This window comes from Carettochelys insculpta, chromosome 5, assembly GCF_033958435.1.
Source record: "Carettochelys insculpta isolate YL-2023 chromosome 5, ASM3395843v1, whole genome shotgun sequence".
NCBI lineage: Eukaryota > Metazoa > Chordata > Testudines > Carettochelyidae > Carettochelys > Carettochelys insculpta.
Window position 1 is genome coordinate 20,878,461 of NC_134141.1, and position 72,089 is coordinate 20,950,549.

Consider the following 72,089-nt stretch of genomic DNA (forward strand, 5'->3'; position numbering starts at 1 on the left):
GAGGTGGTCTTGTGATAGAGCTGAGCAGGGCCTTCCTAGGTAGTTTGTACTGACTTATATTTAAAGAGTATATAGGGTGTTATTACCCTGCACAAAGATCAGAGTAACATTTGCACATATCAGAGCTGAGTATTATATACAGAATCATGATCATGTGGTAGACTGTGGGGTTCTGGCTCATGATGCCTTTAGCAGTGAATGCAGAGATGTTTGTGACGGTAAGGGACTGGCAAGTAGGTGATCTCTTCTACCCATTACAGCTGGGCTGGTGTCACCAAGTGTCCAAGCGTCATGAGCCTGTAATGAGCACACATGATCAGAGCTAGGATGAACAAGCAAAAGCCAGGGTTAAAGTCAGGATGGGGTCAGAGACCAGAAGTAATAACCAGCTGGAATCAGGTAAGAGTTAGGCTCAGAGACAACTCATAGATAGCAGCCAGCCCAGAATCAAGGGACAAAAGTCAGGGTCAGGCTGGAGTCAGAGATTGGAGATCAGCAAACAAGATGAGGTCAGACCTCTGCATTATTACCCAAAAATATCCTGGGGTATCCTCTAGAGTTAAATAATGAACATGGGCAAATCAGAAGATCACAGGGAGCTGTCACTCTGGACTAGGGGTGGACAATAAAAGAGCCTGGTGGGCTTGCGCCGCTATATTTACCTGCGCCTCTGCAGGTATTGAGAGATCACAGCTCTCGTTAGTCATAGATCGCAGTTTGCAGACAAAGAGAGTAGCAGGATGCTGCTTCCCACCCCTTCCATTGGCAGTGAACGGCAGCATGTCCTCGGGTGACTATCCATCCCATATTGGGCGGGACAATCCTGTATTTGGGATGCCAAAAAGGCATCCCGACATATTGTAAAAGGGACTCATTGTCCTATATTTGGGCTCTCCATACACAGCTTTTCCTGAGCCTCCAGAAGCAGGGGGAGTATGGGCAGCTGCCACTTTCCCGGGGCTGGGGAAATACCGGGGACTGCCGCTTCCCCAGGGCTCCAGGGGTTGGGGTGATTTCCAGCGGCTGTCACTTCCCCGGGGCTCCGGGGGTGGGGATCTCTGGTGGCTGTCACTTCCCTGGGGCTCTGGGGGATTGCTGGCAGCTGCCACTTCCCCAGGGTCCTGGGGAGCTCGAGCAGCTGCCACTTCCTTCCTGGCTCCCTGGGGCTTGGAGGAGCCACCCCTCCCCCACCCACCATATCTCCCTGTCCTGTATTTGGGACAGGGAGATAGGGTTGTCCTAGTATGTGGCCACGAGAGCTGATATTGCCCCATACCTGTGCCTCTGCAGTTAAATATAGAAGTGGGGACCAGCCAGGGACTGACCCCAGCCAACTGAATCTGGCCCATAGTCCGCTATTTGCCTACTCCTACTCTGGACCCCTTGACTGGTACTTCCTGCAGTGCCTAAGCTATGCAGTGATCGGAGGCAGAGGGAGTGCATGGCTGTTAGTCAGTGTTATGTGCAATGAGCATGTGCCTCTCTTCATGTGTCCTTATTTTATACATGTGTCACTTTAGAAATACCAGGGGGAAAAAACCTACACTGACAGAAATCAGCAGCATCTGTGTGATGTCAGTGGTAAATTACGTCTTCTGGTCTATGCATTAACTCTGAGGGGACACAGATTGCCCACCACTGGCCTGGAACCTCTCCTGTGGCAGAAACACTCTGGCACTGATGGAGTCAACCACTGCTCTGATGAACTTTATCTTCTGCACTCAAACTAATGTAGAATTTTTGTTATTTACCAGCACATGACCTACAGCACCGCAACATCCATTTGGACATGGGATCTGGAGCAGCCTTCAACAAGCCCATTATCAAGGCATGGGTAGAGCTGGATACCCCGACGTATGAGGTAAGCTGCTACCACCAACATGCAATTGGTGAACATGCTCCATGCTGCTACTAGGCCAACCAGGAGGACTACAAACTAGTAGGGGTTGGGTCCCACTGTAAACCGTAGGAAGCCTCTGTGACCTTGAACGATTGTTATGTGGAAACATACGTCCTTGGATGCAGGGAGGGGATAATGAAAACTGTCTATCAGGGATGGTTCAGACAGTACTTGGTCCTGCCATTGAGGCAGGGGCTGGACTCAATGGCCGCTCGAGGTCCCTTCACCAGTCCTAATATTCTATGATTTTTTAATTGTTGACCTTCCATTGACAGGTCAAAGAGTAGCAGCCAGAATGCCAGCTGCATAGAGACAGCACAGGCCACAGTTTGAACCACTGAATCTGCTGCGCCTGAAGCTGCCTGGAAGGCTGCTCTGGGTGCAGCCTTGTTCTCCTTGAGGGTTACCCAGAATTCCTTCATGGATCCTTCATGAAATGAAACCTCAAACTTGGCCATGGCCTGCTATAGAATTGTAGCGGCTGAGAGATGTAGCATACCACTCTTACAGGCTGGAAGATGGTGGTTTTGCCCAAACAAATCTGGTCTCTTTGAGTATTTATTCTTGGGCTTAGCCCTGGGTTAATCCTGCCTCTTCCTCTGATTAATAGGCTCAACTATGAGACAGTTGGAGCTGGGCGAGTGTAGCTGTACTCATGACCTTAGCTGGTGCAAAGTATTTTCATTCAATCCTTTCTGAAAGAAGGAGCATACCCCTTCAGTAGGAGCAAAGCCACCCTAGCAGGTGCCATGGAGCAAAGGACATCAAACAGGGAGTCCAACAGCTCTTCTAATTTCACAGAAAAAATAATTTTGAAATTATTTGGAAAACAATTGCTTGTTTTACAATCTTGAAAAAAGTCATTTCAAATATGTTGTCTTGACCACATATTACACCATGATCCTTTTTGTCTATAATAGAACAAAAAAGTAATTACAAATATAAAGATTTTGGAGACTTCACTTTCCTCAGTTAGCAGTGGTCCTGGTCCCCTCATACTATCTTTTAGGGGGAAGTATTGCAGATGGACCTGGTTATAAAGCAGATATCGTTCCTTATGGATACAAAAGCCTCCTTGAGCTGGGGAGAAAACCACCAGGTCTTGAAGCTAATAAAACAAGTGGAATTGGAATACAGGCCTCACCCAGAGAGGCTAAGGAAAATACAGTGCCAGTTGAGTAAAGCTCTTCAGCCATGTGCTTAACCTTAAGCACATGATGAAGAGGTCTGACAAATCAGGATTTATGTAGCAAAAGGATATTTGCTTGCCCTCCATATTGTTGCCTTTTAGCTATTTAAGGGGAAAACAGTCAAGTAGATTGGGCTCTTCTAGCAAGGCACAAATGTTTGAACTTTCTTCTATGGATAAATTTAATGTACCAATTAGATAAATCATCCCTGTCTCAATCCTAGTCCTAGTGTACTGAAGGTTTTTCAAAACACAAATTTCATAATTTTAGGGGGAGCAGAGGGAGGAACATTTTCTACTTTTCAATGGGAAAAAAAAATCTTTTCATCGACAATATTTCAACCACCTCGAAGATAAAACACTTTGCTTATTGAGAAGAGAGTCAACTAATGGAGCTAATCATGACTTAGGTCTCTACTCCTTTGTATCATTCTGCTATTACCTGAATGTGGATAGGACTCAGAAGTGGGGGTGCACACTTGTTGTGGTTTACTTCCTCTGTGATGCACGGTGGACTGGGAGGGCAACTGTAATTTCCCAAGTCACAATCTCCCATTGTTGGTTCCCCGCAGAGGCAGCATAACATTGTTCCTTATTTTTGTTGAGACTGAAAACTGACAATCTGTAAGGTGTGGGGGCGGGGTGGAATCACTAAATGATTTCGGAAGGGTCCTTTCCATATTCTTGAGCCTGTACTTTTTCCACTTTCATGAAAAAAAAAGGACACAAGTACTTTATTCTTTACAAATGTTATTTTCAAAATATTTACATAATGATATTTCTATTTAAAGTATTTCTCTGGATTCATCTTCCACAAATCTATCAAAGATACTAAAGAGAAATGATTTAACAACAAGAATCCACAGGAGAAAGATCAAACAGCGTCTTTTCAGTCCATTCAGTATCTGCAACATTATATAAATAAAATTTAAAAAAAAGTGTTCATTTCATTATGCAGGCAAGTTAATCATACAACACAAAATTACTAATTTTAGATCTTGTTCTATGTTTCATATTTAGAGGCTACAGAGAAGCAAGAGGTTAACTTTAAATTGCAATAGACAGTTTGAAACTAAAAGCTCTGAAGGAAATCATTGCTTCAATAACATACTAGAAGTTTATCACTCACTAGAAAGCTAGACATCACCCACAAGATATGTAAAGGGCTCCTCACGACAGAAAGAGAAGTTACTCACCTGTGTAGTAACGATGGTTCTTCGAGATGTGTCCCCATGGGTGCTCCACAGTAGGTGTCGGGCTTCCCCAGTGCCACAGCTCGGAAATTCTTCAGCAGTCTCCGTCGGGTCGCGCATGCGCCAATGCGCGTTGGCTCTTCGCACGCTTACGGTCACGTGCGCGATCCGGTCCCCACCAGTTCCTGATCAACCGCTCCGGACATCTCTGAAAAACACAAACAGAGCTCCGAAGTGGGGAGGAACCGGTGGGTAGTGGAGCACCCACAGAGACACATCTCGAAGAACCATCGTTACTACACAGGTGAGTAACTTCTCTTTGTTCTTCAAGTGGTCCCCGTGGGTGCTCCACAGTAGGTGACTACCCAGCAGTAACCCCCCACGGAAAAAGGAGGTGGGTACCCGATTTATGCGCAGCTTGCCCTTGAAAGGACTGCTGTCGACAGGCGTGTATCCTCATCAAGCATCCTGTGCATGGCGTAGTGCTTGGCGAAGGTGTCATAGGAAGACCACGTCGCCGCTCTGCAGATGTCTCTCAGCGCGATTCCCTTGAAGAAGGCCGTCGACGCCGCCATCGCCCTAGTGGAGTGGGCCCTGGGCGGAACTGGCAGAGGAGTCTCGCGAAGCTTGTAGCACAGTCTTATGCATGACACCATGTGATTTGAAATCCTCTGCGAAGATAGTGTTTCCCCTTTTGACCTAGATGCAATGGACACTAGGAGTCTGTCCGTTTTCCGGAAAAGCTTAGTTCTATCGATGTAGAAGGCCAGTGCCCTTCTTACATCCAGTAAGTGCAACCGTGCCTCTTTGCTCGAGTTGTGAGGCTTAGGATAGAACGAGGGCAATACTATTGGTTCGTTGCTATGAAAATCTGAAGAGACCTTTGGAACGAAGGCTGGGTGCAAACGTAAGACCACCAACTCGTTTGAGAATATCGTGCAGGGTGGTGTGGACATATGGCTGCGAGCTCACTCACCCTGCGAGCTGACGCGATTGCCAGGAGGAAGGTCGTTTTAATGGTAAGTAGTCGAAGGGGAACCGTAGCCAATGGTTCAAAGGGCAGTCCCGAGAGTGTGTGTAGAACTAAGTCTAAACACCATGACGGCGGTATTGGTTTCCGAGGGGGGTACAGATTTACCAACCCCTTTAGGAAGCGTGAGACAACAGGATGGGCAAATATGGTTGATCCATCCTCTTCATGCCGAAAAGCTGATATAGCCGCCAGATGAACCTTTATAGAGGATAGAGAGAGTCCCTTTTGTTTGAGTTGTAGCAGGTAGTCCAGAATCATAGGTATAGTGGCGTCCCGGGGTGTCAGTTGCCTGGAAGAGCACCAATTGGAAAAACGCGACCATTTGTGTTGATAAGTCTTTCTGGTGGAAGTCCTCCGACTACATTCAAGGACTTGCTGCACTCCCTCTGAGCATGTAGTCTCTAGGGCGCTGAGCCATGGATTAACCATGCTTGTAGCCGGAGTCTTTGCGGGTGCGGGTGCAGTATTGACCCCCGAGCCTGTGTGAGAATGTCTGGCACTGTTGGTAGGGGAAATGGCCGATGATGTGCCATGCATAGAAGCAATGGGAACCGTTGTTGCCGATCCCAGGTCGGGACTATGAGTATCATGCGTGCTCTCTCCCTTTTGGCTTTCTCCAAGACCTTGTGTATGAGTGTTGTGGGAGGGAATGCATAAAGTAGAGGGCCCTTCCATGGGATCATGAAGGTGTCCCACAAAGACCCCTGTCCCATGCCCGCTCTGGAGCAGTATCGGGGACATTTCTTGTTGTCGCAAGTGGCGAACGAGTCGATTTGGGGAAAACCCCATCTGCGGAACACTTGGTGAAGCAGGTCTGAACGGATCTGCCACTCGTGTGTGGACGCAAAGTGTCTGCTGAGCTGGTCCGCCTTGACGTTGTGGACACCCGGTGAAGTATGAAGCTTTTATGGTTCTATTGTTGGCAATGCACCAGTTCCACAGACGGACCGCCTCCGCACAGAGTGTATGAGACCTGGCCCCCCCTGCCGGTTTATATAAAACATGGTAGTGGTGTTGGTCGGTATTTACGCTGACTTCTTTTCCATGCAGATAATTCTGAAAGTGCCTGCATGCATTGAACACTGCTGTGAGTTCTAATATGTTTATGTGCAGTGTCTTCTCTGCAGGGGACCATAAACCTTGAGTGGTTTTGTTGTCCATGTGTGCCCCCCCCATCCCGTGTGGGAGGCATCTGTTGTAATGAAAACAGTGATTTGTGGTTGGCAGAAGGGCACCCCTGGTAGTAGATTCTTGGGGTCTGCCCACCATGCTAGTGACCTTCGCGCCTCCGTTGTGAGTGACACCATCTTGTGAACGGTATGGATTGAGGGTTTGTATACGGTTGCCAACCAATGCTGCAATCCTCGCACGTGCAGCCTGGCGTTTTGTACTACAAACGTGGTGGTTGCCATATGCCCCAGTAGTTGTAAGCACGTTAGGACTGAGACAGTGGGGCTGTATGTTATTAGTTGTACTAGAGACTCGATGGCGCGAAAACGGGCATCGGGCAAATATACCCTTGACATGACAGAGTCTATCCAAGCCCCTATAAAATCTATATTTTGCGTGGGGTCGGTCTTTGACTTTGAAAAGTAGATGATGAGGCCCAGTGAGGTAAATGTGTATCATCCGTAATACCTCCTCCCGGGAAGCTCCCTTTAGCAGGCAATCGTCCAGGTACGGGAAGATGAAAATGCCCTGTCTGTGCAGGTATGCTGACACGACCGCTAGGGTCTTGGTGAAGACTCTGTGCGCTGAAGAGAGGCCGAATGGAAGGACTCTGTACTGAAAATGATCTGTGCCGACAATAAACCGGAGGAAGCGCCTGTGCGCTGGATGAATTGCGATATGAAAATACGCATCCTGTAAGTCGAGGGCTGCAAACCAATCTCCGTCGTCTCATGCCGCGATTATTGAAGCCATCGTAGTCATCTTGAAGCGCTGTTTGCGTAGATATTGGTTGAGTGCCCGTAGATCCAAAATGGGCCTCTGCCCTCCTGTCTTCTTCTCTGTCAGGAAGTACCTGGAGTAGAAACCTTTGCCTTGAAATTGCTCCGGTACTCTCTCCACCGCCCCTATGAATAGGAGGTGGTCCGCCTCCCGCCTTAATTCCGGTAGGTGAGAGGGGTCTCTGAGGAGGGGTGCAGTGGGAGGATTTGGTGGAGGTAATGACTGAAAGGGGATCGTGTATCCCGTGTTTACAATCTTCAATACCCACTTGTCTGAAGTGATGCTTTTCCATTGTGGGTAGAACGGCTTGAGTCGGTGATGGAACATGTACTGAGATTGGCACTGAGATACAGTCTTGGTTTCACGACCCTCGACATACCCGTCAAACCTGCTGTCTTATATTTTGCCCTGAGGAGGCGTTGCCTTGTTGAGGTCGACGTCTAGGGGCCTTGTAATGTGGTTGTTGACGACGTCCCTGATCATACCCCCGTTGAAAGTGGGTACATTGTGGTTGGTAACCATAACGGCGTTGTTGAGGATAAAACTTTTTCCTTCTGTATGGTGGGGTGTATATCCCCAAAGTCCGAAGTGTCGCTCTAGAGTCTTTGCTAGAGTGTAAGACTGAGTCGGTTGATTCAGCAAATAATTTCATTTTGTCAAAGGGAAGGTCTGCTATTTTTACTTGTAGCTCCTTGGGAATGCTGGAGGTGTGGAGCCATGACTCCCTGCGCATTACAACCGCAGTGGCTACGGCACGAGCCACTGTGTCTGCTACATCTAATGCAATCTGGACGCCTGCTCGAGAAGCTGCATAGCCTTCTTGTACAATTGCCTTAAGGATCAGGTTCTTATCCTCTGGGAGGAAGTCCATGAGGGCAGTAAGTTTGGAGTAGTTGTCGAAATTGTGGTTCGACAAATGGGCAGCATAGTTAGCCATGCGAAGCAACAGGGTAGATGATGAGTAGGCCTTTCTACCGAGGAGATCCAGTTTCTTTATATCCTTGTCCAGTCCCCCGGATTTGTACTGGGACGTTTTGGATCTATGTTGAGAGGATTCGACTACTAGCGAATTTGGCTGTGGATGACTAAACAAGAATTCCATACCTTTAGCAGGGACGAAATACTTTTTGTCTGCCCTTTTGTTGGTAGGAGGAGCGGAGGCCGGAGTTTGCCATATGTTAGTGGCTGCCTCCATAATTGCATCGTCCAATGGTATAGCTATTTTAGAAGAGGACGGGGGCCTGAGGTTTTTAAGAAGCTTGTGGTGCTTCTCCTGCACCTCCGCCACCTGAATGTCCTGAGATTGATCTACCCTTTTGAACAGCTCCTGGAATTGTTTTAGGTCATCTTGGGGGGAAATGTCCCCAGGAACAACCGCTTCGTCTGGAAAGGATGAGGAGGCATCACTGTGGTATCTCTCCAGTTCCTCGGGATCCTGGCTGTATTGATATGGTTGCCCTTTTGAAGCTTTGAGGTGAGGCTCAAAATCTTTTGATCCAGCCTCTGATTGGGAAACTTGCGGTGTTCCCCCAGGTGGAAGCTGTGCACTGTGGCGTTGAGAAGGAGTTGACGGAGATCTATGATGAGATGCAGACCTCCTATGTTGATGTCCCGTATAATGGTGGCGGTCATAGCAACAGGGACAGGGGCCCGGTGATGGGGACCTGGACCACGACCCAAAGATGTAAGGGTGATGCAGAGAATGCTGTGACCGTCAAGATGACACCGACGTATGGGGAGAGCCTCTGTGAGAATACTCATGGGGTCTCTGCTAGATGATGGTGAGAAGTGTGCAACTTCATGAGATGGACTTTGGAGAAAGGGAGATGGACGTCTGTGGCAGGCTGAAGGTGTTGCTGCTCGTCGAATCTCCGGTGGGGATCGCAGCGATAATGGCAGCGCAATTACCTCAGGGGAGGGACTGCGGTGCCGGGTCTTTGCTTTAGCTTTTGCTCTTTCCAGGCATCACTGGTGGTCTTATCGGTGCCGGAGGGCTCAGCACCGTAGTGGGTGCCGTGATAGGTTCCGCTGCCCCCGGTGCCGTCATTCTCGGTGCCATCATTCCCGGTGCCACTTGGGGTGCTTCGCTCGGCCCCGTAGGGCTTCATGCCGAGTGTTGCTCCGGTGCCGTCGGAGCCGAAACGTTCGGTGCTGCAGTAGCCGGTGCCGGTCTGTCCAGTGCCTGCACAGCCCTCGGTGCCGTTTCCTTAGGAACTGTAGGCCCCTGCGCGGGTACACGCACCGCGGCTTTCTCAGCAGAAGAAGCCAGCGTGCCCGGGCCCTTTGTTTCGCTCGTCCCGCTCCCAGAGGTAACAGGCAGGGATCGAGCTGGAGAAGCTTTTCTCTTCTTCTGCACAGAGGAGGTCAAAGAGGCACCTTCCTCTTGTGCAGTCCTGAAGAGCCCTCCTTATGGGGCTTCTCTGACGAGGCAGGCTGAAGTGCTTTGTCAAAGAGCAGCATCTTTAACCTCATCTCTCTATCTTTCCTAGCTCTATTCGTTAATTTGGAACAATGGGAGCTCTTCTGGGGAACATGGGTCTCCCCTAGGCACCGGATGCATCTGCTGTGGCCATCAGAAGCAGGCATGGCCTCCCGGCAAGATTCACACTTCTTAAAACTGGGGGACGACATTGTTAGAATTTAACTCTGAGTCCGTAAGTGCTAACAGCACACTTAACAGTCTATTTGCCAAACAATAGCGACTGTTGGACTTTGAAGGCTTGACAAAACTAGCAGGCCCACCCGGAGGCGGCCGCTCCGATCCTTAAAACAGTCTTGTACTTCTAAAACGAACTATAAACAGGGTAAACTAATACTATAATAACTATATAACTGCTAACTATTAATATTATAACTATTAACACAAATAAAATGAGTTTATCTGTCTCGGGCGTTGGAGCCAGAGAGGATTCCGTCTGCAGCCATTGGCGGTTGAGAAGGAACTGGCGGGGACCGGATCGCGCACGTGACCATAAGCGCACGAAGAGCTGACGCGCATCGGCGCATGCGCGACCCGACGGAGACTGCTGAAGAATTTCTGAGCCGCGGTGCCGGGGCGAGCCCGACACCTACTGTGGAGCACCCACGGGGACCACTCGAAGAAGAAATAACTTCTTTGTAAGTCAGGAAAGTTTCTTATTTCTTTAGTACCACCACCAGTTCATGATTTGTGACATGAAAGGAAAGGTTCATCCAGGCTTGCATTTTATTTCAATATTTTTCTATTTGTGTGTGAGAACAATTTCCACTAGAAGCAGTTCCCCACAAGATATGGTTAAACAGTATTGTTGGAAAACAGGTTCAATTTTGTTTTCTTTTAAATTCAATAAACTTCCGTCTTGGGGGCTGCTACTATTTCATAAAGCATTGAAAGTTCATGTTTCGTCATTAAATGGACTGAAAGAAACACAACATACCCCTCACACCAAAATACCTCAATGCTCTTCTAGAGGGTCCTTTATGGCAAGGAGATAGTTCTATCTTCCTGGGGCCTAGGCATTTGTGTTACTCAGCAGGATCATAAACTCATTTTCAGTCTGTATTTTTATTCTCTCATTGACATCACAGCTAAGAGTACTAAGACAAGGACAAATTACATGCAACATGAATTTTTGCAACAACAGTCTTGTCCATTAGGATTACAATTAATTTAAAAAGACCTTTTAACAGCCAGTCGATAGGAAAGACTTCACTAACTAGCCTTGAACCAACAAGCTGGAAGTAATCCCAATACTAACCCCTCCTCCCAGCCATCTATATGAAGCCAAATCAAATCAATTTTACTGTTTCAGAATAACCATCCCTATTTCAGAAACTAAAATTTTAAGTGGGACATGCTAGTGATTGAATTCAGTCAATAAGTGTCTTAAACAGAATCACTACACCTAATATAGGCTGATTAAATACAGATATATTCCATCGTCTGAAGGTAATAAAAATGGTAGAAATTTGCAGCTGAGTCAGTAAGAGTTATGGCTTATATTCTATAATAAAAAATAATTAAAATAATTAAAATCATTAAATCAATAAACAAAATCATTTAAATAAAAGTACTGTAACTTGAATTCACGTTACTGTCAGAGACAAGATGTACAAAACCACTTGTGTCTGTAACAATGAAACAAGACCAAACTCTAATACACATTATTGAATAAAAAGGGTTTAGACTCACTCTGATTTTCCCCAATTATAAAAGGGAGCTACACATAAACAATGAAGGAAGAATATGTCACATTGTGTTAGACATCAGTGGATATGTAATAACCACTGTTATAGTTTGAAATATGGTCAACTTAAGTGAAAATGCAAATCATAATTACCAGTAGTCCTGTCCCATTCATTGTATTGGATCAAAACTTTATTATTTAATAAATCTACAGTAATTTGTACTGCATAGCAAATCAAACACACACACCATCTCAGAGCTTTTCTAAACTTAGCGTTCTAGGGTGCCATTCTAATGATGTTTCATTTGGTTTTGCTAAAAACTGTGTAATGAGAAAAGATTATAATTATATCAATTAACAGTAAAAAGTGTGGAAAGTTTTATAAAGTTTTCAAAGCATACATTTCTCTCAAAAACATTTATTCATGTGATAAACCTGAAATTTCTTTTAGACTCATTTCAAATGCTTTTCATGCTATGGATACTTTCTTGTATTTCAGAATCAAATCCTTCTGTATCATTTTCAGAATGGTCTGCTGTCTGGAGTTTACTTTGATTTTTGGCTGCAACATTTGCCATTCCAGTTTCATTTGTTCTGTAGATGTGTTTTTTTGAGGAACAGTTTTGGCTTTCTTCACTAGAAGTAGCACTGATTTTTCTGCTACTTCTACTTTTCAGATTTACATTGGAATCAGAGAATGAATGATGACTAGTTGCTGATTGCTTCAAGGAATGTCCTTTTGTCTGTTCACTTAATGTGACACTCTTCTCAGAGGATGGTGGCCTGCTATTTTTGGATATTTCCTCTTTCTTTCTTTGATTGTCTACTTGAGCTTCAGTGTCTTCCCATGAGCTTTGCGGCTGTTGAACAGCAACATGAAATTCTTGTATTTCTCTGGGAACAGCACAGGAATTATTCATAAGAACCTGGGAATGGAAGAAACCAGGAAGAGAAACTCTGCGGTGTTCATCAACATTCTGAAGCAAAAGATTCAAATTAAAATCAAATTGCTTAATGAATCCAGAAAACCACTAACTCAATATATGGTACTATTGTAGTATTGCACAGTTATCTAACATACATACATAATGAAATTGGATGGCGGGGGAGCATTTTTAGAACATCCTTTATTTTTTCCAGCAAGTTCAGTTTAGGAAGGACAGTGATACTGGGAGTGATTGGGGAAAACCAAGGAAAAGGAAACAGGCACATTGCAAGAGTTTCACTTCTTGCATTTATTTTGGACCTCACCAATTGTACTGAACCAAATGAAGGAAAAATGAGTTATGAAAGTCACAGCAGCCATGCTGAATTATTTAAAAACCATTACAGACTTGCCTTGTGTTCTCACTAGTGGGCCGTGTCTACATGTGCCCAAACTTCAAAATGGCCATTCAAATGGCCATTTCGAAGTTTACTAATGAAGCGCTGAAATGCATATTCAGCGCTTCATTAGCATGCGGGTGGCCGCGGTGCTTCAAAATTGATGTGGCTTGCCGCCGCGCATCTCGTCCAGACGGGGCTCCTTTTCGAAAGGACCCCGCCTACTTCGAAGTCCCCTTATTCCCATGAGCTCATGTGATTTTGAGCTCATGGGAATAAGGGGACTTCAAAGTAGGCGGGGTCCTTTCGAAAAGGATCCCCGTCTGGATAAGACGCAGGGCGACGAGCCGCGTCAATTTTGAAGCGCCGCGGCCGCCCGCATGCTAATGAAGCGCTGAATATGCATTTCAGCACTTCATTAGTAAACTTCGAAATGGCCATTTGAATGGCCATTTCGAAGTTTGGGGCACGTGTAGACGTAGCCATGTTGTCCTAAATTATTTACATTGCAATGCCTTTTTTAGTAGCTATCCCACAAATCTCCTCGCACAATCCATGTCCTGGTGCATGACTGGGACTCCTGGTTGCCTAGATGAGGGTTGAGCAAAGTAGGGAGCAGGCCTCCTCAGGGAGGGGTGAGTGTGAAATGTCATAAGGGGGGCGCAGCACGATTGGCTGCTGGGCCTCAGGCTCATCCATCTGATTAAAAATGTTGAAATATGTTACTGTTTTTATGTATGTGTATTCCCATTTGTATACAAATTAATTAAGCTTTTATATTCTAGATACTTATTTTCCCCATATGAACATAAGTGAAATTTCCATTAGTTTGGATTACATGAGAGAGGTTGGGGGCCCTAACATAAAAAGTTTGCTCCAAAACCACCAGACAGCAGCGGGAAGATTAGATGAACCCTTCAGTTAGTGCCAATATGAATGCACACTAATACTCTCCAAAGTGAAAAAGTTCAAATAAAAACAAAACATTTAGCCTATGGGAAAAAAAGAAAAAGTAAAAACAAAACCCAGGCCTTTCCTATACTGGGTTAAGTTTCCAAAAAATTCAAACCAACTTTAAAACCAGTGGAAGACAAGGCTACTGGGGCCAGAACTAAAACAAAATCAGTTGCAAAATTAGTTCTAGCAACAAAATCTTCATCTACAGCAGGGATTCCCAATCGACGGGTTGGGACCCAAACATGGGTCATGGTTAGATTTGTTAAGGGTTTCCAGCAGCTCAGAGCTGTATGTGGCTCTTAAAGCCCCTCCAGCTTCTGAGTGTGAGGTTTAAGCTGGGGGAGCGGTTTGGGGATGAGGGTCCTTCCCCCTCCACAACTCAGCTCAACTATAAGTAATAATTAGCTATAATAAATGTAGTGTTAGAATCATAGAATACTAGGACTACAAGGGACCTTGAGAGGTCATCAAGACCAACCCCCTGCCCTCATGGCAGGACCAAATACTGTCTAGACCATCCCTGATAGACATTTATCTAACCTGTTCGTAAATATCTTGAGATGAGATTCCACAACCTCCCTAGGCAATTTATTCCGATTTTTGACCACCCTGACAGTTAGGAACTTTTTCCCTAATGTCCAACCTAAACCTCCCTTGCTGCAGTTTAAGCCCACTGCTTCTTGTTCTATCCTCAGAGGTCAAGAAGAATGCATTTCCTCCCTCCTCCTTATGACACCCTTTTAGATCCCTGAAAACCGCTATCATGTCCCCGCTCAACCTCCTTTTTTCCAAGCTAAACAAGCCAAATTCTTTCAGCCTTTCTTCATAGGTCATGTTCTTTAGACCTTTGATAATTCTTGCTGCTGTTTTCTGGACCCTTTTCAATTTATCCATATCTTTCTTGAAATGCGGTGCCCAGAACTGGACACAATACTCCAACTGAGGCCTAACTCGTGCAGAGTAGAGCGTTGTCTTGTTTGCAACACACCTGTTAATGCATCCCAGAATCATATTTGGCTTTTTTGCAACAGCATCACACTGTTGACTCATTTAGCTGGTAGTCCACTATAAGCCCTAGATCCCTTTCTGCCATACTCCTACCTAGACAGTCACTTCCCATTCTGTATGTGTGAAACTGATTGTTCCTTCCTAAGTGGAGCACTTAGCCTTTGTCCATATTAAACTTCATCCTCTTTATCTCAGACCAGTTCTTCAATTTGTCCAGATCATTTTGAATTTTGACCCTATCCTGCAAAGCAGTTGCAACCCCTCCCAGCTTGGTATCATCTTGGTGTCATCTGTGTTATTTTATTATTAATGTATTTTCCCTTTTTCTATGAAATATCTAACTGTGAATATATAAACAAATTTTATGTTCTTGCCTCAGTTGCAAAATTAGCTAGTGACAGCTCTGCTTCCCCCTGCACCCATTTTTGAATTGGCTTAGATCACCAAGTCTTCCTGAATTGTCAAAATGGGTCCGTCTGAAAAAGGTTGGGAATTGCTGGTCTACAGTAACAGTTCAACTTGTTTTACAGCTCATTCAACTTAATTAAAACTGATTTGAGTTATTTAGAGTGTAGACTAGTCCTCATAAATCTATGGTGTTCTGCAGCTGGCAGCATATTTGTAAACCATTTGAAGTACTTTTAACTTTAGCTGTGAAGTGGGTTATAACTATGCTAGAGGATTACAATGATATTGTAAGAAAGCACAATTTTCTGGTATAGACAAAGCTTTGGATACCGAATAATTTTTTATCCTAGCAGTTAAGATCCTCTGGAACACTCAAGTTGATAGGTCCTAGATCTGCACATCTTTAAAATGTGTTCTTACTGAAGGGCTCTTGACTTTGGAATTCATTTCCCTTTAGTTCAATAGATTCAAAGTTTGCTAATTTGCAGAACATGCTCCAAAGCCTTATTGTATCAGTATTACAAATTTATACTTGTTCAATGCTTAGTAGAGACAATATTCTGTCCAGGAGTAATGCATATTCAACATCTTACCCCTCATCCCCAAATCACGGCTACACATGAGAAATTTATACTAGTGAAAGGGAAGTTCCCAACTGTTCTATAGAATACACACTACTTGTTTCTAACATCAGATTTTAAAGTTGTAGTAACAGCTTTATCTAACACCACTTTAGGTAATCTATAGATGTTTCTAAATTGTACAAGTAATTCTCTTCTCTTTCCAAAGCTTACATAATAGGAATCAAGCTAAGTGAACTTAGCTTTTAAGTATTAGACATACAATAAATACATCATTTAAAAATGTTTTTCTCCAACACATTCACAATGGTGTGGTACTTGTACTGGTTTGGAATAACCTGCATTACTAATAGGCGACTTAGAAACTTCACTAATGTTCCATAGTCAGACATTTATTTTATACACAGACACACACATGCCCCTTCTCTGCAAGGACAGAAGAGATTCTGAAGCTCTAAGAAAAAGCAGTCAAGTAGCACTTTAAAGACTAGCAAAATAGTTTATTAGGTGAGCTTTCGTGGGACAGACCCACTTCTTCAGACCATATCCAGACCAGAACAGACTCAATATTTAAGACACGGAGAACCAAAAACAGTAAGCAAGGAGGACAAATCAGAAAAAGGACAAATCATTGGTTCTCCGTGTCTTAAATATTGAGTCTGTTCTGGTCTGGATATGGTCTGAAGAAGTGGGTCTGTCCCACGAAAGCTCACCTAATAAACTATTTTGCTAGTCTTTAAAGTGCTACTTGACTGCTTTTTGTTTTGATAGTGTATAGACTAGCACAGCTTACTCTCTGTTACTATTGAAGCTCTAAGGAACGTTTATGTATGAATTTCAATTACAGTGGGGCAATAACCAGGACATAAACTTGATTGCCACGATCATTCTTCAGATTTTTCCCACACTTACTTTTTTATTCCATGTGCGTTCTTGTCTTTCTTCTTCAAATGATTTCTCTTTTTGTATAACATCAGGTTTGGTGACTGTAGAATTCATTTGAGGATGGCCCAACAAACCAAAATCAGATTGGTCTATCCCAGCTATTGTAGCAAGTTGTCCAAGCCTATTAAAAAATACACGTGATTTTTACAGAATGAGCAGTAGTTATCTGTACCAGCAAAAAGAGGAGAGCTGTTGCAAAATGAATACTTGTTTGACATTCCCCTTTTAATTTTAGGCTTTTCTAATGTCTTGGGGGTCCAAGAATAATTAAAATTATAGTTACTGTAAGAAACTGGAGTTGCCCTCCTAGTTCTGTAAAACAGCAATGACATGAGTTCAATGGGCAAGTTCAGAAACACTAGGGATGGAAGGGTTGCTGCTAAAGGGAAGGCAAATGTTTTGTTACGGATTACTGTTCCTTCCCATTGCTACCGAAGAAGCAGATTGTGACACTGTTATAAATACTAAATATCTTTCTTCATTAGTCCAGTGAAGTCAATGGGGCTATATATGAAGTCAGATACTACTCAATTTAAGAAAATCATAGTTTGGCCTAGGCAGAAGAAAACGTGACAGTTTTTTTTGCCAAGCTGAATAATTCACAAGACTACAATGAATGTTTTGCAGTTATAGAATACATAATAGTGGCAAGAGAGGAAAAAAATTCAAATGCCCAAACAAAAAAAAAACATTGACTAAGTATACAAAGACAAAATAAAAATTAAATTTAAAAATTTAGAGAACTTTTTTTCTAAGAAAAAACTTATTTCAAAGATCTTTCTGACTCAAGGAGGCTCAGTCCCAGGTAACTCTTATTAAGAATAATTTCCTTTTCTGAGATTAATTCTGCTCTTTATCACAGGAATGAAAAACATAAAACGGAACATGCAATAAGCATACACACAAAAATGAAACATTTCATATATTTTAAAAAATACTAGCATGTTTACTGAAAAAGACCAAGAGAAGACCTACAGTGCCTTTCATGCAAAAGCTGCATCCGACCAACTCAAAAGCATGAGTGTTGTAGCACTTAGAAGAAGAATGCACCAACATCTAAAAAAAACTATATGGCAGATCTATTTCAAAGATACAGCCTGTTACACATGACAGCACTGTCTTGGTAATGGTTGAACCTCTCTAAACAGGGACTAGAGTCCCTGCAGCTGGGAGTCAGGCAGCAATGGGGCCCTGCCAGGCTGACAGCAGAGGAGCCAGTGCCCGGCAGCCTGGCCAGGGTCCAGAGCAGAGCTGTTGCAGCAGCTGGGAGGAAAGGGCCAGCCAGGGCCAGGAACTGGGCTGGAGGAGGTGTGGGAGCAGTGGCAGTGATCAGAATTGACCTACCTGGGCCCAGCAACTCCCTTGTTTGGGACTGGTCAGGACTAGAGGGTACCAAACTAGGGACGTCCAACCTGTACTGTGTACCTTTACCCCTACAGAGAAAGTACTTATTGAATAATTTGTAGATTGACCTTTGACTTTATCTTCTCATGTCACTACACTCATATGTATAAGAGAAAGAGATCTCATAGTAGACTCAGGAGCTCTTTACTTTCTTTCAAAGTTCTCCCTGCCATGCCAGTCTTCTTCCAAGATTATGACACAAGTGAAATTTCACCTCACTGACCACACAAAGTATGCAACAGTTGCTGCAGATAGTGATAGAGTGCAGGACAGACACACGTCAGGAAACTAACTGACAAGTAAAAAGCAAAGTTTCTATTGAGATCAAATTCTGGAGCTGGGCTTGAAAATTATCTTTTGTGTTGAAAAATAATTCTTGGATGGATGTCCTTAACAACTCAAAATACTTTAAGGCAAGAAGTTATCATCATGACAATACAGTCCAGAGGTCCCCAAAGAGGGAGTTGTGACCTCCCACCTAATTTGCTCTGGAGGAGGGGCACAAGCAGTGGTATGGGGGTTGCTTCTCTCAGAAGTTTGGGGAACAATGATACAGTCTCACCACACGTACATTGCAGGCCACAGAATCTCACCCTACCACTCTTTTAATTGACCCATAAACTTGTTTAAGCTACTGAAATCTTCAAATCATAATTTAAAGATGTCAAGTTAAAGAAAATCCAGGTGTTTTGGCTTGTTGACCTACATGAAAAATCTGGAACAAAAGTTTATTCATTTCAAAACAAAAAACAGATTAGTTTTCTTACCAAAGCATATCAAATCAGCAAAACTATTTGCCAAATTCAATAACATTTCAGTGCCCTTAAAAACACTTTTTTCCCCAGCAAGTTTACTGTTCACTGGAAGATGAATCTAGCTCTACTAGACTCAATCTGCTTTGGCCCAGAATGAGACACACTCGTCTTTTTCATCTTCCCCCTAAAATCTAGAGGAACAGGGAAATATCCTCCTTTGCTCAATTTGAAACAATGGTTCCTAGCCAATCAGACCTATCATAATCCAGTAAAGTTCACTGTATCTTGGAGTTCTGAGAAGGAAAAGGAGGAGGAAAATCTAGGGAAGCAGCGTCTCGGGGTCTGTGAAAAAGTCCCTTCCTAACTGGAGAGTCCACGTGTCTGAAGTGTTATCCCTACAGGAGAAAACATTTTCTTCAATCTTTCTCCAAGAGCAGTGTGTTCATGAGGCTAAAAGGACTTTATGTTCTGGAGCAGAAGCCACTGGAAAGCCAACTCTCTCACTGCTGAATCAGGGATGCAAACAACTGTGTGAGTGGAGCTTACAAAAGCCACATTTGCTTATAAGACATGGGTGTAAAATCAGAAGCCACTCAGTCAACTTTCAATCGGATGGCCTAAAATCTACTGGAGATTTTTGGACTGATATTTTCCTGTATTGAGTGGTCTTGTCTGAGATGAAGAAATAAATAATTATCCAATCTTATGATCCAAAAATATTTTGATTAACTTATTCATTTAATTCTACCATGACTTTTGTATCGCCTTGCTTGTCTTTTTCAATTTAGATCTGGAAGTACATAAAACTTTTAAGGGTGGAGAGGAAAGCCCCCAGGCTATGATACTCCATGGCTACCTCTACACTAGCCAAAAACTTCGAAATGGCCATGCTCATAGGAATAAGGGGACTTCGGAGTAGCCGGGGTCCTTTCAAAAAAGAGCCCCATCTGGGCGAGCCGCGTCAATTTCGAAGTGCCGCAGCTAACCGCATGCTAATGAGGCGCTGAATATGTATTTCAGTGCTTCATTAGTAAACTTCGAAATGGCTATCTGCATGGCAATTTCAAAGTTTTTGGCTAGTGTAGACACGGCCCAATCCAGAGTTGTCATAGCAAAGACATATCTGTAAGACAAGGAAAAAGCCAATAGAAGAGAGGAATTGCTCTTGGAAAGACATCAGAAGGTTCAACAAAGCAAACTCAGACTGTTGTCTCTAATCAGAATCTGAGATTGGGACAAGAAATTCCCCTCTAGCTCTCATGAATCGCAGTGCATATTCCCAGCGCTGCAAAGAACTCGAAGTGAATCCACGAAAGAATGGTTACAAAGGAGAAGACTCTTAAAAATGTAGGAAGCTGTAAATGCTGAAACACTATTCTAGAGACAAGTAAGTTGGTTCTAGTGAGGTAAAAATTAGAGAGGGGAAAGTTTATTTTCTATTTACTCTCTCTCACTGGTCTTCTTCACACCTGGAGGGGAGGCATGCCCTATCAGGAGGAGGGCAGGGTAGGAAACGGGGAAAGATGCAATAAAAAAGGGTACAATACTCACGCATTACATCAACCTACCCAGCATCTTTAAGGAGGTCTAAAAAAGCATGAAACTTTTGGAAAGAGGTCTCAATGCTGCCCAGAACACCTTCATCTTCCAGAATCATATTGGTTACTGACTGTGCATGAAGAACCTCAGACAGAGAGAAGTTTAGATTCCTTAACCGGGCATTTTCAACTTCCAGCTACAAAAAAAAAAAAAAGTTTAGAAAAAAAATAGGTCTCACTTAAGTAATCATTGAGGATGATAAAGAACTTGAAAGGCTGTAAAACACTTCAAACTATGCTATTTTAGGTGAGAAAAGTATTCATGAAACCCTTTAAATTGCCCCAACAATGTAGTCACTATTCTCATTATCTCATATTGGGCTCAGTTCAGTGGCATTTTTCTCCAGCTGGCCTTTCGTGACCAAGAGTGTTAGCTGTCATCACAAAATTTCTCTCCTGAATTTGAAGCAATAACTTTGAAAGGTGTGAAGTGCTCCCCACATTTCTCAGTGAGGGGTCAATTCAGATACTCATTGAGGATGATATGAATGTCAGCTTTAAGGCTATGTCTACACTAAATACCTTAAAAGCAGCTGTGTGGCAATAAGAGCTCTCTTGCGCCCACTCTGTGCTGACAGGAGAGAGTGCTCTCAACAGAATGATACCATCTCCAACAAGTGAGGGGTAGCTATGTCAGCAGGAGAATTCTCCAACTGACGGAACAAACCACACTACCGCTTACGCTGATGAAACTGTGTTGCTCAGGTGGGTGTTTTACTCAAATCTCTGAGTGACATAAGATTTTTGATGTAGTTAGTAATATAGATATGGCCTAGTATTTTATTGTTCATGAAAGCATATAATAAAGGAGAATTTACAGAGCTGCACAATCTACCGTAGGTATTGTTTGAAAGAGTATTTATCCTTGTACTCCCCAAACAGAATAGAGCATCTGAGTCCCACTAAGGAAGAGTCAAGCCAAAAAGGGATCTAGCATAGAGGTCCATGCACCTACAAATGGGAAGCAAATCCCTAGTAGCGGAGCAGCGCCCACAGATGATATTTCTACACTACCAAGAGACTGTCAAGCTCAAGATGTCTAGTGGAGGAAGGAACGTACATACAATTGGATATTGGATATCTGCATCCTGTACCATGAGTGGTGCCTGGTGGCAATTTGCAAGGGTTGAGCCTAGAAGAGTACTATCACATTTCAACCCCAATGCTTGACCCCAATTTAAAAACTCTACATAAGCAGCCAAATCTACTCACACATACTGTTCTTGGAAGCTGAGTTTTGTAAAAAGGAATACTATGTACCTGTTACTCTCCAACCAGGAGAAGTGTTCTAGTAACTCCACAATTAGTTAACTGATTGCTTATTATAAAATCACAAGCATTCAAAGATTAACCACTCAGTGGAAAGTGAACAAGCAAAGTGGCCTCGATTCTAAATACTGAACACACACTGAAACAGCAGCTGAGCTGAAACTGGAGTTCAAGGCTTTGAAACAGGACCAGCATTAAGAGACCACGAGGGCAAACATGTTACCAAATACAAATTTCATCATTTCTCTAAAGCTGGTAATTTTGACCTAACTTATTCACACCTTTTCTTATACTGCATTACTCTAGTCCAGTCTACCTGGGTAGACAGTTTGCAGTATTTAGATACAGAATGCTCCAGTGTATCTCTCTGCAATATAGGCTCCTGTGAAGACACCAAATTCATCCTCTGTTCCATAGTGGCTTCCCATAGAGCATCAAATAAAGTTCAAGGTATTGGTTCTTATCTTTAACCTTCTCTATGGCCTATGGATAGCTAGTAGATCACCGAAAGCTCCATAATGAAATACACACTCAACAATTATGATCTTGTGGCACTATGTAATTTTTTATAACAAGGGTGAGGCTCATGTGTATGGAAGACACAACATCCTCGAGGCCAATGCAAGTCTATGTAATGAACTCCCTCAGGAACTAAAGACCATCATAAACCTTACCATTTTCAATGCTAAGTGAAATATGTATTTCTTTGACTTTGCATTCTCTAGCACACAGCATGAAAAAACAGCATTCTACTGAACAAGCCACTCCCTTGTGCACTTACCCCTTACCCCTTCTGCAGAGAGGATGAGAGATGTTAGTTATGTTACATAATACCTATTTCGTTTTAGGAAGAAGGGGCTTTCAGAGTTGGGGGGATCCTTTGAAAGGCCCCTGTCTACACAAGCAGTATGCGTTCCAAAAGCGGCACTTTCAAATCGCTAATGGCCATGAGTATGCTAATGAGGCACTGAATATTTGTGTTAGTGCCTCATTAGCATCTTTCCAACTGCCTCATTAACATGCCCCTTTAGAAAGGAGGGGCTAGTGTAGAAACAGCTTTAGATAATATCATTTATGCATCTATAAAAGCAAAAATGAACTGCTAGTTCACATTAAACAATCACCACCTCCATTATCCGTTCATCAGCCTTTACTCTTGCCCTTCTTTCTTCCTTTAATTTTAGTTGACATTCCTCCAACTCTATCTGTCAGAAAGTAGAAGACCATATTTAAAGCAGCAAACACAGTGATAATACTCTAACAATATTTATGTTCTAATTTGAAATATGCTTTCAGCCCACAAATTATAGATATGATAGATGTCTTCAAGAATGTTGTTTGTTGGTTTACCAATATGTAATTTTGAGGCAGTGGGGAGATTTGATGGTGAAAGGAAGGAAAAAGTACTTTTGGTTTTCTAGTAAAATGATAGCATCATTTAAACAGATTAAAATAAAAAAGTTTAAATGTGACTACAACATTTACTTTAAGGCTACGTCTACACTTAGTAAAAACTTCAAAATGGCCACGCCAATGGCCAAATTGAAGAATACTAATGAGCAAGACATGAAAACTGTAGACACAGCCTAAAACTTTCAGTGTTATTGCCACCATTTTGCAAAGCAAATTCTCTCTCGTCTCCAACTTTAAACACAGGGATCATTTCTATTTATTTTCTGTTTGTCTGTCTCGTTTTGAAAAATAAACTTGTCTAATTGGTCAAATCTCAGAGCAGAGTTAGAAAACTTAAAATGTATTTTTACTTGATAGCTACACATATATGCCTTTGGTATGTATTTATCATCCAGAACTAGGAATGATTATAAGAATGTAAAGATTTCAAAGTTACAGGTGTTACCCGCTCAATAGGTTACTTAATTGGATTAAAGAGGTTATTTAAAAAATCTATTTCAATTTTATTTTAATACTTTTTTTTCCAGGACCTCAAGCAGTCTGGCAGGGTTAATGAACGTTATTTCTTATTATAATAATAAGGAAACAAAGGAAAGTCATGGTCTCAATCAAAATTAACAAAATGAAATGTAGGTTGAAGCTCCCAGAATTGGCACTCTCTCATCTAGCAACATCCATGGTCCATCAGGTTACTGTGCCAGAGACCCCAGTCTGGAAGGCTAGTCACCTTGGGCATGGGAGCCCAGCAGAGCTTACATCCCTGGCTAGAGGTGACCACCAGTCAAAGCCAGCCTCCATGGGGCTGGGACCACAGCAGCAGGCTGGCAGGGATTGCACCAGGCACCCACAGGGCTGGGGCTATGCCAGCAGCCCAGCCAGGGTCAGAAACTGCCTCCATGAGGCAGAGCCATGCTGGCATCTGGCCAGTCCAGAGCTGGCCTTTGGGCCAAGGCTTTGCCAACAGCCCAGCCAGGGCAGAGCCACTACCACGGCCATGCTGGCAGCTCAACAGCCAGGACCTGTGCCTGCAAGGCTGGGGCAATGTCTGGCAACCCCGCCAGGGCTGGAGCTCGCCTCTGCAGGGCTGGAGACCTGTGGCTCTGGGACCATACTGACAGCCCAGTCAATGCGGAGCTGGTGTCCACATGGCTGGGGGCATGTCAGGCAGTCTGGACAGGGCTGGAACCAGCCTCTGCAGCCAGCAGCCCGAGGAGGCTGAACCAGTTTGAGCCCACTGGGGCTACCGTCCGGGCAGGAAGTAGGGGGAGTAGCAGGCCGTGGACTGGTTGGATGGAACAGGGGACCGCCCTTTGTCCTCCTCATTCGGGACCATTCAGGTCCTGAGAGTGCTGGACAAAGGAGGTGCAACCTATAACAGAAAGCAAGAATAAAGTGAAATATGGCATTTTGGATTATATTCATGTTTTATATCAGGCTTCCCAGACTATCAATGTGTCACAGATTCCTGAATACTGAAGATGGGGAGTTACACAGGCTAAAAGGAAAGTTGAGAAGAGCTGTAGCAGAGATACATGGGACAAATGCTGAAGAAACTGGCTGACTCTCTTCCAGTGACAAGTCTCACAAGCAATTTACTCTGTCAGGATTGGCCAACATTACTATTAGAAGCACTTTGAAATGAAATTTCTCCCAACTGTTATCCTATTCAATGAATTATAACTAATGGCTAAGGAATTTTCTTATTTTAGGATTGTAAAATAGCAATATACTTTTGGATTGGGAACAAACTTACTTCAGCATTCAAACGGCAGTGGTGAAGTTAATATTTATTTTAACACTTGTTCCATCTAAGTCACTGTATTTCTGCCCCAGGGCACAAGTTTACCGCAGAAAATAGAGGCATGTGAAAAATAAAAATAAAAAAGGATAAGCTTTAAAATGGGACCACATACAGCCCAACAGGAATTCTTTAGGTCTAACAATTTCATGGCCATTTGTTACATGATATCAAGTTGATAAAGTCTTGAACAAGGCTCTTGCAGTTTAATATACGTAACAGACTTCTTAATCATCATTATTAAATACTTGCCCATCAAAACTACACTAAGCCTTATACATTGTCCAATAATCCAAACATTATTGGCACGCTACTTGCTACTGTTAATCCCAAAGAAATCAACTTCAGTAGTATTTACTGAAGTTGGCAGACACCACCACTGAAAATAAGTACTTACTAGATCAATTCCCTAATTAGGAACTATCCACTAAATGTCTGCACTCTAAAGAGAGGAAAAAAAAAATTCTGGTGAATTTCCTCCTGAGGATTATGAGAAGCCAAAATTTCAAATGAAGGTGATTTATTTGCACCCATTTGTTGGTACAGAAACAATGTTTGTTGTGCAGCTTAGGTATCCACTTTTGAAATGTATCCTTTTGTTGGTTTACCTTCTTCTGCAGAAAATCCTTTTATTGAAGTTTGTCAAGAGGTTCTCTCTCTCCAGACAGGTTCTGGCTTGTACAAATGTAGATGTACACAGAGAGGGCTGTCATAACAACCTTAAATAATTTTGTGGATACTCCTGGTGCAGGGGAGGGACGACGAGACGACAACACAGTTAAGGAGGGGAAAAAAAAATCTGTCCTGAACTCCTTTGCAGTTTGGTTTCACAGTATATCACAGTGCAACAAAAATTAGCAGAAAATATCATATAAAGCGACCGAATAAAACAGGAATTAAGTAAATTGGCAGACAGACCAACCTTAAAAAAGTTAAAAAAACAGGCTCTTTTCACATATATAAATACCTGCATATGTAAAATAAAGGAGTGACCTATGTGGAGTGTGAAGTTCATTTAAAATCCCTGTTTACAATGATCTAATGTTAGAGCTTTACATTGTGGATAAGAGCCAGTTCAAGCACTTCTGATTCCCCCTAGTGGAGGGAACGAATATATCAGTTTCTGATTTTATTTAGGTTTGAAAAATACTGGTGTTCATTTAAAATTTCAAAATGAATTTGTTTTAAAAAATGTACTACATGAACTAAAATATTAATTGAATGCAGAGTTAAAGAGACTGTAACCTGCCAGAAAGGCAAGAAGCATAGAACAAAAGGAAGCAATACTTCTAAATGCCAAACTGTGTCACCATTTTCCCAGGCAGTGGTACTGTGATCTTCAAACAGTTGCATTCAAATAAATCAACTATCCACTGTACCAGATACTACTTACTCAATGGGACAGGTGTCTGAATCTTGGTCCTCAGTTAACAGGAGGCACACTGTTAAGGCATTTTTCAGATACATTTTAAATGTGTTCACCTCCCAAAAGAACCATAGTTCTAAGAACAAATACCTATTCCCCTCATCTAGGACTTTTCAAGTAAGACCTGTAGTATGTTCTGCTTTCACAAGAGAATCTATACTGAAGTACGGTCATTCTATTTTCTCCTCCATATCCAGTCAATCAGTCTCTATGCTCCTGAGCACAGATCTGCCACAAAAGCAAATAAATCAATTTTTATTTAATTATTTTGATGATATAAAAACAATCAATGCCCTTTCATAAATCTTTAAGACTGTAATAAGCGCAATCAGATACAATGAATTATAGCTCAAATAGATTAGTCTGAAGCAAGTGTGTGGTTTTAAATTATGTTAATTTGGTGGCAAAGTATATTTTGCAAACTAGATTCTCAAATGCCAGCATTTCAGTGTCTAGTTATTCTGCCTGAGGGGGAGTGTTAATATAGTAGGATAACTATATTACCAAATCATTAAAATAAATCCTTCATTTTCCTTCCTTTCACACATCATAACACTCTCTGTGTGAAAATGCTTGTAGCAGCTTTCAGGGAGTCTTGATATGGCTCTTCATTTTGCCATAGATAGCAAGCAAAGGAATCATGTGGACTAATGAGGAAATTAAAAAGATCTTACTATACAGCTCAATTGGAAATGAAGCTTTAAATACCTCTAATTTCAATTTACTTTTAAAAATATTTTGGACAAAGTATATTAAAATATTTTAATAAAAAACTACTTTAAATACATTTACTCCCTCTCTGAATTTTCAACAGACTACCACAAATGACCGTTATCAGTATTGCTCTTAAAGTGTTGTACATCAAATACATTTCACAAATACAACAGAAGCTAGAGGAGGACAAAGGACAAGAGAGGCTCACTACTCAATGAGGACAGATAGACTAATAGAGAAGACAGCAATGGCCAAAGTGTTAAATGCCTTTTTTGTTTCATTTTCACTAAAAAGATTAGCACTGATCAGACAACTGACATACTGAACATGAGTGTAAATAAGGTAGGATCTGAGGCTAGAATATGGGAAACACATAAACAAAGAATTATTTAAACAACTTCAAGTCAGTAGGACCTGACAATATATATCCTAGAATACTTAGGAACTGGATGAAGAGATCAATCACTGATCTGTGACAAATATTATCTGTGACAACTCATGAAGAATGAGAGACATCGCAGAAGACTAAAAAATTGTAATATAGTAATTACCTGGAAAAAAAAAAGGAGGGCATTAATAAAAACGCAGTATAGGATAAAATTTTGAAGTAGACCATGATATTTGCTAAGAACCACTGTTCCAAAATGGAGTCTGGTAAGCCCCCCTACCCCAGCCATCTGGGGAGGGCATCCCAGTTGATGTAAACAAGGCCCTAGGCAGCCACATTCCAGGAAGGGACCCTGTGGGGAGGGTAACTGGACTATAGGTAAAGGGCCACACGATTCTTTCACTATCTTCTGCTTTGATCCTGTATTGCCCACTTGCTTTGATTATGTAGAGATAATATGAATGATCATGTCCCTATGAAGATTACATCAGAATGCCAGACGAGACATCACTGCTCTACACATCAGTGTGTTGCAGACGAGATATCACTTTATACATCGATGTTGGCGACTGCATTCTTCAAAGGACTTCTTGTTTGTAGATAAAATGTTCTGTAAACTGCACAGAAACTCTTTGTAACTCCCAGATTGTTTGTTAACTCACATAGATTGCCCATTGATTGTTCATTGATTATGCTCATTTACTTACTGTCTGCTCCTATCCTTTCCTCTGCCTATCGGATCTCTATATAACCAATCACAACTTGGTGCCTATCAGTGCATTCTGAAACTCCACCAAGTTCAGAATCACTCCGCCCGCTGGTTGTAATAAACCTTTGTTGCTTCATATACAGTATCCAGACTTTATTCCAACAGCAGAGAGTTACAGAACTGTCAGTTTAGCTTCAGTATCCTGAGGCGGGGGGAATAAAATCAAATAATGAATTTGAGATAATCTAGAAGAAAGAAGTGATAAGTAGTAGACAGCATGAATTTGTTATGAACAAAGAACATCAAGTCAGCCTAATACCCTTCTTTGTCAAGGTAACAAGTCCCGTGGATGGGGAGAAGCAGGAATGTTGATATATCTAGACCATTGCAAGGCTTTTGATATTAGCTCACATGACCTAATAAACAAACTAGCAAGAGCCTAGACAAATCTACGATAATACAGATATGCAAATTGTTGGAAAACTGTACTCAGAATAACTGATGATTCGCAAATGGGCAGGGAATATCTGTCCTACATCCAGTTCTGTTCAGTATCTTCATAAATCATTTTGATAATAGCATAGAAAGTACACTTACAAGTTTACAGAAGATTCTAAGATTGGAGGGGTTGCAGGCACTTGGTCAATTTAAATTTTAATCCTGTCTTTCAACTGGAAAGATGGTCCAAATTAAATAGTATGAAATTTAATAAGCACAAATGCAAAATATTATACTTCAGAAGGAATAATCAACTGAATAAACAAAAAATTGGAAATGACTGGCTAGGAAATGATACTGCAGAAGATAATCTGAAGGTTATAGTAGAACACAAAATAGGAGTAACACTGTTGCAAAAAATCAATTGAGGATGCTGTTTAGCATGAGTGGTGTAAGCAAGACATGAAGAGTAATTCTCCCACTCTACTCTGCACTAATAAAGCCTCAGCTGAAGTAGTGTGTCTGGTTCCAGGAACCAAAGAAATGGACAAGAAGTCCAGAAAATCCAAAAAAATGATGACAATGCTCGAAAACCTGACTCATGAGGCAAAACAGAAAAAACTGGATTTGTTTTATCTGGAGTAGAGAAGACAGATAGAGGACAGAATAACAATCTTCAGGTATGTAAAAGATTACTGTAAAGAGGAGGGTGATAAATTGTTCTGCTTAACCACTGAGGACAGGAATTGTGTTTAAAGTACCATGTGGAATAGAGGCATATTGTGCAACAGAAGTACACAAATATTTAGAGTTCACTTTCAATCATTTTTCCATTTAAAAAGAATACTAAAACTGTTTTTTCTGCATTTATAGTTTGAAAAATCTTAAGAAAGCACAAAATTATTTTCCTTACCCGTAATTGTTCATATTGTCTTACATTAGTTTTATTTAAGGATTTTGACAAATCAGTATCGTGCATAATGTCCTCTAAAGCCCCTTCTGTCTCTTCAGTTTCAGAGGTAGACACACTTTCCACTGTCACTTTCACGGGGATTCCTGTCTGCTTATATGAAATAAATGAACATACAAATATTAAACGCTTATCAAGGAAATAAGTTATATAATAATACTGAATACTTCCAATCTGAATCCACTTCATCTGCAAAGTTCTTGTTCTGAATTAGTCATAACATATTCACTGGGAATAGTTCCATACAATCTAGAAGTAAGTGTGCACATGGAAAGAGCATACTTAATGCATTGCAAAGAAATTTCCTTGCCAAAAATGAGGCAGTGTACCACCTGTCAGAATTTCTTAAACTTTATTTTTAGCCTCTCTTTATACTAAACTTGAAAACTTTCTACTGAACTAGTAAACACTGTAAATGATGAAAATATGTATTGTTACATTATCATAACAATGGGCACAGAGACAAAAGTTGTGTCTGGATGGTAAATTTCTATTACAACTATGCAAGAGAAATCCTAACCACTGTCTTACTCAGAGATTTCCTAAGCTCTTGTAGGGACCTGTCTGCCTGCAGGTAGGAAAGGCAGAGATATAACACAACTATTCAACAATTCTGCACAGCTCTGGGTTCCACAAATGCTCAATGGTAGCCCAGGCAAAGTCAAAACTTAGAACAGTCCCCTGAAATGTTTATTACACTGTAAGCCACTTTAGTTCCTGATCAACCAAGTATTCCAGTGGAGAGCAGAAGTTATTTTTTTCCATTAAAAACACACTTAAATGGCAAAATCTGCAATACGGTCAGTGTTCTCTCTTCAATATAGCCATTTTTTAAAAATTACCATCAGTAAAATTGTCCTGTTTTTAGTAACAGGTGAAATAATGTCAACCTCAAAGCAGCTGATTGGTGCCAGTATTCATTAGTATTCTTCCTTCAGTATCTTCACACCTCAATTAACTGAACTCAAAATACTTTTCATAGTTAGACTTTTTTTTAAAAAGCCAAATAAGGCCTGCCTACATGAGTACACTTTGCTAATTTGGTAACATCACTGTAATCCTCTCACATGAATACTTATTTCAGTTTGTCAGTTTCTACACTGAGGCCTGAAAAGGCGATAAGACAATAGAGAGCTGAAGCTGTAATAGGGAGTTTTTGAACCACAAATATCCTTCATAATAAAAAAATGCAAGGCCATGACATCTTAACAACCTTTTTCCTAGTTATGCTGGAGACTCATAAGTAGAGGTTTGCTTCATTAACAAACAGCAAACAAACAAAACTACTAAGAAAATAGTATTGCAACCACCTTTTCTGCAATAAAAGAACTGAGAAGTCAAAAAATAAAAAACTCAAGCATTTCTTAAAAAGAAAAATTCTTCCCAAATGTTAGGTGTGACCATGAAGTGTTTTCACATACACTTTTTCCATGCTTCCAGGAAGTATTTAAGCCATAAAAACACTCTTCACTTTTGTTTTATAACCTTTTGGTTTTATACTGGAAGCTTACTGGGTACAAAGGATTTTTATTTGTTCAGCATATAACCTATAACACTACATCACGTACGTACCTAGTGATATGTAACTGATAAACGTACCTGGAGTTTCAGTGGTAACTCATGGGTACCATCCACTGGGAAACCCCTAAAATGATATAGTTAAATCAGGGTGGTGATTTTTTTTGAGAAAAATATTATAAATTTGTCAGCATTTCAATTTGAAGGTATAATTTCAAGAGTTCTGATCTCAAAAACACACATTGCTAAGAAAAAGATAAGACACTATGGCCGTGTCTACACTAACTAAAAACTTCGAAATGGCCATGCTAATGGCCAAATTGAAGAATATTAATGAGGTGCTGAAATACATATTCAGCGCCTCATTAGCATCCTGGCGGCACTGCGGTTCACTCACCCACAGTTCATCTACACGGGGGTCCTTCTCGAAAGGATCCCGCCAACATCAAAATCCCCCTGGGATCATTGAAATCAGCTGATATGAATAAGGGGATTTCGATGTGGGGAGGTCCTGTCGAAAAGGACCCCCATGTAGACAAGCCACAGGTGACCAAACCACGGCACTTTTGAAGTGCCACAGCCAGCAGCATGCTAATGAAGAATTACTTTTCATGTCTTGCTCATTAATATTCTTCAATTTGGCCATTAGCATGGCCATTTCAAAGTTTTTAGTAAGTGCAGATCTAGCCTATAAAAATACCTGACAGGACCCTTGAACAGAGTGACATTAAAATATGATTCTGGACACCAAAGTGTCTGTGCTTTCTAATCAAGACTTAAGCCACACTTTCAAAACTACATGCCTAAAGTTAGGCTCCTAAGTCCACATTTAAATGCCTAAATAAAAGGGACCACACAACTCCTGTAGAGTTTAGATGTGGCACCACTTGAGCTGTCTCTGAAGTTTATAAGAGATATTCGGTCCTTGGCACTTTTGAAAGTCAGGTCTTATTTAGATGGTTAAATATGGATTCAGATGTGTCTGTAGGCATCCAGTTCAGTGTATCTTGGCATCGAAAATTATTTTTAACTAAATATACTGTCTTTCTGTATGTTTGCTTCACCAAACCTGCTCATAAAAAAGCTACGCACAAATAGTATTATGGAGTTCCTTATAATTGCATCTCCATGCTTGCAAGATAAAACTATTATGTAAAAGAAAAAGAAAGAAGAGCTATTTTCACTTGTAAATGTAAAGTCAGACCTGCAAATACATCTAGGCTCATAAAGGTAATGTGCATCCTTTCCTTCTTGTGCATCACCACCCACAAAAAAGGCAACTGCAAGCTATATTCTTCTTTTATTTACACCTGTGCATTCCTAGTGCCTTCAAAATTACACTCTTGTACTTTCAATACTTCTGAAGCTCTCATATTGCCCTGATATCTGAGCACCTTCAAAATGAAAAACAGAATTACCAACAAATTGTTCTTTTTTTTCCTTCCAAACATCTAACAGAAATAAATTAGAGCCCTGCACAGATACAAAATTGGTATCTGCCTCTGCAAAAGTGATCTGCAGATATCCACATCCATAAGTTCAGATACACACCAATTTCCAGGGTTCTACTGATTATAACATTTTGAATGGGGACTATGTGTGGGTATGCAAAAAAAACTTAGAAGGAAAGTAAGTCAAAGACATGAATTCTGCATTCAGTTCTGATAGTGATAAGATCCCTGGTCTATCTTATTCCTCAAGGGAGGGAGTGCTTGAAACTGGAGTAAAAGCTCTATCTCTGGCACTCACACGCCTCCACTGAACTGTTACAAACCAGTGAAATAATTTCACTAGCACACTCAAATGAAAGACATTAATATTGCTATTTCTATTTTTTAAGATTTTAGAAGCACTTACTGATTATGATCACCATAATCACTGAGTGCTTCTAAAACCCTTAAAAACAGCAATAGCAATATTAATGTCTTTCATTCGAGTTTGCTAGTGAAATTATTTCACTGGTTTGTAGCTGTTAAGTGGAGCCATGTCAACAGGAATACAATTACCTTGGGAGGTTCTGGTAAGAAGGGAGGTGGTATTGTAGGCAGAGCCAACCCCACTAATGAATTTGAGTATCATGTGAGAAACCCTGAACTGACTTGTATATTCAGTGGGGAGTTGATGCAGGAAGCAGAGTCCCAGAAAAATGTATTTACGCTTACACACAAGACGCAATGGAAGTCATTTATGCATAGATCTCTGTGGCCTGGTCTATACCCTCTGAAACACTTGCACAGACCAACTGACTTCACTAGGTAAGCCACTAGTAAGTGTAACCCTATCCCTTTGCACTGTGTTACATAATAAGCATAAACTAGGCAGTAAGGCATCCCTCATACTGATTTACGCAGCTAAGCCACACTGACGTAGGCAGCATAATTCTTAAGCATACAATTCACTTTTCAAGTGAAGATTAAGTGAACACATCAAAATAAATATGGTAGGGTAGTGGAAGTTCGTATTTATTCTGCTATTGTCTGGAGACAGTTTTGTCATTAAAAGGTGGAGTGAAAGAGAAGGGCCAGGCAGCTCCCATACCCACAAGTTTCTTCTAACCTGACCATAACTTTGTCCCCTTTCATACTGAGTCCACAACTCTATTATTCTTAGCCACAGGTAGTCTCCCATTCTGAGGAGCTGCTTAACTCCACTTAAACAGAGAAGCTTACAAAATTCTGCATACCTTACCCTACTTGCGTGACGAGGTCCAACAAAGACCCTCCACCACCCAGATCTAGTGATCACCTTTACTGCTGTTTCAATTGCAAAATAATTTCTACTCTGTCTTTAAAAGATTGCAAAATGTGAGCAGACATGGAAATGCAATTAATTCTACAATAGGTGAAAAAGACAAGAAATAAAAAGAGAGGTAAATAACCCAGGAAAGTATTGTAGTACAGAAAGTGGCTCACGTTTTGTTATCTGTTTGGCAAAAACAGACTGATGGAGAAACATGACAAAAATGTAACTTATATGTTTATTTGTATGGCTGCATGATCTGACTGGAGCTTCATAAGCAATTCTCTTGATGATGTACAAGAAGGAACAGTACCTTGCTCAGTCCCTTTCAGCTGTGCTAGCACTGAAGGGCTAAGAGGAGTAACAAGCATTCAAAAGCATCACTAATGCAAACAGATTTGACTCAACTAAGGAATGGCTCAGTTGAATCAGGGATATTAATGATTAACTGATTAATTGGTAAGCCTCATCCTGAGTGAGCCTTTCAGGATGAGGCTTACTAGTTACAGTTACCAGTAGGGCTGCAGCAGTCCCTGATCCAATCCGAGCAGCAAGTTGCTCCACTCCTACAGAGCTGCAGCAGGTGTAGAGGTGCTTCAGCAAAACTGGCACAGCCCCCATCTACGGCAGCCTGTAGTGGGCAGGGGAAGAATGCTGGGGAGGCCATTCCAGCACAGCCTGGCGAGAGTGGCCACCCTGCCGTGGACAGGGTATATTCCAGACAGGCTGGAGCACCTCCACCCACAGCGTGCCAGGGATCCAGGCTGCTCTGGCACAGCTGGAGTACCCGAACCCACAGCACTCCAGGGCCAGGCCAGTGCAGACGGGGGCGGCTCCAACTGTGCTGGAGCAAGTTCCATCATCAGGGACACCCCAGTAAAGCTGGAGAAGCCCCAGTCCTCAGCACACTGCAAGCAGGGGCACTCCAGCCCAGCCAGAACGACCCCAGTCCCCTCTCCCCTACCTTGCACCTGCCACACCCATTTAATGGGTAATCAGTCAAACCTAACATTTAACCAGTTAACTCATTAAATGGGATTTTACATCCCTAAGTTAAATTAGAAGGTACCAATTTTACGATAACTTTTTCAATAGCATTATTCTCCTAGTTTGTAATGACATCTGAAATAGTCAATGATGGTTTTTATTTTAAAAAAAAGCTCTGTATAAAAACAAAACCTATGTGCAGCTAAAATGTACAATTCTTCTGAAACACCCATTAATGCTGAAGAAGCTAATCAACCATTAACAGAGCCACAAGTTACAAATACAAGGCACAGAAAGGATTACAAATGCAATGTAAAATCTGTTTTGCATATGCTAACCACTTTTAAAATGAAAAATGCAGTCCTGTAGAACCTTAAAAAGACTAACAATTTTATAAAATAGTCTTTAAGGTACTACTGAACTGTTTTTTTTTTTTGTTTTTTGTTTTTTTGCAAAGCTACAGACATGTCACCCTCTGAGACCTTTAAAATGAGTACAGATTTTACTTAAAGTTACAGTATGACCTTTAAAAACTACAACTAGCTAAAAGTCTGCCAGTTGTATTTTCTTCCTCATGCTCTCAATACTTCACCTGCACCTCTTTGCACGTTCTGCAGTACGCCATGGCAGGAAACCATATGCACCTGGTGGTAATGGTTTTGGTGAATAGCTGTCTTTTTCTGATGGACTCTTTCCAGGATGTATGGACTTCTTAGATGCTAATCCTGTATTATATAGCAGGGATGGGGGAGAAGAGAGAATTCGTTATATTTACAACGTTAAGATTAGAGTTAAGGTTGATCGGGCATTTCCATTTTAAGGATCCTCTTACAGTCATCCATAATTTTCACAAATATACAACTTTCCAGCTGAAATTTTCCAGGGTGAGTTTTTGATTAAGAACTATTTTTTTGAACATTTGAGTAAAAATAGCTCAGATATTCCTGAGAACAAAGAAAGTGGGAATATAAATTTATACCAGTTAACCCAAGGGCTAAATTTACTTTACAGTCTGGATGGACTGCACCACATTCCTGACTGTGCAGATAAATGACTACCCCACCTTTGGCTTTTCATCAGTTAGAACTCAGCCAGGCACAGGAAGTACTCATGAAGTTCATATTATTTTCCTTAGTAAAATTCCTAAAAATGGAAGTAAGTTATTTAACTCTGTTATATTTCTCTAGAGGGCATCAGATAGTCCTGCTAACCTGGTATGAGTTCAAAAAGGCATAACTGATGTTGATGAGGCTTCAAATTCCTGGTCACGGTTTACCAAGTAACTGGGATTAAGGAGAAGGGATTAAAAAAAAAAAAAAAGCAGCAGCAGCAGTTCTCCTCCCCTATTCTCACAACAGCCTCTGTTGCAGTTTCACTTACTATGCTTACCTTTGTGTCTCCAAATCACTGAAGCAAAGATTAAAAAAAGATAAACAGCCAAAGAAATGCAATTAAGTATGATTTCAGTAACCATTTGAAAAATTATAATTTGTCACGCTCATTAATCATGTTGAAGAGATACATATTCAAAATAAGAACATTTTGAATAATTTATGCAAATTAAGTTTACTTGCAGTACAGGAGTGACAGGAATGCCATTCATGTATAGGGACAGATTCATCTTACACTGGCAGTGTTAAGACTGCTATAGAAAGCCCGAGACATGAAAATATAAACAACTCTGTGGCCGAGCCTCCAAGATTCACAGCACACCACGCGTACGTAAATTACGGGATGGTCAACCTGGGAGGGAAGGAAAAGGTCTGTACTGATGCAGCTCACATACTTAAGAAGTCCCCTGCAAAATTTGCTGTGTGTTATTTGAAATGCAATCAGAAGTAGGAACCGGAATGAGGTAGCAATGGGAGAATCTGAAGAACTTTTGTATTTTAGGAAACACAGACCATTGAGCAAATTTTAGCTCTTACAAAACACATTTTCAAGAGATTTCTCTCCCCTCCCGCCCCCGCCCTTTTCTTTATCCAAGTGTTTATTATGCTTCATTTTAAACGGACTCTGGCATTTTATTGTTGAATCCTACTCTTCAAAATCTTATCTGGTTTTCCATAAAATAATGCTTGTCTAGCCATGTGGAATCACTGCTTATGCTGCTCCCAAACAACTAGATCTTTTTGCTTTTGTATCTTTGATCATTGTTCAGTTCATTCTGCATTAGCCAAAAATACACAATATATTGAAACTACTGCTACCCTCTCAAACGGAGGAGGGAACAGACCATCAAGAGCACTAATCCAGCACACGCAGAACTCACAGAGCTCACAACGAATGCTATTAATTGAATGAGGCCTGGTCTAAATATAGCTTTTCTACCAGTACGACTATTTTGGTTAGAGCATCACATTTACTGAAGATATTATACAAATAGCACCCTTCATCTGGGCACAATTATGGTGGTCTAACAGTGTTTTCTGTAAAGGAATACCTTTATACAGGTATAATTTCATTCATACTCAGGGCCTTGTACTATTCTGACTATACAGGTTGAACCTCTCTAATTTGGCACTCTCATGTCTGGCAATGTCCATAATGCACCATGATTTTACTTAGCTAGATGACCACTTTTCATGGGTGTGGCCAAGTTTCCCGCAATCCCAGCTACCAGTCCTCACTCTCAGTGTTCTGTTCTATGAATTAGCCGTAATTTACCCCTAAGTCTTCTAAAAGCCTAGCAAGCAGCAGAAGGTGTTGGTAATGCTGCTACACAATACTGACCTCCCGTGGTCCAGCAAATTCTCTCATTCGACACTAGTCAGATACTGAGGGTGCCAGATTAGAGCGGATCAACCTGTACCAGTAAAGTTAAAGTAATACAAAAACTTTTGCGTTCGGATAAACCTTTAATGCAGCCTGGTCACTTTTATGTCGCCAACAAGAAGGAAGCAGTGAAATTGGGAAAGAGAAGCTGATATAATTCATTTCTATAAAATTCAGTTTTGCCAGACTAAAAGAAAGTTAACACTACAGCTGAGGTTTTCCTGTGATCTAAAAGGGAAAGAACTATTAGATATGTCTAATGTCATCAATATAAAGGTATCCCAACTAATGATTAGAGTAATAATCAACACAAGAACAGAAGCTCAGCAACTAGTAATTTAATCTGGGGGCTGACTATGGGCTAGTTGTTTAAGATTGCAGTTTCAACGTTTGTTTCATAACAAAAAGCACTCTCACTTGCTGTACTTCCCCAAAAAATTCTATTTATTTTTCTCTCACAAATACAGTAAAAACCACATATAGCCGAAGTGTTTGCATAATGTCAATGAAAACTATGTCATTACTATTTTTTATTTGCCATTCTCTTGGGACCAATTTCACTGCCTTCATTTTAGAAGAATGAGAGTATGTAGAACAGCAAAACTGACAAGCTTTGAAATAAATCAACAGTTATTTCTAAGAAAATAGGGAAGGTAGTATTACCAATACGAATAGTGGCTTTTCCTTTTCGACCACTTCCTAGGACAATAGTTCGTTTTTTTGATTTAGACTTGAGAACATCCTTTGAAGGAGATGGCAGCCACTGGTACTAAAACAGTAAAAATTAAAACAAAAAAACATAATAGCCTACTACTTCTCTATAAAACATTTCATTTAATAAACTTTGCTTTTGTAGTTTTGATAACAATTTGAGTTTTCAATCATCAGGAATGAAATGAAAAACTCTTCGAGAGTCTTAGAGGTTGTGATCTAACAAAATGTTTAAGTTGATCAGCTATAAAACAGTGCATGCGCGTGCGCAGACACACACACACACGTCTACACTAGCCAAAAACTTCGAAATGGCCATGCAAATGGCCATTTCGAAGTTTACTAATGAAGCGCTGAAATACATATTCAGCGCCTCATTACCATGCGGGCGGCCGCAGCACTTCAAAATTGACGCGGCTCATCCAGACGGGGCTTCTTTTCTAAAGGACCCTGGCTACTTCGAAGTCCCCTTATTTCTATCTGCTCATAGGAATAAGGGGACTTTGAAATAGCCGGGGTCCTTTCAAAGGCAGCTTCGAAATAAGCATCCTACTTCGACATTCCCTTACTCCCACAAAACTAGATCAGAGTAAGGGAATGTCAAAGTGGGGCACTTATTTCGAAGTTGCCTGCATCTACACTGTCAATCTGCAATTCGAAGTTTGCACTTCCAAATTCGCCCGGTTGCTATTATGCTAATGAAGAACTGAATATGCACAACAGTGCCTCATTAGTCTGCTTCAAATTGCCTCATTGCCATGCCACCTCCGACAGGAAGGGGCGAGTGTAGAAGCAGCTTGAGACAGCAAATACACAGATATAACTTGTGAAGAATAACAGTCACTATCACGTAATCTCCCTTTCTTCTTCCAGATCTTGAGAGTCTTCCCATGTGTAAGAAACTATCATATAGTGAGATCTACTAGCAAGACGGTGAGGTAGGCATTTAGTTATTCTTTAAGGTAATTTTCTTAGGGGAACTATGCCACAGTGGCTCTCTTTCAGAGTGTATTTTTTATGTGAGATGTAACAAATGTTCCATACATCTCCTAATCTAGTGACAACCTATGGTAAACATCCCTGACATCTCCCCTAAAGTTATAAATATCCTACTAAATTTTCTAAAAGGTTTTGTATTTTTCAAGTAAGAGCAGATCATCCTGTTTATATCTCGGGGTGGGAATAGATTCCCATATGTGGAAATGGAGTCTAGAGAAGAACACACTGAGCTGAGAACATTTTACACATGATGCTGGGAGGGGAGGCCTCAAAATGACCTTGACCTTGCATAGCACAGTATAAGATGAAATGGTCAAAACAAGAGAAGAGGTGTCCCAAAGGGTACCACTGAGGTAAAGAGATTGCCAATAATTGTACACAGAGCTCAAATATATCTAGAGTGGAATGGACACATGCAAACACTCAAACAAGAATATAACTGAATGAAAAAAAACTTTGTTATTATTTTCCTAACTTAAGGAATCAGGAACACAAAGAAAGAAGGACTTCACTGACTGACCAGTTAAAAATCACAAAACACAGAAGCACAGGGGTGGAAGGGAACTCTGTAAACCATCTAGGCAAGTCCACTGAACTCTTGGCAGAACTAAGTATTATTTAGACTTTCTCTGACAGGTGCTTGTCTAATATGGTCTGAAAAATCTCCAGTGAGGGAGATTCCATAACCAACCTAGGCAATTTATTCCACTGTTTAACCATCAGAATTTATGGAATACAAAGAACTTCCAACAGCATTTTTAACTTTATGTTATATGTATGAACTATTTTCTATTTCTCTTTTTCTTGTTAAATATCTAATTTCTGTTTTATTTGTTTATGTTGTAAAATTCCCAAAATATACAGGATGCTCAAACTGGTATAGTTAATGCTGCTGGTGCTTTAAAATTTTGCATTTTCTAAATACCTGTGATTTTTAACTGCAACCTGAACCTACACTTAATATTAAATAAACAATCATGCTGATCTGCACACACTCACGTGTGTCACAGTATCTCGGTTTGTTTCTAAACCAAATACAAACAAACATCATTCCATAACACCTAAAATGTACCTCTGAATTGGCACTATTTCCATTCATGAGAACTCTTTCAATAATTTTTTTCATCAAACTGGGATCTAGAGTGAAACAAAATTAATTTTATTTAATTAATTTCTATATTGGATTGTTTTTATAAAATTTCATACAAACAGAGATAAAACAAGTCAACATCTTCCTTTATTAGAAATTTACTTGGCAAATGTTAAATTAAATCATATTTTACTGTTCTGAAAATCCTACATTAAAAAAAAAGTATAAATGAAAAAATTGTTTTTTAATCAAAATGGAAGGACAATTAAAATTACATACCAATTAATGGGTTTTTTCTTACATCCAATATCTCTAGAGTTGTATTATTTTGAAAAGCATCTAACAATGATTTTGCCCCATCGTTGGAAATTCCACACTGCTGCATGTCAAGTGCTGAAATGTTTAAAAAGGTTTAAAATGGAGTCAGTTGCATCACTTCAACCAACAATTCAAATAATTACTCTATCCGTATTCAAAATATCCACATGCATATACTTAAAACTCTTGTAAGTAATGAACAAATAAATAATACTCTCAGTCCTACCCATTAGAGAGTTTAAGGTAATCTCCATCTTGCATTTAAAATATTAACATTTATGCCATTATCATATCAAAAAGTTACAAAGATATAGCTGCTGGACAAACATATGAGAGAAAATAAATATTCATCTGTAAATAGAAAGAAGATTGCTCTTGATTTTTTTAATGGTTTTGAAAAATGCTAACTTGAACAGCTGTGAAGCACGTTCTAATACGCAAGCAGAGGAGGGGAAAGTACCCAAAAAGTTACTTCAGTAAAAGTGCAGCTGCTTTCACTTCTGAGTAACTGAGTACAATAAAGATGTGATGAGTTTATGCGAGTGTGTACTTTTACTCAAATAGTTTTCTAGGGGGACACCAGTGACTTGTACTTAACTAACGCTCCCCCCAACCCCCCCCCCCCCCAAAAAAAAGCAGTTGTAGTTTAAGTAATTTTTGGGTACTCTTCCCATGTCTGTCAAGGCAATATTAAATGTAATGCTCCTTAATACTAATCCCAAGAGCTTGCTGACAGAAAACAAAATAATCAGTAGCTTAGGTTTTAAGTACTGGCTTCAGTACTTCACAAAAAAAAAATCCACATCATTATGAAGATAATTGTATTACATAGTACTTTAAAACTTGCTATAAGTTTGCCATTTTTTGCAATATTCTTTCACGTTGTACAGCCACAGTATTTTCCCATATGGAGTCCACAGTCAAAACACATTCGGGCCTGCCAACCCGGCATGGAGGAGGGAAGAGGAGAAATTGGAGGAAAAAATGAGACAACTGTCCCAAGGGCTGGCACCATCAGGCAGCACTAAGAGACGGCTGTGGGGCATGTCATATTGCCCAGGGGCCAGAAATTCTGTTGGCTTCCCTGAACATACTGAAAGGTAAATAAGTTCTACAACCAATAAATTTCTCCAGATTACAGAGCTATAAAGGACAAGAGGCTTGGAACTGTAAAGCCACACAAGGGTTTATTGACAGTAGATGAAACCTTATCACACTGCCTCCAAAATGTGTTAAGAAGTTTCACAAAATTAGTTACCCAAATTGGAATTAAACACCATGTAGTGTCTAACTTACCCCCATGAAAAGGTTATTTCTTCTGTAAAACCTCTCCACATATTGGCTACCCTAGCTTGTTAAATGCTTAAACTTAGTAATTTATTACCTACAAATTTTACAAATGCAAAATCAGCTATTGTTAAGACAACTTCTAATGTGCCTTAAAAGGAGGGTGACCATATGTCTCATTTTGGCTTCGAGAATCCATTTTTAAGCTTTGTCCCAGAGGCACAGTTTTGTCAAAAAAAAAAAATCAAGACATTTGTCCAGGTTGCTCTTGCCACCTGATTATCATCTGTCAAGAGCAAATGGGCAAATGCTCAGTTTCGCAAACAAAGGTGGAACATGCCTCCCAGTGGGTCACTGAGGAACACAGAGGTGGGAGGAAGGAAGAGGACAAGTGGCAACATCAGCCCTATGTAACAAAGCTCAGAATGAGAAGTGATGTCCATCCAAGCTCCTCGATGTTCCATTTTACACTATGGTCAGCCTACTTAGCAAAGAACAATTGTTTTACCATACCCTTCAGCCACAGGTCCTCTCCAAGACATTCTGCAAAGGCTCTAGCCCCTCGATCACCAACAAGAGTATTGCAGTTGAGAGTGATACGCCTCAAACCTGCCATACAGTCAAGATCAGGCCTTCTATAGCGCAGGCTTTCAGCCCAAGCTTCACCATGTCTTTTCATTGCCTGATGCTTTGAAAGGAGAACAAGTTAACATTAGTGGCAAGATGAAGTCATCAACACGTATGAAAAGAAGATTAATGAAAATTAGGATTTTGTTACAATTATTACAGGTTGAACCTTTCTTACCCAGGACTCTGGTTCAGCAACATCTGTGGTCTGGTAGGACCACAGATATTGCTGGACTATGGCATCTGAGCCAAAGAGGAGTTTGGCAGGCAGTCCAACTGGCTGGGAGTGGACCTGCCTCCAGCCCCCGGCAGGCAGGTGCCGGAGGAAAGGAGCTCCGTTGGCTGGAGCAGGTGACCAAGCATGGTCTGTTCTCTCCCCATCCAGCAAACTCCCCAGCTCGAGGCTCAAGAGTACCAGACCAAGGAGGTCCAAACTGTATTTGCAGTGTAACTACAGGAAATGAAATAAAACACAATGTTACTGAATTTAAGAAAAACACTGAATCTTGCTCTCATATATTATGCCAATGATTTGCTGTGAGCTTACATTCTTATTACTGACAAATTATTTCATGAAGTAAAATACACATCTGGTTCAGAAAATTCTGTATGAATCTCCATGACTGCTTTTTATCAAGCAGAAACAGATATAGCTTCTTCAACAATTGTGTCTAATATATGCTGGCTAAAATGTTTATTATTTTCATAAAGACCAATACCAGTGTTTAACACACCTTATAGTTCTACCATTTTCTCTTCTATTATTGAAAAAATATTTAAATAGTTTTAATATTATGAACTTGTGCATTAAAATGTTCACTGCTAACTCTTGATTTTCAAACTCAATTTGCTCATTAATCCAAGATCCATGGCTGGTAGGGACCTCAAAAGGTCATATACCTCACCCTGCCCAGTACTGAAAAATGACTGGACTACCTAAACCATCCCTGAGAGAGGCTTTTATTTAAACCAGATGTTTCTGATGTTTAAAAAAAAAAAAAAATCAAACTCTGTCATTTAAAAATAACTTAGAATTAAACCTCATCATAAACATGCCACAAGAACACTTACAGTCACATAGAGTGAATTAATGGCTCTTGTCTGTGAAGCCTAACTACTAGCTGTTGCTTCTTGAAAGTTCTGGGTGTTCAATTTCCGTTTCTCAGTAGACTAAAAAGTAACATGTACAAAAAGACAAGCTGGATGGGACTGTTTTTATTCTGTGCTTAATGTAGTAGTGGACCTTAGCCAAGCATGGCAGAGGAGCTGGTTAAGACACTGTCTTAAAGACAGAGAGGCAATATACAGTAAACCCCCAGTATGCACAATTTCAACTTGCACTTAACATGCATTAACAGGAGATAAGCACAAAGCAAAATCCCCTTGCCAGCTCCCCACTCCAGCCCTTGGCTCACCTAGGTTGGGGAAGCCAGGGAGAAGCTGCTCTGCTGAAGCTGTCTGCCTGCACGGCTCCCCCAGCTTGGGAAAGCCAGGAGGACAGACAGCTGCGCTGCCACAGCTTCTACCCAGCTTTCCCCAGCTGAGAGAAGCGGAGTGGACAAACAGCTACATTGCTGCAGCTCCTCACCAGCTTCCTCCAGCTGGGGGAAGCCAGGCAGGCAGCCACAGCAGCGCGGCTTCTCCCCAGCTTCCCCCACCTTGGAGAAGCTGCACCTGGCTCCCAGTGCTGGTCAGTTTCCTGGCTTCCCCCAGCGAAGGTGAGCCCGGAGCTAGGCTGCCGCCTGGTTTCCAGCTCCCCGCCACCTCCGACTTGCGTGAACTTTGAGTTACGTGAGGGTCCAGAGGAGCGCAACCCTCACATAACTTGGGGGTCTAATGTATAGGAAAGAACAGAGACAGCATAGAAAGGAACAGTGAAGTGGCCTGCAAAGAAAAAAGGAAGACATTATTCAGCACACACATATATACAGCTTCCTATATTCCCATGCACTTTTACCACAAAAAAAACTGTCATAGTTCCTGGGCATAAGAGACCCCACTATCTGGGAATATTTTGAAGAAATTCTTTCCATGGCTAAAAAAGGAAAATGTGTCAAGTGTAAGCAGTGCACGAAGAAAATGCAGAAACTAGCTACATCATCCTAAGGAAAACGGCTTATTGGGAGAAGATGATGTGGCTGAAGATGTGCATATGGCTGAGTTAATCAGCTGGTTAGTAATTTAAACAATTCATTTTGCAATGCATCATGCTTCAAGACTCTCTCTATGCCTTTTAGTATGTGTCTGATTTGACAAGTAAATTCAACAAGTAAATTCCAAAGTGTTTACTACGTTGGATGCTGCTAGAAAAAAAAAAAAAGTTTCTCTTATATAATCCTTATGGCTTATTTAATTAGTCAACTAGCTTTAGAATCTATCGCTCAAGGATACAATTCAGAAAACCACAATAAGAGAAATCTAGAGTTGCCATTTGCCACCATAATCGTGATGCCATAACTCTATTCTCTATCAGACTTCAGCATAACCCAGCTTTTTTTTTTTACAAGAGAATCCCAGTCTATACTTGTTTTCTCAAAAAACAGAACGGGGCCAAGGAGTTCAGCAGAGCTTACACCAAAATTAAATGCACTCTGAGCACAGTCAGCTTTTTTGGAAACTTGATTTAAATCAACGATTTTTGCTTTATGTAAATCACAATTTAACTGAAGTTTTAAATCACCTTGAATCAAATCAATCCACCCTGTCCGCCATTGTAGAATCATACATTTAGCTACGATCAGTGCCCTAGCCAATCAAAGTTTTTCTGAAGGATTTCAGTTTCCAAGACATACTGGTAGGGCTAAGTCAACACTAGCACATTTTTGGGAAACGCTAGGGCTCTTTTGAAAAATCCCATGGAGAGTCTAAACACAAAATGTGCTTCTTCCAGAAGGAGGAGGAGCGCCTTTTTCTGAAGGATTCTTTGGGAAAAAAAATCATATGTAGATGTCCCAGGGGCGTTTTTTCAAAAAAGCAGTCCTCATGGCATTGGATTTTTCGATCACTGGCCCGTTCTTTCAAAAGAACGGAGGCTGTGTGAACACACTATCAAAAGAGATCAACTTTTTCCGGTCTGCTTTTGTGTGTGTGGACACTCTTTCAAAAGAAGGGTTTTTTTGGAAGAGATCTTCTGGAAGAACTTATTTCAAAGGATCGCTGTAGTATAGATGTTGCCTAGGTGAGGAAAGGACATGAAGGAATAATTTTCAATTATGTGAGTTATGTTCAAAATCTTGTTTTTAATCCTGTTGGACCAAAACAAACATGTAATATATAATACAATATAAGGAGATACACATCTCACAGAACTGGAAGGGACCTCAGGAGGTCGAGTCAAGTCCCCTGCCCTCTTGGCATAGCCAAGAACCATCTCTCTCTCTCTTTTTTTTTTTAAATTAACCTATTTGCTCCAGATCCATAAATGGCCCCCTCAAGGATTGAACTCACAAGCCTAGACTTAACAGGCCAATGCTCAAACCACTGAACTATCCCTGCCCATTATGTCTATGATCTATAAGCAGTTAACTCAAAAAACGTATCTCAAAACAAAGTCAATGCAATAAGGGTATGTGGCCAGACAGAATCCCCCTGCTCTACTCCATCTTGCCCCTCTTAGGTGCTTCAGAGCACAAAGGACAAAAGGAAACAGCACAGTTTTGATGCCTGGGAGCGCAGACGTGCTAATCTCAAGCACAGTCTTTGATGCCTTAGAGCACAGATGTGCTGCCTCATCACAACCCTGGACAATGGAAGAACACAGATAAGAGGGCTAACAGGCCAGCTGATGACCACAGGGCCTCAAACTGCCCTTGGCTGGTACTGATAATTGATACGCCTACACATCGTCCCAGGAGAGGAATCTCACGCCCATACGAAAAGAATGTCCTGTCTTAATGATTTAGTTATCTCTGTCTTACAAGTGTAAATTAAGTTGCAACTCCCTTGTAAGAACTGGCGTCACAAAGGCGAACCAGTACAATTGGCACCTTTAGATAAGGAAGAGCGTACGTGACCCAAGGGGTATAAAGAAGGGTCTGGCAGCCCACTCTAACTGAGCTCCAATCACCTGAACCTGCCCGTTGGGTAAGGGTATTGCCTCCCGAGGTCCCAGGGGATGCCCTCCTCGTACTCTTCTTCCCGAGGGATTTAAGTGAACGACGCTGGCTACGCCGGAGTCAAAGGACGCAGGGGTGAGAATTATACCTGCAATGTACTTTTGTGCACGTTTAATAGTAAGAGTTCTGCAGGCTGAGCCGTTTTGTCCTCAAATGTGTAACTTTCATCTGTAATCTAACTGGTATACCATATGTATCATCCTACTAGTAGTTAAGAAGATAGAGCAATAAACCTTGTAACCGCTAAGATTCTTATTTCTGCCTTTTAATAAATAGTAACCATTTAAGCTTTAGCCTGACTCCTTCCAGTTACTGTAACTCAGCCAAACACAAAGAACCCTACCCGGTTTGGCTATATTAGCATGGTCAGTGGTAAGGTGCAGTGAGAGCTGAGCGCTGAGTCGTGTCGCCTCCACGGGACAGACTCTTGGGGCACGCGTCAGCCACCCTGGCTGCCTGCTGCGAAGGGACAGTCTATCCTAGCAGTTAAAGACTTGGGTGGAATAAGCTCTCTGCACCAACCTTTGAGGCATCCGTCAGCCACCCTGTCTGCCCGCTGCGAAGGGACTGACGGTCCTAGCAGTTAAAGACTTGGATGTAATTAGGCTCACAGACCACTCATTACCCGGCCATCAGCTAACAGGGTGATGTTTAAACTTGGAAGTAACCAGACACTGGGTTTTCTTAGCAGCAAAACTGTGAATGATCCCTCCTTAAAGAAATTGCAGAAGTCTAAGTTTAGGACAGATTCTGGTGGCAGTGGGATGACGATTCCCTCCTCCATGTACTGCTGGAGGAGACTGGAAATTAATATGAGAATTGAAAGATGGGAAAGGAACTAATTAAAGGGGAGGCTAAAGTAGATCATGCTGAAAGATGAACCGTCAGGAAGGAAGGTTGCTAATAATGGAGTTTCTCAGGGATCAGTCATGGAACCACTCTTATTTAACATTTTCATTAATGACCTTCACACAAAAAGTGGAGGTATGCTAATAAAATATGCATAGGACACAAAGTTGAGAGGTAGTGCTGGTATGAGGATGACTATAATATAAAACAACATAATTTTGAAGTAATAGAAAGGTGATGAAAGCTAATGGTACAAGTTGAAAAATCATGTATGCACCTAGGGAAAAACAGCATGACTTATCAGTTGGAAGTGACAGACAAGGAGAAAAATCTGGTGTCCTGATCAATCCTAGAGGCTATGGTTACACTGATGCGAACGGCTGGCAGCAGTATGCAAATAAGCAGTCTTGAAAATGCAAATGGCTGCTCATTAGCATATCTGCTCACCAGCAAATGCTGCCGCTGGCACAGAAAAAGCTATGTAAATGTGGCCCTGCTGGCGAAACCTCCCCCTTTGTCGGCAGCCACTTATGCCTGGAAAAAAACAGGCATAAGACGCTGCCGATGAAGGGGGGCATTTTGCCAGCAGAACCACATTTACACAGTTGTTTTTGTGCTGGTGGCAGCGTCTGCCATTGAGTGAATATACAAATGAGCAGCCATTTGCATTTTCGAGACCGTCCATTTGCATACTGCTGCCAGCAGTTCAGGTCAGTGTAACCATAGCCAGAATGATTATGAGTTGCCACAATGATGTGACTGCAAAAGAGGCAAATGCAATCCTACAAAATATCAAATGAGGTATTTCCAGTAGAGCTAGGGAAGTGTACTATGACTATACAAGGCAGGGATGAAACTTCAGCTAGAATACTGTGTGGCTTTCTAGCCTCACATATTTAAGAAAAGTAAATTCAAACTGGTCCAGAGAAGGGTTATTAGGAAGACCAAAGGAATGGAGAAGAGGAGCTTAGCTTATTTAGCTTAGCAAAACAAAGAGATGATTACTCTCTATAAATACATCAGAGGAATAAAAACAAGACAGGTAGGGGAGTCATTTAAGATAAGGGTAAATCCTCGCCAATCCATAGCATCAATAAGTTTAGGCTTGAAATTAACAAAGGTTGATAACCATCAAAGGAGTGAAGTTCCAAGTAGAACAATACGGACAAAAATCCTAACTGATTTCACGATTGATCTTAAGTTTATGGAGGTAATAGTATGATGAGATTGCCTATGGCCTAGTTGCAGATGGCCCAGCTGCAATTGCTATTAGCATATAACTCCAACGGTCAGGATGGAACATTAGATGGGCAAGACTCTAAATTATTACAGAGAACTCTTTCCCAGGTATCTGGCTAGTGAATCTAACCCATATGCTCAAGACTAACTTCCATGTTTGGAGTCAGAGGGAATTTTCACCCATATCAGATAGGCAGAGATCCTGATGGCTTTTCATTTTTGGCTGCAGCATGGGGGCCTGTGTCACTTACTGCAGTTAACTGGAATAAATGATGGGTTCTCTGTAACTTGAAATTTTTACATCAAGATTTGAGGATCTAAGTGACTCTGCCAGAGTTATAGATCTATTTATTACAGGAGTGGGTGAGTGAAATTCTTACCTCCTCAAAGTCTATGACAGCTTTGGGGTTAGGAGAGGAGGGCCACACTACTGAGTCACCTTGCTCATGATTGAAGATGCACAGTAAAGCTTATGGTTAAATAAACCAAAGCCTCTTGATTTAAAAGACAATTGCATTTTGCCAAAGGAGAATCTGGGCTTGTTGCCCATACCCCACAACAAGCTCTTAAAAGCATTATTAATTCTGAAAAGAAACAGAGCAAGAAGCTCAGAACAAGTCACAGAAGAATGTTTATTTTTAATATATTATCTCTGCCTGGATAGAGGGAGGACTTGACAGCTATGTAAATCCAAAACCATCTGTGTGATAAAAGAACTGAAATTAATTTTGACGATTTTGCTTATGTCTTTGGAAAAAGAGGATTCCCAATTGTTTTATTTCTGCCTCCTGCCAAGGTCTATTACCTGAGGGCATGTCTACACAGCTGCCTTATTCCAAAATAAGCTATTCCAGAATAGTTTATTTTGAAATAATACTGCTACACACAAAAATGCACTTTGAAGTAGCACTTAGCTATTTTGAAATACAGTGTCTATACACAGAGAGCCTATTTCAAAATAGTTCCATTGGACACACTATGGCTTATTTCAAAATAGGCTCTATTCCCTTTCTTAGCAGCATCTATTTCAAAATAAACCTTGTAGAAAATACCCCTCATAGAATGAGGTTTACCAATTTTGAAATAAGGCAGTTGTGTTGTACTGATGCTAGGATAGGTATTTCAAAATAACTTTGCTGTGTAGACCTATCCTGAGAGGGCAAAACTAAGTACCTCTGAGACACTGGCTACGTCTACACTAGCCAAAAACTTCGAAGTGGCCATGCAAATGGCCATTTTGAAGTTTACTAATGAAGTGCTGAAATACATATTCAGAGCCTCATTAGCATGTGGGCGGCCGCAGCACTTCAAAATTAACGTGGCTCGCTGCCGCATGGCTCATCCAGACAAGGCTCCTTTTCAAAAGGACCCTGGCTACTTCAAAGTCCCCTTATTCCTATAAGCAGATGGGAATAAGGGGACTTCGAAATTGCCATGCAAATGGCCATTTCAAAGTTTACTAATGAAGCACTGAAATACATATTCAGCACCTCATTAGCACGTGGGCGGCCGCAGCACTTCAAAATTAATGCGGCTCCTTTTCGAAAGGACCCTGGCTACTTCGAAGTTTTTGGCTAGTGTAGACATGGCCACTGAGAGCTTCCAATGTGCGCCCATTAATTTTCTACCCTGAAATTTCCCCCCAGAATTCAATGGTTTATAATACTGGGGATGTCCTAAAGAAGCGGTTCCCAATCTTTTCCAGACAGGGACCCATTTTGACAATTCAGGAAGACTTGGTGACCCAAGGCAATTCAAAAACAGGTGGGGGGAGTGGGGGGGAAGTGCTGTAACTAGCTAATTTTGTGCCTGAGGCAAGAATACAAAATTGCACCCCTCATGTTTATATATTCATAGTACTTATTTCCTAGAAAAAGGGGAAATACATTGATAATAATAAAATAATAACACTACGTTTATGATAGTTAAATATTATATTATTATAGTTGATCTGAGTTGTGGCAGAGGAAAGACCCTCATGCCCAAACCACACCCCCCCCCCCGCTGCTGGTCTCCTAGCTTAAACCCCACACTCAGAGGCCAGAGGGACTGGGGAGTCACACTCAGGGGCTGGAGGGGTTGGGGGCTCACTCAGCAGCTGGGGGGAGTCACACTCAAGAGCTGGGAGGGTTGGGGGAGCTCCGGTGTCACACTCAGGGGCTGTGGGGGATACAAACAAAAAATGAAAACTGACAAATCAGGTACATGGAACAGAAGGCAGGGTAAAAAGAGAAGGGGGGTGGTGAAAATTACTTACTGCAAGAGTCTATTAAGTGGCTTGCCTGGGATAGTGGAGAAGGTAGAGAAGCTGTCTTTACAATGTGTTTTTGCTTCTTTATTGATAGAGATGGCTGCTGGATGTGGCAGCATTCAGGAGCTGCAAACGGCTTCCTTAAGAGCCACATGATACTCAGAGCTGCTGGTGACCCTTACCAAATCTAATCGCGGTCCATGTTTGGGTCTGAACCCATAGGGTGGGAATCCCTGTTCTAAAGGGAACTTGTAGTAAATACAATATATAATCAACATATAGGTATATTTTCATCTCTTAGGATACTTAGACCCTCTAATTTGTATGTGGCTCTAAAGCCAAATCAAACAGGAATGAAGGTGAGGGGGGAAGAACAAGGGACATCCCTGCTTTGTATGAAGCAAGGGAGATGATGTGATCGGTTACAACCCAGGAGCTAGGACTGGAGTACTAACTCTAATCTAGAAAATGAAAGGGGAACCAAAATCCAAATTTTTGTAGCATTAGGAACAAATACCTCTGATCTACTCTACTGAAGCCATTTTCCCTATGCATGACAGAACTGTTCTGATGAATTTTAATAGTACGATAGCACACAGAAGCTGACTGGTGTTGCCTGCCCCACGTCTCTTTTGCAAAAATCCCATGTGAGCTGAGTTACATTCCTCATTAATTTTTCTAGTCACAGAGGTGTAACTTTAAACAAGTGATGCCGGAGTTCAATACGGGTGTACAGCAATAGCTAGCACATTCTTGGGCATCTGTGTGAAGTTTAATCCTTACCAGATTCACTCACCAAAAGAAGGTAGAAAGCCTTTTAACAGAAAGGCCTCAGATGTATACTTTGGCCAGTATAAAAGCCAGGCTGTCTTTGAATTGTGCATAAAGTTGAGCTAGAAAGCTATAGAACCTTACTACCCAATTTCATGTCTGCTGTGGAAGCAATCTTAGGAGATATGTAATGAAGAAATCAAGCCACATTTTTTGTTCTATCATTAGCTGGAGGAGCTGCAAGTAACCTATCATTGTGAGGCATGGGAAGAGGGAGAAAGATTTTTTTTCCCTCAGATTAAGCAGTGGAAGAACTGTTCTTTCATACAGGTTGAACCTGCTTAGTCATTAAACCTCCATCTTTGGGTAGTCCCTAGTTTTTCAGGAGATAAGAACTGCAATGCTGCAGATGCTGATAGAAACCATAGCAGCTTCTATTTCATTGGTAATACAGAGAAAAACAAAACCACCCATCACCAAAACTAAGTTATTTGAGTACGTAGGAGGCAGGGATAAGAACGTAGTTTCCACCTGCAGGATGCTGCCACCTCTATACTTCCTTTAAATACAGTTCTTTAATCTGAGCAAAAACGATATTTTTAGCGAAGGCCAGGGATGACCTTGATCTCTATAAAAGTAGATCTAATACTAAAAGCTGTCATCAAATTCTCTAAAGGAAGTGTCAATCTTGAAAATAATTGATTTGAAAAGGATTTATTTTTCTTGCGAGGTGCAGATGTTTAAATCAAGAATGGATGTTTTTCCCCCAATGAGGAATTATTTTAGGAAAGTTCTACAACAGACTGAATTATGCTGGAGGGCATGCTACATGATCACAGTGTTGCTTCTGTCTTAATATTAAAATGTGTTTAAAGCAATGAATAAATTAAAAGTAAGGCTTCAAAAACAAAAACATGTTACAAGAATTAAAGGTTTGAATGAAGTTAGACACTTGCATTCTCAAGAATGTTGAATTCACAATATTTTAAATTATGCAGCTCTAATCAAAACATATATGTATTATTTCATGGTTTAACAGCTTCCAAATTATGTAATACAGCACATTAAGCCTAGAATCTGACCAAAGCCCACTGAACTCAGTGGAAAGTCTTCCATTTTCTGCTCTAGGCACTGAATCAGGCTCTCAATTCTTGGAAAGAAGCATGTATATCCTTAGCTTGTTTCTTTATTACCAAAAATAAGATAGCAGCTAATGATTAGTGCAAACAATTAAAATTAAAATGACTATTTGTGCTCTCTTAGGCCCCAGTTCAGAGTGGTATAGAAGCACATACAGCATTCTATCATCCGGAACTCTCAAATAATTAGAATTTTAACCATAAGTAAAATTTAGTTATGTTTTCCATAAGCACAGTATAGTGAAAGTAAATACAAATAAATACAGCAAATACAGTGTACAATACTACTGTTTTTGGTGAATAAAGTACTCTGCATACATTTGTTTCTTAATATGTAATCTGTTTTGCTTTAGTGTTATGCATTGCTAGGTATACCGCTCTATTATCCAGAATATTTGAATATCTGGAAACATCCTGGTCCCAGGGCTGCTGGACGTGAAAGAGTTTACTCTATGTAACTTTAAGCATGCGAATAGTCCCAGTGACTTCACCACTTAAAATACGCAGATATTTCAGTGCCTTGTTTAATTGGGACCCAAGTCACCTAATAAAACCAGGATATTTAAAACTATGATTACATTAAAACTCCAATCATATAGCTCAGCACGTTAAACATTCATATGGCAAGAACTATTTTTCATCATATAAACACTATATTATATTCAGATATGTTATCAAAAATAGCCATATGTGCATCTCTTGCTCATGGCCATTATCTTTCTGAACAGATACCACCTTAAAAGGAATATTGGGAACTCACTGTGAGTTCAATATTCAATATAGGGAATACTGTGACACTAGCAGTAAGTTACACTAGGGGGCTTTTCCTACAATATCAGGATATTATTAATATTATATATTATGTATGTAAATAGCATTTACATATTAGGCAGCTATGAATCACAAGATATACATTACATTAATCCACTTCAACATTTGCTTTTACAAAAGGCATGTTACCTTTAAGACATTAGCTAAGTGTTCTGCTCCCCTCCAGGTCAAATTACATCCTGTAAAATTTACAGATTTGATGTTGGCTGAGTTCTTCACACTTTGACAGATTGCTAAAGTTAAAAAGATAAAAAAATTAATGTCATATCATTAAAATAAATAATACTATGTTTCTTATTGTGGTGTTTCAAACACATAATTACTATTAGGACAGAACTTAGATCCTTGAATGAAAAACTATTATAGAAGATCAAAGTATATTATTTATTTTAAACAAAAATATTTTAATTGTTCCATAACTTTTTCCATATAAACAAATATAAAATAGGTTCATTTCAGAATTGCTTTATATTGCACGTTAAAGCAGTACAGATACTGCATTTAGTATCAGTATTAGCTACTGTACCTTCATAACTTGTGAAAGGTAGTTTTCAACCTAAGAGTTTGTTTACTTGCAGCATACCAATAAGATACTATTTTATTTCAGTGTGAAGAAAGCTCAGAACCAACAAACACGATAGGTTGTCACAGGAATGAGAAGTTTTGCCCTTTCAACATTGTGAAATTTTGCGTGTAAAGTACCATAATTAATATAGATTAAAGTACTAATGGAACAAGTTTTTTTTTTTTTAAAAAAAAAGATATTGTAAAAGCAGTAAAACAAAAGGCAGTTAACCGAAGGCTATTTCTTGTAAAATTTCAAAACGTACTTTCCAATCCTCCATCTCCAATTGGACAATGTGCTAATGACAAGCTCTCCAAACATGATGTCTTGGCCAAACCCTGTAAAAATAATTGAAAACATTTTTACAAATGCTTCAACAACAGTGTTTTAATAGCACATATCTGAAGAAAAAGTTGTGTTCCTTACTCCCACTACAGATCCTACGACCCGCTTCATCAGATGCATGAGTGGGGGGCTGGTTTCAGAGGGGTATTTAAAGAGTGGGGTCCCAGTAAAAGGGAGGGCCAGAGCTGACAAGGTCTATTCAGCAAGGTGAAAATGGCCCAGTATCAACAGTACTTATCAAAAGAGAAAAAAAGTTAGATCAGACAAGGGGATGTGAACCTTTGTCAGAGTCTAATGGGGAGCTATTAACACCCAGAGCAGAGAAGCTGCTTTTGTAAATTGCAAGCCACTCCCAGTCACTGTATAATCCTTGGTTAATCCCCAGCTTTGCTGGATCCGGCCCCCAAGGCTTGGGGCTCCCCTTACCAATATGGAGCAGCCCGCAGAAGAGCTGGAGGGGTATGGAGCCCCAAGCATCAGAGGCTGGAGCCAGACAGATCCGTTCCAGTGCCAGTCCACAAACCCTGACTGTGCATGGGGTGTGGCAGGAAGCGACTCTGTGCAGCGCTGCTGCTGCTCCCCAAGCCAGAGAAAGAGGAGGGGCCATGGGAGCAGCAGCACTGCCTAGGGGTTTTATTGTGCTGCTTTGACTGACTGGAAGTCTAGCCAATCAGATCAGCGGAGGGCAGTATCTGGGAGCAGAAGGGAGGGGCAGCAAAGCCACATGCGTCACAGGGGTGCTGCATAGGTAAGCTGCACCCTTGCTGTCCAGACCCCGCACCTCTTGAGCACTCCGACCCCCAACAGAATGGGCCATCCCTGGGGCTGCCATGCCAGAGGAATGACAGGAGAGGCTCCTTTTTTTGTTTGGGACTATATCAGTGAGGCGGTTTTTGGGTGTTTTTTTTTTTTTGGCTGCTTCTCACTCATGTGGCTCCCAGCTGATCTTTCTGTGGGTCAGGGGCCCAAAAAAGGTTCCCCATCCTTGGTCTAAGACAGGTTATGCTAGAGGCCTCTTCAACCCTTAGATTAATCAAGGGCACAAAGAAGCTTAAAGCTATAATAGCTCCACCTACATGCGTGGTAAGCTTTCAAGAAGTGCAAAAGAGAGTATCATCCATATGAAGTCTTACCTTTGTTAAAAATATTAGATCTCGCTCTCTTAGAAGCAGTCCCTCAAGTTCCAAATTTTTGAGAGAGCTTGATATATTCAGACAACTTCTGATGGCTTTACATAATTGACTAGTCATGTCTTTTGATCGAATTGCTGGAATTCGTCTTTTAAAGTAAGTTTTATATTTTTCATTCCCTAATAAACAACAGAAGTGAATCAGTGGTGAAATCCAAGCCCCACTAGAGCAGTGGGATTTTTTCCACTGATGTTAAGAGGGGGGCATAATATCACAATCATAAAACAAAGCAATAGAGTCAAATCTGTAAAATTATTCCTCTTTCTCTTTACCCCACCACACACAATCACCATACTGGATTAGAACTGTGGTTCATTTATTCCAGTATCTTATTTTCCACAAAAGCCAAAACTCAGAAAAGGGGGGTGGGGGTGGAAATGCCCTAACAGACATAATTAAATTGATCATAGGGAAAGTTTTTCCTGTCCCCAAAGAGTAATGCCTGAAACTTAGCTTTTATATATCTTGGATTTTTTTTTTTTTTACCGCCCCCACTTAGTGAACCATTGAATGGCAAGAGGAGTCTCCAGCTCACGTTATTCACACACGATCATGAGTTGTGATAACTTTCAACACAAAATTGGTCTATTGTGTTTTAACTAATAGGACAGGATTTTTAAAAATTCCCCAGTTTTTCTGTAATGATGTCTCATTTAGATAAACATAATTAATATCTCAAGTGATCATGACAAACCTATTTCTCCAAGACCCTGTTGATGAAAGCTTCTTATTACAATAGAAGTCAAGGTCTTATTATGCCTGATAGCAGTCACGAGTGGTGTCCAGTCAGCAGCCTTCAAGCGATCTGCATTTAACTCAAGAATGCCCTGATTTACATGAGCTTTCACAAATTTTAGCGGAACAGAACCTTGAACTGCACAGAGAAATTCATAGTGAGAGTAAAAATCCAAGGTGCTCTGTCTCCTTATTTTGACTGAGTCAATCATTTCTAGTCATGTGCTGAGTTTCTCTCTAAAAACTGAGAGAGAAAAAAAAATGAAAACATTGAACAGTAGATTCAATGTTACATGCGTTTGGCACTAACATAGAAACACACAACATTAAAAAAAATCAGAATAAAGATTACATTCAAACAATCCAGTAAATTCAGCTCATACAGGAAGATAATATCATTATGTTTAAAGTACAATACACAGGTAAAGGACATGGAAAGAAAGAACACCTACATTGATATCTTCTTAGATATAGCAGCATGCTACTTGCTATAAAGCTCATCTTTGAAGGCTTCATGTTCCCATATTCTGGGTGCTTTTTGTGGAATGCTTAATGCCTTCAGCTGCTGCTGACCAGCCATGAAATAGGTACAGGGAGATCCAGGAATCCAGGACTGCTGGTACATTGTAAGGGAAGCACATGCTTAGGTGCTTTGCTGGACTGAATGTTATTTACTATGAGATAGTCCAGTTATGGAAAAGAAGCAAAACCAGAACTTGTAAGTTCTACCACTGGGAAGCCATTTCACCGAGTGAAGGTTGAATACTGTACCAGACATTGAGTTTTCTTATTGTAAAAGAACCAGAGTACCTAATATTATACCACTGTTACCCTGTGCTTCCCTAATATATCTGTTTCTCTCATCCTGTACTTCCAGATTGCAAGCTCTTCTAAGCCTATTATGTGCTGGTATAGAACCTAGAACAATGGGCCCTTAATTCATGATTAGGTACTACCATATCCATAGTCTATGCAGACTGAAGGATGCCTACTACTACTAGACACCCGACTTACGCGGAGGTTGCATTCTTGCGCAATCCTGCGAAAGTCAAATTTTGCCTAACTTAGAAACTGGCCAGGAAACTGACCAGCGCAGCACTGCCGGTCAATTTCCTGTCTCCTATGAGCGGCGGGCAGCTGACAGCCTGGCTCGGGGCTAGGAGCAGCGCTGCTACACTGGTCAGTTACCTCGCTCCTGTCAGGAACAGCAGCCTGCCACCTGCACGTTCAAAATCGGCAACAAGTGCACACGCGGGCCCGTACACGCACGGCGCACACGTCGCACTCCCGCAACCCACCAGTGAACGTGGGGACTCGCGGCGCCCCTACCCGACACGACAATTTCCTATACCCCGGCCCGGCGCATCCTCCCCGAGCGCACAACGTTGCTCTCAGAGCCCATCTCCCCACAAACACGCACGGACGGACTCACCGCCACCCGCCCCTTTGTAGCTAGGGCGGCAAGCGCGTGGAGATGTTTCCTTGGTTTCCCAACCGCCCCGGATCACGTGATACCTGGTGTTCGCTCTCCTATTGGTTGCTACCGCGACTCAAAATGGCCGCGCCCAATCTAACGGCCTCTGGAGTTGACTTGCCGCGAGTTGTTACGCTACAATGTCGCCGGCCAAGCCTAGGCCGCGCTTCCGATTCCTCAGGCTGGATCAGAACGTGCCGCGCGTCGGCTTCCGGGTCTGCTGCCCACCGGGGGCGGGAATGCACCTTGCCTACGCCACGCTGGCACCGCTAAACTGCGCCCCCGGTATATCTGCCTCTGGGCTTCTAGTGTTGACCCCCCTCGCCCCGTGTATGGCGAGATGTGAACGTCTCTCTTGACACTCGCAGACACCACGCTCCGCAGTCCTGCCTTAGTCGGCCATGCGCTCTTCTAGCAAGGGGCAGCGCTGATCTAGCGACAGGTACACTCCAGAGCAGTTCCCCCTGAAGAAACCTAGAGAAGTTATTTTTCCCCTGTACTCCACACTGGTGAGTCCACATCTGGAGTATTGTGCCCGGTTCTGGGGTCCCCAGTATAGAAAGGATGTGGAGGCATTGGAGAGGGTCTGGTGGAGGGCAACAAAAATGATTAAGGGGCTGGAGCACGTGATCTATGAGGCTCAGAGATTTGGGCCAAAGTGTTGTAGTTAGCAAGGGATGATAGGATAGCAAGAGGGGTTTCTACACATGTTAGTGCAAGGCAGTCAGAGACAGTGTGAGACCCTTACTGAATGGGGAAGGCAACCTCGTGAGAGATGATCTGGAAAAAAGTTGAGGTACTTTTTTTTTTTCTTTTCTCCTTCACAGATAAGGTCAGCTCCCAGACTGCTGCACTGGCCTGCACGATATGAAGGGGAGGTGAGCAGCCTTGAGTGGTGAAAGAATGATTTAAGGACAGTTTAGAAAACCTGGACACATGCAAGTCCATGGAACCAGATACAGTGCATCTCAGGGTGCTGAAGGAGTTGGCTGATGAGATTGCAGACCACTGACCATTATCTTTGACAACTCATGGAAATCAGGGGAGGTGCCAGATGACTGTGGGGGGGGAAGGGGGGCAAAGATAGGGCCAATCTTTAAAAAAAGAGGAGAGGGAGAATCTGGGGTATTGTAAACTAGTCAGCATCACTTCTGTCCTTGGAAAAATCATGGAGCAGGACTCAAGGAATCCATTTTGAAGCACTGGGAGAAGAGAAAGGTGATCAGGAACAGTCAGCATGGTTACTCCAAGGGCCAGTCATGTCTGACCAACCTAATTGATGTCTTTGATGAAATTCACTGGTTCTGTGGATATAGGGAAAGTGGTAGACACAAGATGGTCTACCAAAGTATTTTTGCCAGCAAGTTAAAGATGGCTGGATGAATGGACTTTATAGCGGATAGAAAGCTGGCTAGATCATTGGGCTTGATAGGCAGTGATGAATGGCTCCATGCCTAGTTGGCAGACAGCATCAAGAGGAGTGCTCCGGGGTTTGGTTCTGGAGCTCATATTGTTCAACATCTTTATTAGTGATCTGGATGTTGTGATGAGTTGCTTCCTTAGCAAGTTCATGGATGACACTAAGCTGGGGGAGAAGTGGATGTGCTGGAGAGTAGGGACAGGGAGACTAAGACAAATTGAAGGATTGAGCCAAAGGAAATCTGATGAGGTTAAACAAGGACAAATTCAGGTCCTTGAGCCTTGCAGGATGGATCAAGGCAAGCTGTAGGCAGAATCCAGCTCATGGGCCAGAGGTTCCTCAACTCCTGGTATATATTGATCTTGGGGGGAAAAAGGCAAAAGGTGGTTCTGTGGCAGCTGTTGTTTGGTATATTAAGATGGGTGGATGGGGGGCTTCAAAAAGGGGAGCTAGAGGAATTGAATTAAGGGTGGTAACCATAAATGGAATTTCCCAGAGTTTTGATATGGTGGGATCTGATAAGACAGCTTAATGTCCCTTTGAAGATAGTGTCATAGATAGAAAAGCTCTGCAATGGAATGGATAACAGTGTTTGAGCCGATGACATACAGAACATGCTTTACTATTTCTAATAGAACTCAACAAGGTCTCCTGTCACCCCTGCTGTTCAGCTTACATTGGTTGATGGATGAGCTTTGCAATATGCCAGTGACTTTGCCTGTTGGTTCAGTTTGGTGGACTGCTGGACCAAAGGCTAATCAGATAGGCAAGAATCATTGGACATTGTACTATTTATTAATCCAGACAAAACTAGTCACAGGTTACACCACAGTAATACTAATTCTGGAACTTTTCCTTGCAACAAACCCCTTTGCCAACTTTGTCCATGTATTTATTCTGGGAATACCATCACTGGACCTAACCACATCGATTACAAGATCAAAAGCTCATGCTCATTTACATCAGCCAATAATATATATGTCCTTATGTGCCAGCAATGCCCTTCTGCTACGTACATTGGACAAACTGGGCAAACACTTTGCCAAAGAATGAATAGACACAGAGCAGACATCAGGAATTTCAGTACACATAAGCCTGTCAGTGAGCATGTCAATGGAGTGGGCTGTTTTGTTAAAAACCTGAGACTATGCATCCTGCAACAAAGAGACTTTAAAAACAGATTACATAGGGAGATTTGTGAGCTGGTGTTCATATTCAAATTTGGCACACTTGGTATGAACAAGGACAACAATTATCTCATGCATTACAAGGACTGTTTCCCTTCCTTTGATGTTCGTAATTATCTCAGGCAAGACATTTAACATCCCCAACCGCTCAGCCCCGTCCTTCAGTCCTATGTACTTGATTTGTCAGTTTTTATTGCAATTTTTTTGGACCTCTGTACTATCTAGCTGTCAGTCTGTACTGGAAATGTTGTTGATCTGAAGAAGTGGGTCTGTCCCACGAAAGCTCATCACCTAATAAATCATTTTGTTAGTCTTTAAAGCGCTACATGACTGCTGTTTTTTTCTATTCTATGATAGTAAAAAAATGGAAGGGATGAAGAGCTGCAGATTGACTTTTTGGTTCTTGTCATTTTCATCAGCTGTTCAATATTGAGTAATAGGACAAAATTAGCAATGCACATATTCAAACCGAACCCAGCAACTACCTCCATCGGGACTGGTTCGGTATTGGCCAATTTCTTGGTATTGGTATATCAGGATGCAAGACTAACAAATTAGAAGGCATGTTTGCAAAGGACTGCTACTACCAGGTCCCCAGACAAGATCACCAATGATGGACATAGACTGAACAACCACTGGCACTGCGAGCCAGGAGCCACCTCTGATATGTCTCCCAGCCAGAGCCTGCACCTTCCACACCCTGTTGTATCCTGACAGTGCGGGCAGAATCGCGGGTGATAAACCCCCCGCTGACCCCGCACCAGCAGTCCGTCCGGATCCCCACGGGGCCTCAGACGAGGGCAAAGAGGAGACGGCAGGAAGCCCGCCGACTGGCAAAAGACCGCTCCGCTCCTCAGCAAACCGACCCCACCCACCTCCGGCAGGGGGCCTAGAGCGCAGTGCAGTGTAAGTGGGGAGAGACTGGGGAGAAGCTAATCCCTGGTAGGTTAGGAGCTGGCTTGTTTGTTGAGGGCAAGGGTGAGATACGGAGAGGAAGGTTGGATTAAATAATGATTATATTTATTAACAAAAACAGTAACTTATAAACGAACAGCACAATAATTGAACTTGTAACGATATATATATTAACTTATCTACTTCTAATTATACTTTAAACACTTACAATAAACAGCAACAAGGGTTCCATGAGGGAAGTCTGTATGAGACTCTCCTTGTAAAACACAAGGACACAAAAATCTAATAAGTTTTTCCTCCGGGTTATAGGGGATAAATTAGTTTGTCACCCCTATGTACCCTGAGTGACTAATAGTGCCACTCTATTGGACACCTTGAGGTCCACCCTACAAGGGTCCTTCCCAACTGATTTTTTCAGTGGGGATTGGAGAGAAGGGAGGAAAGGGAGAAAAGGGGTTATAGAAAAAAAAACACAACGATAAACAGTTAATTAGTAAAACTTCTAGTTATGGGCTTGTTAACCAGGTGTGCAGCTTTAAGCCAATGGTTATAGCCCCAAGTAATAATAGTTCCCAGTTAGAGTTACTGGCTTGGTAAGTATCCCCACACAGCCCAAATTAAGCTAGAAAGTTAGTGTTTAGGGTGTAGGGGGTTTTACGTGTCTGATCCGGTGGTCTAATCCGATAAGATGGTCACGTCCGATGGAGAAAGGCTGAGGCGTTGGCAGCGAGAGCGGTGGTGCTGCGATGGTGGCAGACCTTAAGCCTCAATTGGAGTGGACGCAGTACCCCACCCTAGGGATGGGGCCAGTTCGACCCACTCCAAATCCGCTCTCAATCTGTTTGTTGGCGGCGAGATCGGAGGTGCCGCAGTGATTTTTGGCAGGCTCTGGGTGCTAAGGGGTGAGGGCGCAGTACCCCACCCTAAGGGTGAGGCCAGTTCGTCCCTCACCCAATTTACCTCAGAGCGGAGACTGCCTTAGCTCTTTTAGTATGTGTGATTTCAGCTATGCCTCAGCAGAGCGGACTCTGCTGGGCGGATGTAGAATTGCAGCTGAGGACCTTCAGGGAACAGGAGCTCTTCACAAAGTCAGGAGCACTTCGCAAAGTCTTCTTTCAGCGCCGGCTGCCGGTGGATAGTGGAACCCCCGAGCGCTGCGGGGCGCTGCCTTATATTCCCTGTTTTTATGAATTATTCATGAGGTCATTTGCATATAAGCGTTCTGAGGGGCCTGTTTTCAACCAGGTCCCTTTCCAGGAGCTACCTCATCTCCGTCCAATGAGGAGCCTGGATTTTGAAATTCATGATTTGAAATGTTTGTGAGTTCAGGTTACCGGTAAAACCAACCGACACAGAGTGACCGTTACGGGGGCTGCTAACTGGCAGCTTATGTACCTTTTAGGGTCTACCTGCCCCTGTAATAATATTAATGGCCCAAGGCTTGTTTCCCCTGGCACACGGGGACGATTATGCCCAAGGGATGAAAAATCCCTGACATATCCCAGCCCCTGCCCAAGGTCAGAACCCCCTCCTGCACCAAACTTCACCTCCGGAGTCCAAAACCCTCATCCTTTCCTGCACCCCAACATTCTGTACTAGCTCAGAATTCTGCCCTGCACCCAAAATCTGACCCAGACCCTGCACCGCCTCCAGCAACCTCAATCCTTCTCCCCGCCCCCAGCGGCGCTCAGCTCCAGGTGCTGCCCCCAATTCCACCCTTCCTTAAAGTCCCTACCCACCTCTTCCCATCCCCATCCTGCCACTTCCCATTTAATTGCGCCCCCATCCCCAAGTGTAGTTCATCCTGTCTCCTTCTCCTCCCCTGGAAATCTGCATGTTGTGGAACAGCTGATCCAGGCAAATCAGAAGTTCTGGCAAGAATGAGGAGGTGTTAATCAACGGGGCTGCTGGCCAGGGGGCGGTGCTGGGAGCCAAAGAGGAAGCTGACTGCTAGTGTGTGCTAATTTTTTTCTGTGGGTGCACCAGCCCTGGAGCAAGCACCCACAGAGTCGGCACCTATCATCTAGAGACATTAATTTGATCTGTATCGTTTTTTAAGCAATACTGCTGTTTGGCCGAAGAACTTTTAACAAATGACTCATTATGCATCTCCATACGTATGCTACATGCCTTTAAAAATATTTTTAATTGTATCCCTAATCATTTTTGTATTTTTTTAAAATTCCTCCTCAGTTCTGCATTAATTTCCCATCTTTGATATTCTCTTAACTGTATGTGATGTCCGTAGAAGATGGTTATTTGTATATTTCCTACAGTACCCTTGAAATACCTTATTTTATGTTAAATGTATATATTATTGTGTGCTGATGTTATATGTACTCTCACGGGGGGTGGGGAGATGCAACACCTGTGAGGCCTGGGAGTTTTAAAGGCTACATTGAAAGAGTTTCAGACAATTATGGATGTTCATGACAATAACTATTAAGTGGAATTCCTTTAGAGTCCATAGGGGTGAGGCAAACATAAATTCCTGAACTCCAGTTATGCAAAAATCCAGCCTTTGGAAGCTATGCCTGGGGAAGGCTACTGATTGCTGATGACCTGTTGTAGAAAGCAAGCATCAAAGGCTTCAGCTATATAAAGAAACAGTTAATCTGCCCCATTGGGGGATTTTCTTCTGTATCTAAGAGAGATGTTAAAACTAGCTGTAGGTTTTAAAGGACTAAATCCCACAATGGCTGTAGGTTGAAACTGGGGATGACCTGTAGTTAGATTGTAGCACCTTAGAGACTAACAGATATTTTGGAGCATAAGCTTTCATGGGCAAAGACTCGCTTTGTAAGATACAAGCAGGTCTTTGCCCACAAAAGCTTATGCTCCAAAATATCTGTTAGTCTATCAGGTGCCATAGGACTTGTTGTTTTTGAAGATGCAGACTGACACAGCTATGTCTCTGATTTTAGTAAGATTTTTAGCATGTATGTGGATTTTTCTATTGTTTAATACGTTTTTCTCTTAGAAGAAGCTCTGTGATAGCTAATAAATGTGGCCAATATACTGACCATACCTTCCAAGAGAAAGCAATGTGTAGTCACTGATCCTTTTAGGTAATCAGGCTTTCTGGGAATATCATAATGTAATTCCAGGTTGCTGTTGCCTTTAAGCCAATGGTTAGGAATGAGTAAAAGGCAGGTCGCTGCCCAAGAGAGGTAGTGTCTGAAAACCAGAAGCCTTTAAGTGAGTGAATGCCCTTGGGAGACCACGGAAGGAGAATACAACCACAGTTACCCTGAACCTGTGATAACTTATTACCAGCTTTATACTTATACTTTTCCTGAAAAAGATCAGGAAGAAGTGTGCTTTTGAAAACAGGGTTTTATTTTGAAAGAATCCTGTGTAGACTGCTGTTTTTCTTTTGAAAGACTCTCTTTTGAAAACATGATTAACCAAATGAAGCCCAAGATATGTAAATCAACACTTAATTTACATTTCCAATTTTCGTCATTTGCATTCCCCTTTCGAAAGTGGACTGTGGTATAGATGCAGTCTTAGTTAATAAAACTGCTATATCTTAGACGGTCTCCAGCCAGGCATTTTGCTGTCAAATTCCTGTCAACTGAAGCAAATTGGATTTGCAGATGAATTATGAATCTCAGCAACATTGCCATAGACATGTAAATTAAAAGCTATTATTTGATTTTATTCTTACTTCTTTGTGTATTCTGTTATCTGTCAAGAATAAGATTAAAGGGTCAGGCGAGGACAGTCCAAAGAGTGGAATCAATGATAATCAGAATATACATTTATTCCTCATTATCTTACAGTGTAGCAAAATTGGTCTCTAAATTATTTGCCAGTGACAGCCTGTAGCTACTCACACATCCTAATAAATCTAGGCAAACATTCTGTCATGCAGCTGAGAGGGATTTGCCTTATTAGTAAATGCAGTATATTGGAATGTAACCTTAAGGGGTGACAGTCATCCTGTTTACCAAAGGTTTAATGGTTTCACTTGGGACGAGCCAGTCTAGTGGTCATGCCATGGCTCAACAGTTCCCCCAGAATCTTTGAACACTCTTGTTGGCAGCCTATGTATCTTTAGATTCTACCTGTACCTGCATTGATGTTTAATGGCCAAAGGCTTGCCTCCCCTGACCCACAGGGGCGATGATGCCCATGGGATGAAAAAATCCCTGACAACTGCCTTCAAAATTTGCAGCCTCTGGAAGCGTCTTGATGCTGCTTCAGAAGCTTCTGGTAAGATCGGGTCATGTCCATCCCCACTTAAGCCTGCTAGCTGTTGGCCTTCTACACTGTTGCTCTTGCAAAGTCATCTCATCTCAGCCATTCAGCTCCCAGGTCTGAGCATACAGCACTCCTCCATCAGACCTATTTTTAAAGCACAAATCTCCTTCCCCTGATGCTATCTTGAGTAAATCTCCCAGTCCTCCCTCTGAGTTGCTAGAACTTTCCAGATCCTAACCCTGTATTTTCATAGAGAATTACTGCATCCACCATTTTAGATTTGTAACTTTGAACTTTCATTAATTACTATGTATCTAAGCTTTAATCTTAAAACTAACCTCTGTTTTTTGCAAGTCAAAATGCCCTAATATTGTCATCACCTTATTTATATCAGTTGGGATAGGTAAAATTGTTATGATAGTTAAACCTCTTCTTCCGTTTCTTTTCCTGTGAATTTCAATCAAGGCCTTGCAAAGTTTGTTATTTCAGAACATCTAAAGTCACATATCTTGTTACAAGTGGAGGCTAACCTAGTGATAGTGAATTCTCATTTACCTTCTAATAATTTCTCCAGTAATCTCAGGCTTCGTCTACACTATGAGATAAAATCAATTTTATTAAATTTGATTCCTTAACGCTGGGTTTTATCCATTCGATTTTGAGGATCTTCACTTTCCCACATGCTCCCCACAAAATCAAGTTACTTCTGCCACAGACAAGTAGTTTACATCAAATGTAAATTGAGTGCTGCAGCAGTGCATTGTGGGAACCTATCCCACAGTTCCCCGAGCCATGTTGCATTCTGTCCCCATAAGTAGATGTGGGTATATGATGACATTTTCCCACATTTCATTCCCCTTTCCCCTGCCATGTTAAGTGTTTAAGTAGACATGGGTGCTACACTGAAACTCGAATGAATCATCAGTAATGGCTCAGGATGGCAAAAAGACAGTAGACTTTTGACAGCGACGAAAATCATGACCGCCCACGGAGACCCTTTCAGGAAGTGGAGTCTGGATTTAGACCTCCGACCAAAGAAGACCCTTATGTTTAAGTAGACACAATTGCTACACTGAAACTCAAATGATTCATCCAGCTAGAAGACCTCAGACTACAGCCATGTTTGGACCTGGAAAAGAAGACCCTTAGGACAAGAATATTCCCCATTGCAAGCCTTACTTCAACAGCTGTGGTAATTGTATAGCTAATACATTGACTTCATTGTAACACGGATGGCTTGGGGTGACTAAAAGACCCCTGGCTACAGCCAGCCCCAAAAACCATGACCGTCAAGGGAGACTTCCCACAGCCACCTAAAAGAACCCCAACAACAGCCAGCCCCCAAAAATCATGACCACCAAGGGAGATGTCCCCTGGGCCAGTAAAAGACCCCAAGCTACAACCAGCCCCGAAAATCATGACCATCGAGGGAGACTTCCCTCAGGTGGCTAAAAGACCCCTGGCTACAGCCAGCCCCCAAAAATTGTGACTGCCCAGGGAGATGCCCCCCAGGCAGCTAAAAGATGCCCCAGCTACAGTCAGCCCCAAAAATCATGACCACTGAGAGAGATGTCCCCCGGGTGGCTAAATGACCTGCGGCCACAGCCAGCCCTCGAAAACTAGACCCTCCCTGTGCATAAGCTGCCTGGCACCTTGCGCCGCATGTCCTTTTATTGGTTCGGGGCCAAGCCACAAGGTGTGGCTTGGTGCAGGAAAGTTCCAGACTGCATGGTGCCTGTCGGGGGGAGGGGAGGAAGGGGATGTGGGGTTCAGAACAACGTGTAAATGGCTAAAAATAGTCTCCTCCTCCTACTATACAAGCATGAACCCCACCCACAGCCTGGCTGATACATGGTATGGGGGGCCAGCTGCTGGTGTCAGGCAGCGCAGAAAAAAAGGCAGCTAGCAGGGGTGTACACAGAACCACAGACCTCACAGCTGTATTACTAGCAAAGAAAAAGAAAGAAGATTTTTCAGCCTCTCATGACCCTACAGCCACAGGCTTCCCAGTTCCAAATTGTAACGGTCTTCCTGTTGCCTAATTCCTCCACACGTGAGAGCAGTGGAGATGTAAGAGGCCAGAGTGGAGAACTGTGGGGCATTGTGGGGCACATACAGGACATCAGTGGAGACTGATGAAATAAAATTAAAGACATGGTGCATCCTCACAACCCTTCATTCGGAATTTTAAATTCAAACTGAATGCTACGTCTGTCATGTTACTACGATTATAAGATTTCAATATGTCAATTTTAATGGTTCATAAATCGAGCTAATGGAATTTACAGTGAGGACAGGCACTTGGAAAAATCGGGCTAACTGACTTAAAATTGATTTTATCTCATAGTGTAGACACAGCCTTAGTATTTAGCTATTTTAGCAAAGTCTGTTAGTATTGGTGAAGGATTTAGGAAAAATATTGATTTTTCTAGTAATTTCTTGTACTGCTGTTCTGAACTCATTCTTTGAAAGTATCAGCGAGGTAGCCGAGTTAGTCTGTATCTTCAAAAACAAGAAGTCCTGTGGCACTTTTTAGACTAACAGATATTTTGGAGCATAAGCTTTCATGGGCAAAGACCCACTTCGTCAGATGCACGAGTGGGGGAGTTTCAGAGGAAGATTTAAAGAGCGAGTCTCTGTCAAAGGGAGGGCCATAGCTGAGAAGGTCTATTCAGTCATGGTGGATGTGGCCCATTATCAGCAGTTAATGTGGAGTTGTGAACATCAAGAGAGGAGAAATCAAGTCAGTTCAGTCAGGGAGGATGTGGCCCATTATCAGTAGCTAATGTGGAGGTGTGAACATCAAGAAGGGAGAAACTGCTTTTGTAATGGGAACAGCAGTTTCTCTGCTCTTGATGTTCACACCTCCACATTAGCCACTGATTATAGGCCACATCCCCCCTGAAAGAAGTGACTTGATTTCTCCTCCCTTGATGTTCACAACTCCACATAAACTGCTGATAATGGGCCACATCCACCCTGACTTGAATAGACCTTGTCAGCTCTGGCCCTCCCCTCGACTGAGACTCCTTCCTTAAATCCTCCTCTGAAACTCCCCTACTCGTGCATCTGACAAAGTGGGTCTTTGCCCACGAAAGCTTATGCTCCAAAATATCTTTTAGTCTGTAAGGTGCCACAGAACTTTTTGTCATTCTTTGAGAGTTGTTAAACCAGGTATGTTAAATTTGGCTTATCAGAGCGTTAAAAATGAAAATTTTATATGTGAAGCCTCTTATTACCCATGAAAGTGTGGTCAGAGAGGTTTATGGCATATTAACATATTCTTCCACAGGAGACAGAGTGAGCTTTTACATCATTATTTGGGGAGTCTTCAACATTTCTGCAGACATATTGTGCCTCATTATTCTCCGATACCATACAATGTCACTAAACTACATTGTTTGTTAGTGTTTTGTACTCATTTAAAATAAGAATGAGATCTGAACTTAGTACTCTTTTGTGTATCCTCATTAGCTACTTCAGGATAAATTGTCTCAATTGTTATTACTGTGGCTATCATCATTACTTACTTTTCCAGGGTTCACTTACACTACTATATTCTGACAGTGATTCAGTGAGATGCCAATACATAAATGTTTTTTCTCTGAGGCTGCAGCCACATTGTAGCCATAACTCGAAGTAACCTATACAATATGCTCAATGCAAATTGCGTAAATTATTTCAAACTTGGTGCTGTCCAAATGGCACCAGAGTTTGAAATAAGCAGCTATTTTGAAATTTCTGCTACCCCTCTCATGACAGTAGCCAGGCTATTTCAAGCATAGTGTTTAGCTGTAGTGTCATTATTTCAGGATATATTTGCATCCCGAAATAACAACTACAGAATAGCCATAGCCCAGGAGTCCAAGAATCCTGAGTCCATTTTAAAAGGCCCATCTTTGTGTATCTCTCTGGCAAATAGAGTGTTCTACCCAAGCCATTATTTTGCTGAATTAGTTGTACTTATTTTTCTTCTATGTGATTTTTTTAGGCCATATGCTCTGTCTATTTTTAATTTACATGGTTCTGATTTTAAACACAGAGTCAAATATATTTCAAACAGTGCAAACACTTTGCAAGTTTAGTGCTACAGCAGGCGAAGGGAGAAAGAGACAAATAAAGATGGGTCTGTGGCTGAGGGTGTTCATTCTGTACATTGTTAGAGTCATGTAGCAACTAATCTCTCCTTGCTGCATGCAACATGATGTCTCCCAGAGCAGTCTCCAGGTTTAATGCGCCTCAGAGGAATAATTTAGCTCTTAGTTTGTCTTTTTCTTTCTTTTTAATTTCTTTACTACTGTGCCTTGCCTTTTTTGTCTGCTTCCAAAAGTCAGTTGCTAGCTGTTTCACTCCTGGGCTCTGAAAAAAGCCAGCTGGCATTGTATGCTAGTACCAAAGGAACAAAAATAAAATTTTCACTGCTTTGAAAGTGTTCTAGGAGCTGCTGCTAAAGCTGTTCTTTAGGGTTTTGTCCAGCAGCCTGAGAGAATACTTGTAGGCTGTTGCTAGATGGCAATGTTCCTTAAGTAAAGAAATACTCATAGGCTGTGTCTACACTAGCCCCCTTCTTTGAAGGGCGCATGGTAATTAGCCTGAATGGAGAATACTAATAAAGTGCTGCAATGAATATGCAGTGCCTCATTAGGCTAATTCTCCCCGTGGCAACCAAGTTGCAAGCTTCAAAGTGCTGGCATGCCATGTAGCCGCAGGCACTTCGAAGTACCTGCGCAACTATGAAGTGCCCGTATTCCTCAAACTTTGAAGTTGCCATGGGGAGAATTAGCCTAATGAGGTCTTCATATTTATCGCAGCACTTCATTAGTATTTTGCATTCAGGCTGATTACCATGCCCCCTTCAAAGAAGGGGGCTAATGTAGACATAGCCATAATGACTGAAAATAATTTTAAAGCAGAATTGAAATAGTGATTTCATCATCTCATCGTTAGCTAGCTTTATCAGAGTTTACTTGGATGGTCATGGTTACAGTATGACATCACACAGAATTTTATATATATATATATATATATATATATATATATATAAACTTAAGTGAACTTAAGTTTGTCTGTGAATTTTATCGCTAGTTTAAGTGATTCAAAGAGCTAGGGAATTTGGTCTAAATCAGGAGATTCCAGGAATAAGTATTTTTTTGGAGGAAATCCTGTTTCTTTAAACGCCAAGAACAGTAGTCTTGACCTGGCCTCTGCATATGGTGCCCTATGTTTTCACAGCTCTGTCACTATCAACTGCATGGCCTTGGGCAAGGAATTTCACTTGCTGTACCTCTATTTCCCCACCTATACTGTTTCTGTCATGTATGTTTAAAGGGAAGAAATTGTTTCTTACTATGTATGTACAACACCTAGTACAATGGAAAGGTTCAGAAAAGGGCGACTAAGATGATTTGGGGTTTGGAACGGGTCCCATATGGGGAGAGGCTAGAGAGACTGGGACTTTTCAGTCTGGAAAAGAGGCGATTGAGGGGCGATATGATAGAGGTATATAAAATTATGAATGGTGTGGAGAAAGTGAATATAGAAAAATTATTTACCTTTTCCCATAATACAAGAACTAGGGGACACCAAATGAAATTGATGGGTAGTAGGTTCAAAACTAATAAAAGGAAATTTTTCTTCACACAGCGCACAGTCAACCTGTAGAACTCCTTGCCGGAGGAGGCTGTGAAGGCCAGGACTCTATTAGGGTTTAAAAAAGAGCTCGATCAATTTTTGCAGGTTAGGTCCATAAATGGCTATTAGCCAGGGGTAAAGTATGGTGCCCTAGCCTTCAGTACAAGGGCAGGAGATGGATGGCAGGAGGTAAATCACTTGATCATTATCTTCTGTTCTCCTTCTCTGGGGCACCTGACATTGGCCACTGTCGGCAGACGGGATACTGGGCTGGATGGACCTTTGGTCTGACCCAGTATGGCCATTCTTATGTTCTTATGTTATGTTCTAATGGAATCCCACTCTTCGCTAAAGATTTTAAGCACTATTATAATACGCATAATAAGTAATAATAAAGATCCAATGTTCTTACAGTCTAAGTAAATGGGATCCTTGTACTGGGGTATTACAGCATTGAGGTGTGTCCTCAGGGTGGTGGATTGAGGAAGCCCTTCATGGACTGATCTCCAGGGGTTGCACCAAATAATACGAAATAAGGCGCCTTGGACCAACAGTACCTAGGAGAAGGGAAACTCTGATTCCAAATTGGGGTAGACTGAGCTCACTAAGCCTTTTAGGCACATCAGTCTAGGAGAAGGTA

At 41.6% G+C, this 72,089-nt stretch overlaps 1 protein-coding gene across 10 annotated transcripts; it reads right to left on the minus strand.

Moving 5' to 3' along the window:
* Positions 1-3,659: 3,659 nt before the first annotated feature.
* On the minus strand, positions 3,660-58,097 carry CEP78 (centrosomal protein 78). Of its 10 annotated transcripts, none has more exons than XR_012645633.1 (17): positions 57,069-57,167; positions 56,576-56,860; positions 55,825-56,000; positions 54,612-54,684; positions 53,911-54,014; positions 42,473-42,647; positions 40,634-40,747; positions 40,337-40,401; positions 38,218-38,323; positions 35,372-35,504; positions 31,135-31,180; positions 29,479-29,628; positions 22,807-22,884; positions 20,381-20,547; positions 16,621-16,774; positions 5,259-12,408; positions 3,660-4,981 (listed from the first exon to the last, which is right to left on the minus strand). XR_012645633.1 is itself a non-coding variant. In XM_074994731.1 (16 exons), the coding sequence occupies exons 2-16, from the start codon at positions 56,826-56,828 to the stop codon at positions 11,890-11,892; spliced, it is 2,313 nt and encodes a 770-aa protein (XP_074850832.1). In that variant the 5' UTR covers positions 56,829-56,860; positions 58,049-58,097; the 3' UTR covers positions 3,660-11,889. The 10 variants fall into 10 exon arrangements, 7 of the variants coding, with proteins under 7 accessions (XP_074850832.1, XP_074850834.1, XP_074850833.1 ...); XR_012645632.1 differs by having other exon boundaries at positions 3,660-4,490; positions 4,685-12,408; XR_012645631.1 differs by having other exon boundaries at positions 3,660-3,994; positions 4,286-12,408.
* Between the last annotated feature and the right edge of the window lie 13,992 nt (positions 58,098-72,089).

Coding starts and splice junctions, on each gene's coding strand:
- CEP78 (XM_074994731.1), bottom strand. CDS start 56,828: ATGATTGACTCAGTCAAAATAAGGAGACAGAGCACCTTGGATTTTTAC. Junction 40,748..42,472: donor AGAGGACCTGTGGCTGAAGG/GTATGGTAAAAC, acceptor TAAACATTTCAG/CACTTGACATGCAGCAGTGT. Junction 40,402..40,633: donor AAGAAAAAACCCATTAATTG/GTATGTAATTTT, acceptor GTTTCACTCTAG/ATCCCAGTTTGATGAAAAAA.